The sequence below is a fragment of the Misgurnus anguillicaudatus genome, chromosome 2 (assembly GCF_027580225.2).
Source record: "Misgurnus anguillicaudatus chromosome 2, ASM2758022v2, whole genome shotgun sequence".
Classification (NCBI taxonomy): domain Eukaryota; kingdom Metazoa; phylum Chordata; class Actinopteri; order Cypriniformes; family Cobitidae; genus Misgurnus; species Misgurnus anguillicaudatus.
The window spans coordinates 2,907,208-2,979,296 of NC_073338.2; the positions used below are offsets into that span (position 1 = coordinate 2,907,208).

At 38.5% G+C, this 72,089-nt stretch overlaps 2 protein-coding genes across 10 annotated transcripts; one reads left to right on the top strand and one right to left on the bottom strand.

Moving 5' to 3' along the window:
• The first annotated feature begins 28,324 nt into the window (after positions 1-28,324).
• On the top strand, positions 28,325-46,521 carry LOC129441468 (uncharacterized). 2 transcript variants are annotated; one of them, XM_055201127.2, is made up of 16 exons: positions 28,326-29,238; positions 29,827-29,847; positions 29,945-29,963; positions 30,049-30,215; positions 31,268-31,493; positions 31,637-31,712; positions 32,246-32,517; positions 32,609-32,704; positions 32,875-32,957; positions 33,141-33,200; positions 33,396-33,601; positions 33,733-33,826; positions 33,996-34,143; positions 34,282-34,379; positions 34,481-34,625; positions 45,620-46,521. In XM_055201127.2, exons 1-16 carry the CDS (start codon positions 29,231-29,233, stop codon positions 45,668-45,670), a joined length of 1,770 nt encoding a protein of 589 aa, XP_055057102.2. In that variant the 5' UTR covers positions 28,326-29,230; the 3' UTR covers positions 45,671-46,521. The 2 variants fall into 2 exon arrangements, with proteins under 2 accessions (XP_055057101.2, XP_055057102.2); XM_055201126.2 differs by having other exon boundaries at positions 28,325-29,847.
• Positions 46,522-46,686: 165 nt separating this feature from the next.
• Positions 46,687-53,096, bottom strand: LOC129441469 (uncharacterized). 8 transcript variants are annotated; one of them, XM_073871744.1, is made up of 9 exons: positions 52,983-53,038; positions 52,163-52,199; positions 51,487-52,080; positions 49,898-50,129; positions 49,236-49,281; positions 49,039-49,130; positions 48,847-48,957; positions 47,073-47,349; positions 46,687-46,907 (listed from the first exon to the last, which is right to left on the bottom strand). In XM_073871744.1, exons 4-9 carry the CDS (start codon positions 49,972-49,974, stop codon positions 46,716-46,718), a joined length of 795 nt encoding a protein of 264 aa, XP_073727845.1. In that variant the 5' UTR covers positions 49,975-50,129; positions 51,487-52,080; positions 52,163-52,199; positions 52,983-53,038; the 3' UTR covers positions 46,687-46,715. The 8 variants fall into 8 exon arrangements, 4 of the variants coding, with proteins under 4 accessions (XP_073727845.1, XP_055057104.2, XP_073727847.1 ...); XM_055201129.2 differs by lacking the exon at positions 52,983-53,038 and having other exon boundaries at positions 52,033-52,080; positions 52,163-52,185; XR_012371368.1 differs by lacking the exons at positions 46,687-46,907; positions 47,073-47,349; positions 49,236-49,281 and having other exon boundaries at positions 48,916-48,957; positions 51,487-51,939; positions 52,033-52,080; positions 52,983-53,096.
• Between the last annotated feature and the right edge of the window lie 18,993 nt (positions 53,097-72,089).

Genomic DNA, 72,089 nt, shown 5'->3' on the forward strand with positions numbered 1-72,089 from the left:
ATTGGTCTCGGTCTACCACAATTAATTTTATTTGTTTGATGTAGCATATCTAAAATGATGTATTCTGCTTATTGGTTCTCATGGCCTTGGCCTAGCTTGCACAGATACCTTATTGTTAATGTAGCGAAGTACAGCTGGACGAATTCTCTAATCTTAAAATGACGTACTCTGTTTGTCGGTTGTTTCGACCTTGTTTCTCAAAATAATTGTGGCGAGAATAGTCGGGGTATAGTCATAGGATCGCACCTGGGCTCTTTTAATTAGGAAACTGAGAAAACGAAAGTTAACTAATCTAGAATGACGTCCTCTTGTTTATCGGTTATGTTGACCTTTTCTCATAATAATCGTGACGAGAACAATCGGGGTATAGTTGCAGGATCGCACCTGGTCTCTTTTAATTAGGAAACTAGGAAAACGAAAGTTAACTAATCTAGAATGACATCCTCTTGTTTATTGGTTATGTTGACCCTTTCTCAGCATATGATCAGTAATTTACCCAACAAAAACTACTATAACATTTGTTTTTAAAAGTTTATGCCCGGCTCATGGTTTGCCGCACATATGTAAACGAGTAAGGAGAGATTAAACATTTTTCTTAAGAATATTAATAGCATTTACCATGCTTTGAAGTGTTGACGAAAATGAGGATTTAGTTTATTTATTTATTAGGTTGTTCAAGCTATCTATTGTGAGATGAGAACCATTACTAAAACAATTATGTGAATGCCTTGTTAAAGAGAAAAGTTTTAAGTCTAGATTTAAAGGTATCTATTGTGTCTGATTCTCGGACAACGGTTGGCAAATCATTCCAGAGCTTAGGGGCTAAGTAGGAAAAGGATCTTCCACCTTTAGACACTTTTGATATTTTAGGGATAACTAAGAGACCAGAATTTTGCGAACGCAGTGCACGTGATGGATTGTTTTCTGATAGTAATTCTCTAAGATATGAGGGTGCTAGGCCATTTAAGGCTTTGTAGGTGATAAGTGATATTTTAAATTGTATGCGATAATTAACTGGTAGCCAGTGTAAAGATGCCAGAATTGGACTTATGTGGTCATACTTCTTAGATCGAGTAAGCAGTCTTGCAGAAGCGTTTTGAACTAGCTGCAGCTTGTTTACCTGATTTGCATGGCATCCCCCAAGTAGCGAGTTACAATAGTCTATTCTAGAGGTCATAAAAGCATGGATAAGCTTCTCTGCGTCAGATGTAGACAGCATGTGGCGAATTTTTGAGATATTTCTAAGATGGAAGAATGCTGTGCGGCAGACGTTGCCGATATGACTATCGAAGGATAAGTTGCTGTCGAACATCACACCTAAGTTCCTAACCGAGGAAGATGGCACCACAGTGCAGCCATCTATGTGCAACTTGTAGTCTGACATATTATGTTTGTAGCGATTCGGTTCAATAATAAGCATCTCTGTCTTATTGGAGTTGAGCTTAAGAAAGTTATGTGCCATCCAGTTACTAACATCGCTAATGCAGTCTGCTAGCTTAGAAAACGTGTGGGTTTCGCTGGGATGTGAGGAGATGTAAAGCTGGGTATCATCCGCATAGCAGTGAAAACTTATGTTATGTTTCCTGATAATGTCCCTAGGGGTAACATATATAACGAGAACAGGATAGGACCTAAAACTGATCCCTGCGGTACACCATATTTGACCAGGGAGTGATATGACTCTTCCTCATTTACATAAACAAAGTGATAGCGATTGGTTAGATACGACCTAAACCAGGCTAACGCCTGACCACTGATACCAACATAGTTTTCTAGTCTATTGAGTAAGATTGTGTGATCGATTGTGTCAAAGGCTGCGCTAAGGTCTAGTAATATAAGGATTGAGATTTCACCCCGATCGGATGTTAACATGAGGTCATTTGTAACTCTAAGCAGCGCTGTCTCTGTGCTATGGTGGGGCCTGAATCCTGATTGGAACTTTTCATACGTACTATTATTTGTCAAGAATGTGCGTAACTGGCTTGCCACTACCTTTTCTAATAATTTCGAAAGAAAAGGGAGATTTGAGATTGGTCTAAAGTTATTAAGCTCTCCCTGATCAAGCTGTGGTTTTTTAATCAGCGGTTTAATAACTGCTAGCTTGAAAGCTGTTGGAACGTATCCTATTTCTATCGATGAGTTAAAGATTTGTAGTACCGGGGTTGACACTACAGGGAATACCTCTTTAAGTAGTTTTGTGGGAACGGGGTCTAATATACAGGACGATGATTTGGATGATGTGACTAGTTTAGAGAGCTCATCTATTGTAGTAGGTTTAAATGAATCAAGATGTTCATATGGTAATCTAGTGTTTAGTGAACTAATGGGTAGAGTGATGGCTGCTTGGGTAGTTACGATGTTTTCCCTAATAGCCGTAATTTTGTTAGAAAAGAAGTTCATGAAATCGTTACTATTGTGTTGAAGTTTACTATTGGTTTCTGTTTGTTCTTTGTTTCTTGTCAGTTTTGCGACTGTGCTAAAGAGCAAGCAAGGGTTGTTATGATTTTCTTTAATAAGCGTACTGAGATAGGTTGATCTGGCCGTTTTTATAGCTTGTCTGTAGTGTTTAACACTATCTGTCCATGCTGCACGCCATACCTCTAACTTTGTGCTTCTATAATTTCTTTCCATTTTTCTAGCTGCCTTTTTAAGAGCAGCGGTGTGATGGTCATACCATGGAGCTGGCGGTTTTTCTTTGATTTTCTTTTTTCGAATGGGAGCAACGGCATCCAGTGTGTTAGAACAGACATTGTTCAGGTTTTCTATTACAGTATCTAGATCGTCACAGTTATCTGCTACATGTTTCATTTGGGACAGGTCTGGAATAGTGCTAATAAAGCTATCTTTAGTGGTGGAAATTATTGTTCTGGCTAGTCGGTAGGATGTTGTGGATTGAGTGATCCTATCTAGAAGTACAGTGTATGACACAAGGTAATGGTCAGAAACTGCATCACTCTGAGGTGATATTTCGATGTCATTAATATTGAGTCCGAGTGACAAAATTAAGTCTAATGTGTGCTTACGAGTATGCGTGGGCCCTGACACGTTTTGTTTAATACAGAGAGAATTTAGAACATCCATAAACGCACGTCCTAATGCATCTTTTGAGTTATCCACATGAATATTAAAATCACCAACGATAAGAGCTTTATCTGCAGTGACTACAAGCTCAGACAGGAAATTTGCTATTTCTTTAAGGAAATCTGCATGGTGGCCCGGAGGTCTATAGATTGTAGCTAAGACAAAAGAAAGCTGTTTGTTGTTACGATCAGTTATTTCCATATTTAATAACATTAGTTCAAATGAATTAAATTTTAGTTCAGATTTTTGGTTAACTTTAAAACTGTTGTTGTATATTGTAGCTACACCGCCCCCTCTCCCCTTTAATCGAGGTTCGTGTTTATAATAATAGTCTTGTGGGGTGGATTCGTTTAAACTAATGTAGTCGTCTGCTTTAAGCCAGGTTTCTGTTAAACAGAGTGCATCTAAGTTTTGGTCATTAATTATTTCATTAACAATAGGTTCTTTATTGGTAAGCGATCTAATGTTAAGAAGGCCGAATTTTAACATTTGAGGTTCATCTGGTAATGTATTGTTTTCTAATTTTATGTTAATCAAATTTGTACGTGATGTGGCAAGCGGTGCTCTGTATTTGCTTGTTCGGGGAACAGATACAGTTGAAATGTGTTGAGTTTCTGGTGAGATCGACTCGAAGTGCTGGGATATATGTGATCTTGACATATCATGCCAGCTGACAGACAGACGGTTACACTGAAAAAAACAACTTGTAAAATTTACTTAAAAAAATCCTCGTAACAATTTGCACGAACTTTTTTTAAGTAAAATTTACTGCTTTTTTTAAAGTAAAACTTACATACTAAAATCAAATAAAATTTACTTAAAATTGCATGATAAAACATATGTTAAATAATAAATTAAATGTTACTTAATTATTTTATTTAGAAGGTAGATTTATTTTAATCGTTTAGGTAAAGTCTATTAGTTTTTTTTTTAATTGAATCATTGCTGTCCTAATAATATTAAATAAATCGTATTTTCTGTTTGTTATTTTCTTTAACATATTCCTATGGACCTAGTTGTTTTTAGTGTTATAAATTTCATTATAACACAAAATTCATGACTGACAACAAGTCAGTCATTGAATAAACTTGATTCGGAACAGAAACGCACACAAACTGTGTTTCTGACATGCATTATCAGCACTGTGCAGAAAATTACAATACAATGTTCTGAACAGGGTTCATGTAAAGAAACACTGATCACCTAAACGGTGACTTCACAAAATTATTATTTACAACAAAACAACATCAATAATATAAAAACTTAAACCTTTATGACATTTTGCTAACAAATATTTAAGTAGTTAAAGTTCTTATCAGTTCTTATTCTGTGATAAAGCTTAAAAAATAAAAATATTCAGGCGCAAAGAATTGTGGGTATTCCTTACAACATGTGCAAATAAATGTAAGTAAATTTTACTTATAATATCTAATAAGACTTACTATTCCCACACAGTTCATTTTTTACATGCATTAATTGTGTATTTATCATCATTTTACTTAGGAAAATCTAGTTCTCAATAAATGTTATTATTATTATGTACAAATTATGAGAGTTAATCTAATAAATATTACTACACCAAAAAGTTCGTTTTTTCAGTGTAAGCTGATCCGTCTTTTTTCTGACCTGGGCCCTGGATAGTCACACTATATCAGAATTAAGACTATTAATCAGATTTTTGGTAAGTATAGCACTTCCTTCTGATGTCGGATGAAGGCCATCTCGGGTTAGGAGGACTGGTCTCCCCCAGAAATGTTTCCAATTGTCTATAAACCCTACATTATGCTGAGGGCACCACTTTGACATCCAGCCATTTAGAGACACTAATCTACTATGTGTTTCATCTCCCCGGTTGGCGGGGAGTGGACCAGAGCATATTACATTGTCTGACATTGTTTTTGCAATTTCACACATCTTCTTAATAGTATCTTTGGTGATTTCCGACTGTCGGAGTCTGGTGTCATTTGTGCCGGCGTGAATAACAATCTTAGAAAACTTCCGCTTAGCATTAGCCAGCACTTTAAGTTTGGATCTAATGTCAGACGTTCTGGCTCCCGGTATACAGTCGACTAGGGTGTTTGGTGCCTCAATGTTAGTGTTCCTGAGTATAGAATCTCCAATGACCAGGGCACTTTTAACAGGTGTTTCAGCTGATGTACTCCTTAGGGGATCGAATCTGTTAGAAATTACTGTAACTTTATGGGTCTTAGATGGACCCCGTATATGACTATGCCGCCTGACAGTCACCCAGTTAGACCGCCGATTTGACTCTGATGTCGGAACCGAGCCATGTGTATTTTGATAAACACTATGCGCGCTCGATACAGTATTTGTAGTGTTTACACTAGCATCTGATGTCGGAACCGAGCCATTAGTCTTTTCGCTCGATACAGTATTTACAACAGTAACATTAGCGGTTTTGCTATCCTCAACTAGCGTTCGGATGCGCGATTCTAGTTCAGCAACCTTCTCAGTTAATCTTAATACTTCAATACACTTAGTGCATGTAAACCCTCTCTATGCTAACAGCAGAAGCTAAACTATACATGTGGCAAGTAGTACATGTTACAATAACAAGCGGAGTCTTACCGCTTTCATGCTGGGCAATGGCGTCTTCGTTTACCCGAGCGCGCTCCGCGGAGCTGCGTCGCGTGGGGTGTTCGGTTGTGACACGCCTCCTTAGTCGCCTGCGAACATCTGGGTCCAAGGTGATGTGGGGCATGCTGAATCTGCGAAACCCGGGCAGCGGCTCCTCCACAGCTTCCCAATCGCTTTCATGTTGGGCAATGGTGTCTCCGTTCACTCGTTCATGGTCCGTGAAGCTGCATCGCGTGGAGTGCTTGTTTGCTGCACGCCTGGGTCGCGTGTGGACGTCCGGAGACAGGGTGTGGTGGGCGCGGTAGCTCGCGTTGGATCTGCTCAAACCGATCAACTCCTCCAGAGCTTCCCGCTCAGGTGAGGACAGGTCAGAAAAGCATATATCAGATGAATCCGCCATTAGATCGGAAAATGCTAGCTTCAGTCGGCAGCGTTTGTTGACGCTAGCGGGCTATATGCTAACACTGGGTGTTTATTAGTGATAAATAGTTTCACGTGGTCGTACTGCTCAATAATCGTCACGGTAAAGTATTCCTAGGTAAAACTAATAAGTTATATTATATAAATAGGAATAAGATAGTAAAAAAAGGTTTTTAGATGAAGAACTCGACGGAGCTCCGATGCACGACCTGTTCAGCGTGATCTGTTCAGCGTGACGTGTTAACGTGAACTCCTGCTGATCGGATCACGTGAACTCCTGCTGATCGGATCCAAGTGAAATCTAGAAAAAAAACCTCACCATTCACCATTAATGTCTTAATCATCACTTCATTATCTCATTAACTTTAAAACTGATTCAGAGTTATATTTTTAACACCAGTCTTTTTTAACACCGATCTTGGTGTGGATTATATAAACACCAAATAGTGTTGATTTAACACTGATAGAGTTAATTTATATAGTTAAACCATGGTAAGTGTAAAACCATGGTTTTGCTGAAAGTAATCAATGCACCAAAAACATGGTTACCACAACTTTATAAAATCATGGTTAATTTTTGTAAGGGTTGTGGCACATAAAGTGCATATATCTGTCATATGGCTTATTTACACTTACAGTTTTTTTATTGATATGATTGTATTGTCTATGCATAAAATGCAGTATGGTTATATTCACTATATTGTACTATATTGTATTTACTTCTGCTCCTTTGGGTGACCCTGTTTAGTTTTTGGACTTTCCATTGTATGACACTGTATCACCATCTTTTTTAACATTTACTTAGCTGATAAATGAACCCTCTTTTAATTGTAAAGCTTCCTTACAGTCCTTACAGATTTTCAATAATTTTGTGTAATGCTTTTAAGTACACTACACTAAAAAGTATCATTCATTTGCATTGGACGATTAGGATCTGCTGTGACAGAAGTGGAGTGGAGAATAGAAATGTTACATTAGTGCCCATAGTAACATGTTCTAATATTATACATGTAAGCCCAATTCACATAAGCCCAATTTCACATAAGCCCAATTCTGGCATCTTTACACTGGCTACCAGTTAAATATCGCATACAATTTAAAATATCACTACTCACCTACAAAGCTTTAAATGGCCTAGCACCCTCATACCTTAGAGAATTACTATCAGAATACAATCCATCACGCACACTACGGTCACAAAATTCTGGTCTCTTGATTATCCCTAGACTATCAAAAGTGTCTAAAAGTGGAAGGTCATTTTCCTACTTAGCCCCTAAGCTCTGGAATGATTTACCAACCGATGTCCGAGAATCAGACACAGTCGATAATTTTAAATCTAGACTTAAAACTTTTCTCTTCAACAAAGCATTCGTCTAGTAAAAGTACTTAACTCGAAATAGTTATTTGTACCGAACAAAGCACTCGCGGTCATAAAACAGACCAACCAAATAAATAAATAAAAACCTTATCTTAACGTATAGTCGGATTGCGATTTTGGAACTTTCGTGTTCTTGTGAATAGTATGCCATACAAACCCGTTTGCCACTGAACCTGCATTAACGACGACAGTGGGGCATCCGGCCTTAGTCAAACGGGTTGGCACGTACGGTTGGGTTGGGCTTTTGGCGCTTTCTTTATATTGCGAATACTATGCCATACAGACCCGTTTGCCACTGAACCTGCATTAACGACGACAGTGGGGCTTCCAGCCTTAGTCAAACGGGTTGGCACGTATGGTCGGGTTGCGATTTTGGCGCTTTTTTGTGTCTTGTGAATAGTATGCCATACAGACCCGTTTGCCACTGAACCTGCATTAACAACGACAGTGGGGCCTCCAGCCTTAGTCAAACGGGTTGGCACGTATGGTCAGGTTGCGATGTTGGCGTTTTCTCATGATCTTGTAAATAGCATGCAATATAGACCCGTTTGCCACTGAACCTGCATTAACGACGACAGTGGGGTTACAGGCCTTAGTCAAACGGGTCGACAGGTTTCATTTTCTCTTTCTCTTAAAAATCAGAAGGTGACCCTTAGTTACCATATATACCGTCGCAGTGGGCCCCCAATTTGCAAAATCCTCAACTGTGGATAATATAATTATGCCGCAATAGTTAGTCTGTCTGAAACTAAGCTGATTAAACCACATCACTGTGTGACACTTGCATTACATGTGAACGGCCCCTACGCTAATATGATTTTGTTTTTCTCTCCCTGTCCTGTCCTCGACCCTGAGGACAATGGGACAAACAGACCCAGTTCCGGTAGATGTGAAAGTCGACTCACCTCTGATCTACTGGTCGTCCATCACTGTGATGCCCAGCTGATGCCTGACCAACGACCACCGGCAGAACCCGCTTAAACCCCGCTTAATCCCCGCTTAATCTCCTTATCCGTTTATATGTGTTTATATACATATATATCTCCCAAGGGTTTTTCCCTCCTAGGACTTTTTATTTTTTTTTCCTCGGCTCAACAACCCGGGGTTTTTGTTTTTTTTCTCCTAGGGGGTTTTTTACCCCGGGGAGGTAGCCTGCTTGGGCTTAATTTAGCTTCTTCTCCTAGACGTTACATTAGTAATACGCTCGTTCATAATGTCGAGTCATAGCCTCAGCAAATTTGACAGCTTATGCTATTGTGTATTATGTTGTGCTATCTGTCATTTTTCTGTGCTTTTACTGCTTCTATTAATGTAAAGCTGCTTTGAAACAATTGAGTATTGTGAAAAGCGCTATATAAATAAAATTGAATTGAATTGAATTGAATAATATGTCTTGTATCATCTAATATAACCAAATATCTCAATTTCCCTTTTGGCTTAAAAATGATAGCTCAGGAGAGCAGCTGCAAAAGGCCCATTTTAAAGAAAAAAAGGTGATTTAGAAAAAGACCAACTATAGATCAAATGTAGAGAGAGTTCTAAGGATCTGAAGTGCATGTTTAAGAAATAAATATGATACTATGAAATATATATTTATAATTTAATTTCATTGTGTACATGATCTAACTGATAATAGTAAATGTCTGACCACTATGCCATGTCTGTGATTCAATGGTGTTTCACCTAATAAAGTCTGTGCTTCACCTGTGTCATTCTATGGGTCAGTGTTAAATGCACATGCCACAGACCAGAGACTGCAGGCAGGGGTAACTTCTGTTCCTCAGTAATTATTATTATGATGGGCATCATGTGTTTCTATTTGTTATACACATTTAGTGAAACTTTGCCACATTGTCACTTAAGTAACATATGTTAAGATTTCTAGCTCAATAATGATAATGTATTTGCACACATATTTTTTAGAACTTTAGATTCATCTCAAATTATCTAGTAAGTGAAAGATGAGGTTATTTATGATTTGACAAAATTGATATGGAAATGTACTTTATTGTTAACATTAATTAACTGATGTAATTGTGTTTCATACATCCACTGATATTTGGAGAAATTAATAATGGACATAATTAAATGTATAGTATTTAGTCCGAACACAAATATGAATCAATTTTTATTAATAATAGGCATAACTAAATGTATAGTAATTAATCCAATCACAAATATCAATCCATATTATTAAAAAAACAATTCTTTAAAGAAAATATCATACATTTTCTAAGTCAGCAATAAATATTCGCGACTCTAAATGTATTAAATTAAATGCTTTAACATTGTAATATTATGCAAAATACATGCTTCCACGCCCGCTGCACGCTCATCATATGTACACGCATGCGCAGACATCCTCCGGAGCCTCGTTTCATTAACTAAAATGAACTTTCCCTGCAACATAACCTGCTTCGGATCAGGTTATCTTCAGAGAGTCAGTTGCTATGGTTACTTACATAACCCGAAAGTTACCTCCGTTTTTGGAACCGAAAGCAGAAGTTATCCGCTTACTTACTCCTAAACTTACCCGGGTAAGGCACATAACCAGCTTTCTGGAATACACCCCAGGGGCCTCATTTATCAAGCGTGCGTACGCACAGAAGTGTGCGTAAAGTGTGCGTAGGAACAGTTTTACGCAAAGTGTGGAATTTATCAAATTGCACTTATACGTAGAAATGTGTGTAAATATACGCACACCTCTGAGTATGCGTACGCAGAGCATCTAGTGGTAGAATAGCGATACTACATATAGGACCCTGTTCCAGTGAGTAAAGAAGTGTCTATTTTTTATCCACAAGCAGGTGTTAAAAATTATTAATGTCAGTATGGTAACAGCAAATCAGTATAATGATTTATTTGTGATATGTATCTGTATCTGTGAAAGCTCTACATGTGATTTGTATAAATGAAGTCTCCGTCAAATGCTTGACACAGTGCAATGGCTTATCTTGCGTTATTGGAAGACTTGGCAAATAATCCATTCCGCCGGTAGCGCGTTTTCAAAAATCGCGCCAATGATGGTGGTTATATATGCTGCTGTCCAAGGTGGAAAGTGGTCTGTCCTCCCCCCGTTGCACTCGTTTCCCGTCGGTGTGCTGTGACGCGTTTTTTTTTTTTTTTTTTGCTGATAATTTAATGTCGAACGACTTTTTTATTTTTGGAAGTGTTCTCTACTCATATTCAACGGAATTAAACTCACTGGTAACATGTTCCCATGTAGATTTGTTTTCTTTTGTTAGTCATTCCTCCCGCACTAAGTAAACCAAACAGGATGTGTTATTAGGATTTAACCTCATCCACCAGTAACTCAATTGCTGTGTCTGTAAAATTCCTCTTTTACGCTCTCTTTGTCATTATTGCGATGAGGGAAAAAGCACAACCACGTGACATATAACGGGAGGTGTTGTCACCATATATGGTTCATTGGAGGCGTTTCGGAATGCAAATGACTATGAACGTGCACGAGCATGGTGCTTAAGAACAAGTGGGATTTATCATCAAGCATTACTTACTGATGTGCGTACGAACCACGTGCGCACGTTTGATAAACCCCGATTTTTTTGTACTTAGGCACATTCTAAATTTCATTCGTAGGTACAAATATAGAATATTTTCTACGCAATGTTGATAAATGAGGCCCCAGGTGCTGAGAGGGCACCAAAATAACACAGTCTCACCCCATGGCGTCAATATTTGACGACACCCGACCATGCGTCAACATGCCGACGCGGAGGGTATACCTTTCACGTCATTTTTTGACGAACTGGGGACTTCAATACTATTTCGTCCGTTGCATTCTCTTTTCCTATTTTCTTACCATTTTCGCGTCGGTTTAGGGTTAGAATACGCAAAATTAAACAGTGTACGCGAAATTTAACAGTTGTCACCTGGCATTGGGGTTAGAGTTAGGTACGCGAAATTAAACAGTTGTCACCTGGCGTTGGGGTTAGAGCAAGTGTCGTCAAATATTGACGCCATGGGGTGAGACTGGGTTGCCTAATGAAAAAAAAATTATAATGCTGATAGAATTTCATTAGCCTATAGAAATATTATTAGGCACTTTTTATCCATGTAAATGTTACAAAAAAAGGGGGGATGAGATAATTTAATTGCTCTAGTAAAGAAAGTATGCCCCCCAGCCTTTGATGGTCCGTGCCGGTTGATCGCGCGGGCACCTGACGAAGTTTGACAGAGGCCGTTTCTCAATCCGAGGCTGCAGCCTCCAGAGGTCGCATTTATAGGCTGCATACATCATCAAAACGTTCTTATTTCGTAATATTAACGATTATGAAGTTGACTATTATTCTTAGTTAATCGTAAATTGTTTTAATATGTTTATGACTTGCTAATGTAATGTTCAGTTCACTGAAATAAACCAGGCTTGATGACGTATGCATCCTGCATATGCGACCTCGCGCAGGCTGCAGCCTTCGGATTGAGAAACGGCCAGTCAGTAGGCAACTTTTGGAAATGGCCCGAAAAGACAGCAGGAGTCAGCATCGGAAAAAATAAGAAACTGCGGGATGCCCGTGCATCACTTGCAGGTAAGTCCATCCTGTTCAATCATTCCTAAATAAGGGAAATGTGCATGGGCTGCAGCTGCTGCTAATCGTAATGCGCCTCGAATTTACTGTGCTGACATTAATTTTAGCAAACTATGTTGTTATAATTTATAACTTTAGTGCAAGTTAAATTGAGATTTTACTGTAAAACATTGCCTATGCATATGCATTTTACAAATAACTGACGCCAGCTGTTACTTTCTTTACTACGTTTCTTTAGATATTGAGCAGTTAGTTTATTTTGTGGTTTATTTTGACGTGACGGTGGTTAATACTTAGTTAATGTTAGCAGTCAGTGCACATGGTAGGCTAACAATTCCTGACTGTTATATATAAATATAAAATGTCATCATGTATGATATGAAGCAAACATTACTGTGACACTTAGTTCTCTAAATCTTTGTAATATTTAAGAATTTTGAGTATTCTTGTTATTGATGTTTATTTAATGTAATTTATTTAAAGTGACATTGTACTTGGGAAAAACATGTCTATTTTGCTATTCTATTAAACTGGCAAAAACAAACAAAAAATTTCTCAGGGTCGGGGTGGGGGGCATTATAAAGGAATTATGCTTAGGGCACCAAAATAGCCAAAGCAGCGGCACTGGTTCTGCCCAAAGTCAGGCAACATAAAAGTAACATAAAAGTAACGAGTAACGTAAAAAGTTACTTTTCAAAGGCGGTAACTAAGTAAAGTAATGGATTACTTTTTTTAAAAGTAACGAGTAACGAGCAAACACTACTTTTTTAAAGTAACTTCCCCAACACTGCTGACAGCAAGGGCGTAGGTTTGGTCTCAGCTTTGGTAGGGACATCCACCTCAAGGCTGAGAAGTGAACTTTTACTGACAAGACAGACAATATAGCCTCTTGCATTTACAGTACTCTAAAGGTAAACTAACATGTCCGACTGGAGATAAATGTGTGCAGATGAAAGTAATTATGTAGTACCCGCTGTTTGACCACTAGATGGCAGATAACAGAAGTTAAGCATATCTTAAATTTGCCCAGATTATATATTCTATTATTTATGTTATCGAGTATGGAAATGCATTAATGCACCATATTTTAGGATTAATAATGTCTATGAAACTATGTGACTCTATTTTCTATCCATTTCTGTTGTTGTAAGATACCAGTGCCTTAATGGTGATTTCCTTTGTTATTTCAGAATAAAGATCACAATGCAGAAGTGAATCTTTATCTCATTATATTGTATCCTGACCAATACACCATCCTGTATACTGTCCCTAAAGAGCTAGTACAACTATATATTCTCAAAAATGCACTCTGAAAAAATAAACAAATACCTGAGACTGTGTACTGCTGAACAACCAAACGTTTTATTAACATAAATTATTATGTAGATTAGTATTTACACTAACACAAAATACTGTCACAAGGAAGTACTTTCAGAACTTGTGAAGCAAAACTAAAAAATATATACAAATAAAATAACCCTTTTCTATTATAACCACTATTTGCCATCCAGTACCTCGAACATATACTCACACTCATGTTAATACCTGGGAATGTGAAATGCTAAACAACCATATGGTTTATTAACAAACATCATTTACTATGTACAATAATAGCCTATTTATACTTACAAAAACACTGTTGCAAGGAGGTAGACATGTAGAACTTGTGGATCAAAATAATAAACAACAAAAAAAAAACCAAAGCAAAAAACATATTTATTCGACTATTTTGCACCCAAAACTATAATTCTATAATGGCTAATTTCCACATTTTACTGCATTTTCTTGATTCCTTCCTTTTATCTAAACTTTCCGAACAGATGCCTGCGTCTGTCATTTACAGATGCAAACTGTTGGCCTACATTCTTAAGGTCCACTTTGTCAAGGGCCTCTTGATGCACATGGCATACAGTTACATTATTAAGGCGCTGCTGAGACATTGTAGATCGTAGCCAAGTTTTCAGTCTCGTCAGTGCACTAAAGCTTCGTTCAGCTTCAGCCGAGGACACAGGGATGACCAACAACAACCTAACAAGCTTCTCAACCTCATCAAATAAGCCTCTCACCTCACTTGGCATTGCTTTCAGAATGCATGCAGCTTCATCACTTGACGTGATTGTATGCTTTGAAAGAAACATTGGTAGCGGAACCTTCAAAATATCCCTGTTTATTTCTGGATACTGTACAATCACATCATCCATCTGCCCAGAGAGGAGAACATTCTCCATCTGTTTCAGTTTCTGTAAGTCTGGTTGGTTAAACCGTTCCTTGAATTGAATGTCCAAACTGTCCAACACCTTGAAAAATTCTATTCTATAGTATTCCTCTGGTGTTTTGGGCTTATGTTGACTAGCTCCGCCAGTGAATCTTTTGGGGAGATTTCTTTGATGAGGGAGTTGAAAAGGTTCAATTCCCAGGGAGTCTACCATTTTCACTGCCTTCTCAAACACTTCTGCAAACTTTTCTTCACTCCTTTTTCAACAGCAGCTTGCATGCCTTTAATTGTTTGAGACTGCTTTTGCAATGATTTGTTTAAGCACTCAAGCTCCCCCAACACCTCTGATGCTACCAGCAGTCCAAGAACAGTCTTACCCTTCTGGAAGCGATCTAGGAGACCATTGGCCCTAGTGCCAGTTTCAGAACCGACTGAGGCCACCTCCTCCAAACTACACAACACAGCCTCATACTGGCTAAGAACTGTATCAACAGCTTGGCCACGCACTGTCCACCTAGATGGACACAGAGGTTTAACTGTTTTGGTAGGCCCCTCAGGTGTTAGATGGCTAGCCAATACCCCTTTGAATTTCCCTGATTGGTTGCTCAGAGTTCCAAGGTCATGGACCCACTGCAACGTGTCACGTAGTAAGGTAGAGGCACTGCAAGCACTCTGTGTTATAAGATTCACACAATGTGCACCACAATGCACATACAAAGCCAATGGCTGTTCCCTCTTCAACACTGCCTGTGCCCCTGAGAATTTCCCTGACATATTGGCTGCTCCATCGTATGTCTGGCCTCGCGAACCAGAGATTGGAATATTCAATCTCAGGAGCACATCAGTAGCTATCTTGGCCATCTGCTCACCAGTTGTCCCTAGCACCTCATACAATCCCACAAAGACTTCCTGTGGCACAAGGTCTTGATCCACATATCTGAGACATATGGACACCTGCTCTTTCCCCTGTATATCCTGAGTACCATTCATTATGATTGAAAACTGAAGCACAGACAAGGACCTGATTGTTGAGGCAATTTCCCTTAAAATTGTGTTGGAAAATAAAGCTAAGTACTCATTTTGGCACTGTGGACTGATATAATCATGACAACGTTTGAACCAAGAGGATAGAATTAGGGTCCTTGGTTGCAAGAAATTTCAAAAGATGGTAAAAATTCCCCTCATTAACGTCATGTCCTCGAAAGGCAATTCCTTGCCTCGCTAGAAATCTTAAAGAGCCCATGATTTGCTCGAGACAATACCTCGCCTCCTCCTGTACTCTAGCCATTGAACTGGATATTTGTGTGTGCACTGGAGTTTGCTCCAGTGCATTGACAGTAGTGGCATGATGGTGGGCTTTGCTTCTCTTGTGGCGATTAAAGCATTCTACGGCATCTTTCCAATTTTTAAACCCTTTAGAGCAAAAGGCAGGGTCATTTCTTCTCTCTAGAGTGGTCTTTTTGATGGTGTATGCTTTGACACACTCAAAACAAAGAACTTTCTGCAATGTAGGACTATAATGCAGCCATGGATATTGACTAAACCACTTTGCCTGAAACCGTAGCTGCTTGTTTCGAAGTTTCTGTACTTTTATGAATTTTGGATCAGGCTGGTATGGTGTACTGCCCATGTCCAGAATACTGCTACACTGACTTTCTTGAGGATCACTGTTGCTCTCACTGACTGTCTCCTGAAGAGCAAACAAAATTTACCCACACTTTTTGCCTAAGTACCAATTCACTTCACTTTAACATAATAAAACTGGTAGACTATATTTACATTACCGGTCAAAAACTTTGTGGTCACTCACTCATTCTTTATTTATATTTTTTTCCATATTACAGAATAATAATAAACTCGTCTAAACTACAGCATAACACAAATGTAACTGTGAAAATTATGTTGGTGACGAAAAGCATCCAAAATAAATCAAAACTCTGTTATATTTTATTATCTGAAGTGCAGTCACCCTTTGCCTAGAAATTGAAAACCGTACGTGTGTCATTTTTTCAAGAAGCTTCTTAAATTTTCAATTTAGGATGAATTTTAAAGAGTATAGAAGATGTTCATATTTAATCTGTGCTCTTATTGGCTGCTTTTTCTTCAAAATTCTGTGTAAGTCATCCATTTCAAAAATAATATTTTAAAATAAAATTTAAGTTTTCTAATAACAGAAATTAATCTGTTTGGTACAGGTATATTTTTGTCTACAAAAGTCATTTCAAGCATTTAACCGTACACCTTCAGATTAAATGATTTTTAAGATCATAGTTAACATTTTAGTCAAGTGACCCTAAACTTTTGAACATTAGTGTATTTAATAATTTGCTACTAATCAATAGTAGTACATCTCATCACAGAATCACTTTAAGACCTCACCTGAAGCCCTGAAGGTCCAGCTACTTCTTCCTCATCCTGCTCTATGACATCTTCCCCTCTTTCCTATATGTAGTTAAATGGACTTATGAATCAAATGCACATATCATAGTATTGTTGGGGTTCGGTTTGTGTGTTTTTGAGATTTATTTTTCCTTGTCATGTTTTCTTTTATTTTACTTTTTGCTACCTTTGTTTCTTGTTTATTGTATTGGGTACTGTTTTTGATTGGGGTTTTGTCTTTGATTATGGTTTTGATTTGCATTATGTCTTGTTTTGTTTCTTATCCTGTTTTTGAATTTGATTTGTATTGTCCCTGTGGTTTTAGTATTCTAGTGTTAATGTTTGTATTTGAGTCTTGCCTGTTTCTCCTCATGTTCAGGGGCGGACTGGCCATCGGGAGTTCCGGGAGCAATCCCGAACGGCCGGTCCATTTCAGGCCGAACCGGCCGGAGGTCAAAAAGTTTTTTTTTTTAAATGCCTGACCAGGTGCTCAGCTGCAGCGGGACGCTGTGTCTGTTTCAGACCGGGCCAAACCAATTCTTCAAATCTTGAGGGGGGATAAGAGTGGCCCCTCCCAACTTGGACTGATCCTCGTTTTTCCTCACATCTGATTGGCTCAAAGGGGCCGATCAAAAGAGTTTACTTTCAGGTTTGGATTCGTGTGAATGCAACATAGACAAGACGGTAAAAATTGCGAAAACAAGAAAAGAAGAGTAAGAAATGGGTGGGGCCTAAAAAATAAAAATGTTGGCACAAGAGGCAGCTAAATGCGCCAAATTAACAGACCTTTTTCGCAGTCAAAAGGACGCTGTGGCATGAGGTGCAGATGAGGAAGGACCAGCAGCATGGACAGGACAGGTGCACAATTAGTGATGCATCTTTTATACACTGAAATCATTTATATTTGCATTTAAATATAGGCATATATAAGGGATAATGTAGAGCGAGGCGGTTGTTATAGCGAATACAAACCCGACAGGCTTATCAGGACCCCACGCAAAGCGGAGCTTGAATCAGCCTTACGGGGTTGTATTCGCTATAAGAACCGCTCGCTCTACATTATCCCGCTTATGAAATTGATGAAATTGACGAAAAAGCCTGCGTGCGCATTTTGGCAACAGATGTGGTGTTGTTCCCCAGTGGTTTTAACGTGTTAGCAACTCAGTAAGTTTATCAAAACAGTTTCACAGCATCAAAATGTCTGGTAATTGCGTTTGGTTGCACTAATAATATACTAATATACGTATATATGGTCACTTTATATTTGGCCATCTGCTAACGTCTTCTATTCACTCCACTATAGTACACGGATCTGGTAGCTGTGTTGAAAAACTTGATAGAGTCAACTTTTAAATATAACTTTCTCTGTCTGTGTTGCTTCACTGCTGATTCTTGCCATACTTACATTGCCAACATGCGCGTGCATACGTTTCCACGTCATCATTGTGTTCAAACAGTAAAATGGTCTAAGGAATCCCTGTATGTCTGTATATTAGCTGTTAAGGTCACTGATGGAGAGAGACAGGTTGATGATGACCCTTGCAGTCATATTGATAAGAAGGAGGAAGGAAAGCAGAACAAGAGGAGGAGGAGAATGGAACCAGTACAAAAACAGTGATGGGGCAGTGTGCAGGGCTGGGTAGTGTGGGATTTGATTTTGTTTTATTAATCGTGCTGTTTATAATCTTAATTAATGTGTATTGTTACAACAATGATTTCTGTGCTGACCACAAGAAAGTTGTCTGTGTGTCTGGAAAGTTACCAAGGAGGGGGTGGCTGATATGTGTGTGGGAGCCAGGGGGGCTATAGAAAAGCCCTGAAAGGAGAACACACAGAACAGATGGTTTCAATAAACAAGTTGTTTGCTTTATAACTATTTTATATTTAGAGAAAGTGAAAATTAGTATGTTTAACTAATGAATGCATTTAACCAATTCATGAACAATGGAGTATTGTTGTGTTGTTGAATAATTATGTTTTATATATTTACTGCTTACATTTCATGATGATTGCCAAACGTGTTAAAGTTACAAAGATGTCCAAATAAGGACTGTGGAAATTGATTTTGTTCCATTTTATATTTCTTTAATTAATCATTTTATTCTACAAACACTGGGTGTTTCATATATGCATTGAGTTATTAGGTAAAAATGAGGTGTTTGTGTTTGAGAGTGGAAAGCTACCAGCTTGGGTGTGTGTGTAAAAATGCAAGAAGGATTAACTAGGAATTTATGTCTGGAGATTTTCAAAGATAAGAGAGAGACCAGAGAAGGAAAAGCAAACAGACAACCATGTATTAACCAATGCTTTAATATTCACAGGATAAAATATGCAATATATTTCTTACTTAATCAGTATTAATCAGTGAATAATTGATGTAATAAATATAAGATGTTGTCTTTGATAAATGTGTATTAACCAATGAAATGAAGGTTGCATACAGAATAACCTAATGGGGGGATGGCAGCTCAACTTGGAAGAACAGAATCTCCTGCGCTTGTTCTTTGTGTGTGTGTATTCTTCCCTAACAGATGATTTTTTAATAATGATTAAAATGTTTTGCTTAGAAGTAGTATTGCAGTAAAAGATTTAATATGTGTTTATCTATCTAAAGAAGTTAATGTGTGCCTTATTCATATAACCAATTTTACGAATAATGAAATGATGTCATGATATTGAAATGTGTTTTACATAATAATCACTTTCATCTTACAGCTTATGTTCTTTATGAATAAATGAATGTTTTATTAATGATTTGTTTTTAAGAAAGCATTATAATATGCTATCTGAAGTCAATCATATGTGAAGTGAAGGGCTGCATGGATCTCAGGGATGAGTGGAGAACAGTTGGTTTTTTCTTTGTTTGGGTGTGTTTATCTTTGTCTGCAGACTAAAATGGGTGTGGTGATGGAGTCAGATGTACGAGGGGAACGGCCTTTGTGGGTGGAGATTCTAAGAAGAAGATCGACGTCACATACTTTATAAATAACTGTTTTCCCCAAATGCTGGCTGTTAGTCGATTGCCTATTGTGGCCTTGAGACTGCCCAGCGCTGTAAACTTTTTCATATCTGATCAATAAATAGTTTAATTTTAATACCGTGCCTTTCCTCTAATTATGAACATGCAATGGACGCCTTAAAGTCCAACAGTAGGCAATCATATTACCCTGCTGGAAAAACCAGCATACCAGCAAGACCAGCATATGTTGTGTTTTGGTGCTGGTATGCAGGGTAGCCATATCAATCAATCAATCAAAGCTTTATTAAGAACACACAAATAGAAAAATACAGCACAATATTACATATTTACATATAGGATAAAATGCAATAGTTCCACTTACTAGATTATAACCTGACTAAAGCACAGATTGAATAAAAAAAAAGGAATTATTCTTAGTCATATTTATTAGTGATGTTCTTCTCATGCATATGTAGCTGTCCAATCAGTAAGCAGAGGCAGGGTCCAGCACAGGGGAAGTGGAGCCAGGGAGAGTTGAAAGTGAGTACGTACACACACAATCTCTATTTTATGGGACTGTATTGTAGTTTTTGATTATCTGAGTGGGTATGTGTGAGTAATTGTAACAATTGTATCACTCCAACTGACTGTACACATGACATGCTGGTAGTTAGCAGTATACTGTGACTTATGTGTTCGAGATTAGGTTTTGCTGACCTGGTTGTGTTTAGTGCAGTGGTGACTTGCTTATACAACCTGAGGAGGCAGGTGTTATCCTAAAGTTTCTTTGAAGAGAATCAGATTATGCTGAAGACCTTATACCATAAAAACACTACTAGAATTAAAATAACTGCAAAAAATCCTGCTCGTGCACCAAGGGCACTCGCGTAAAAGGCCTCTCCATCTTAAAGTCCCGGGCTGAATTTCAGTCCCAGTACGTCCCTGCTCATGTTGATTTATTGTCTCCGCCTAGTCCTTTGTTACCCTGGTTACTCATTGTCTTCATGCTCCTCTCCTTGTTTGTTGTCATAGTGTTTTATTGTTCTGGTAAATTCATTGGTCAATATTGTGTATATATTCACTTCCTGTTCACCCCTTTGTCACGGTCCATTGTCTTAATGTTACGGTGTGTTGCTCTGGGTTTTTGTGTTTTGTTTTGTTTACCTGTGGAAATAAATCTTTTAAACTGCAATTGGATTCGTCCTCTCCTCATCTGTGTGCTCATCGTGACAGAATGGACCGTCACACACAGGATCCAGCAGTTTTTGTGAACTCCTGTCTCTTTGTGTCTCCTGTCATGTCGGATAAAGAGTTCAGGAAGAGACGTACCAAACTGGCTTCATTACGTCAGCGGGATCAATCTGTGGAAGAATTCGCTCGAAGATTCTGGGCGGATTCCCGCGGTCTTCGTCTCAACCACACAGAGATGAAAGTGTGGTTTAACCACTGTTTGGGTGAGCCAATTCCTATGAATGAGATTAATGAACTCGATGTGCTGGACTTTTTCGCATTTGCTCATCACGCAGATTGGCGTCGTAGAGGGCGTGTTTCATTCACGCCGGAGCTGCCCGAGGCGAAGTCTTCAATCTCCGCGTCTAAGACTGCTGAGCCGGTGAGCGCGTCTTCCTCGAGCTGTTCGCGCAGTCAACGGAGAGGGAGGATATCCACACACGAGCGGTCCATTAACAACAGTGATGTCGGTCTCTCTTTCCCCATCTGTTCGGCTATGACGTCCGAGTCTCTCCACAAGAGGGCAGCAACCACACCCGAGTCATCACTTAAGATGGCCGCTTCTCCAGTTCTTCCAGTGGGTGCTCAGACACAGCGGTTAAGGTGTAGTTTAGCTGATACTCCATTGATGTCTGTACGGAAGGCTGTTGTCACAGCCTTATCTGAATCCATCACACCAGCAAGGCCTGGAAGAGGCTCTAGACTGGCTATCAGAAGAACACCTTTTACCACAGAGCCAGTTAAATCTACACCTATTGTCAAGATGGCCGCCGTTAAGTCTTCAGTTGTCCCCAGCATTATGGTCAAGTCTGCACCAGTGGTCGAAATGGCCACCGATACAGCTGCACCTGTTTTTAGAAGAGCAGTTGTCAGATCTACACCAGTCCTCAGGATGGCAGTCGCCATTCCTGCACCAGTGTTCCAGACAGCTGTACCCTTTCCTGCACCCATTCTCCAGCGGGTCGTTGCTAGGACTATACCTCTCAGAAGAGCTGTTGTCAAGCCTCCGCCTGTTCTCAGAGAGGCAACAGAGGTATGTCCTTTGATCCCTGCTCTTACTACATTTGCCGTAGCCCTGGGGTGTGTGTGGTCTGTCTTCTGTTCGTCTTTCTCCTGTGATGTCTCCCAAGCCCCCGAGACTGAATCGTTGGAGGATACTGAAGTGCTGCCTGTCACGGTTGGAGGGTCGGGACCTGTGTCTTCACCTTTTTCTACGACTAGAGGGTCTGATCCTGAACCTCCTACCCAGTACATCACTGAGTTTATTGTCACCATTAATCCACCTGAGTCACTAAAGTCATGTGAGTCTGAGACAATTTCTATTGTTAATGTAAGGGTTGAAGTTGAGGATTTTAAGTTCACTGCCTCAACTAAGTCCGCTGAGCCTACTATTTCGGAGTTTCCTGTCTTTACCATAAAGCCTGTCACCGAGCCCTTTGAGCTTCCTGTCAAGGATAAGATGGTCATTCTGGTACTCTCTGCGTCATGTGGGTCAGCTTACACTTGTTCACCCAAGTTTTCAGCCCTAGCCAAGATGGTCTTTGACTCACATAGACTTTTTGCACCTATCTACCGGGTCTCATTTGACTCTGAACTATTTGCCTCACCTAAAATGACTATTTTTGAACTTTGTGCTCTGTCTAATGTCCTGCCCTGTGCTCTGTTTAATCTCCTGCCCTGTGCGCTGCCCAGTGACCTGCTCTGTGCACTGCCCAGTGACCTGCCCTGTGCGCTGCCCAGTCATCTGCCCTGTGCGCTGCCCAGTCATCTGCCCTGTGCGCTGCCCAATGATCTGCCCTGTGCGCTGCCCAGTGATCTGCCCTGTGCGCTGCCCAGTGATCTGCCCTGTGCGCTGCCCAGTGATCTGCCCTGTGCGCTGCCCAGTGATCTGCCCTGTGAACTCTTGCAAATGACTTTCAAAGAGCCTGCGCCGCCCTGGCGTCCTGCCCTGCCTGCGCCGCCCTGGCGTCCTGCCCTGCCTACGCCGCCCCTGCCGGCGCCGCCTTGGACTCTGTCGCTGCTCGTGGTGCCGCCTTGGACTCTGTCGCTGCCCGCGGCGCCGCCTTGGACTCTGTCGCTCCCCGCCTTGGGGTTGGTTCGTTGGACTTTTGTTGGCCCTCCATCCCTCTCCCGTTCCGCTCCACCTCCCACCTGATTTGTTATTTGTTTCATGTAAACGTCTGGGATCCGTTTCCGTGGGGGGGGTACTGTTGGGGTTCGGTTTGTGTGTTTTTGAGATTTATTTTTCCTTGTCATGTTTTCTTTTATTTTACTTTTTGCTACCTTTGTTTCTTGTTTATTGTATTGGGTACTGTTTTTGATTGGGGTTTTGTCTTTGATTATGGTTTTGATTTGAATTATGTCTTGTTTTGTTTCTTATCCTGTCTTTGAATTTGATTTGTATTGTTTTAGTATTCTAGTGTTAATGTTTGTATTTGAGTCTTGCCTGTTTCTCCTCATGTTGATTTATTGTCTCTGCCTAGTCCTTTGTTACCCTGGTTACTCATTGTCTTCATGCTCCTCCCCTTGTTTGTTGTCATAGTGTTTTATTGTTCTGGTAAATTCATTGGTCAATATTGTGTATATATTCACTTCCTGTTCACCCCTTTTTCACGGTCCATTGTCTTAATGTTACGGTGTGTTGCTCTGAGTTTTCGTGTTTTGTTTTGTTTACCTGTGGAAATAAATCTTTTAAACTGCAATTGGATTCGTCCTCTCCTCATCTGTGTGCTCATCGTGACAAGTATGCATTCAACGCATCATGTTTATATTTCAGAGCAATTTAAATATGAAGGGGACATGGTTTTGTGGAACACACCTTTTAACATTCATGATCCCCCCTCACTCATGACCAAATAAGTTAACTTAAGGTCATAATTTTCTAAACATCCTAAAACTTCCTTGCTTGACACTTTGATCATTCATAGTTCATAAAGACCTCACCTGAAGCCCTGAAGGTCCAGCTGCTTCTCCCTCAGCCTGCACTACAGCATCTTCTCCCTCAGCCTGCACTACAGCATCTTCTCCCTCAGCCTGCCCTTCAGCATCTTTGCTGTGTTTCTGAGTTTGCTATAAATAATAAAATAATCAATGTTTAAATAAATATGATGATTGATTGAGCATCCTTAAACAAAACAGCAATAATAATGACTCCAATTGAATTGACAATTTGAAATAGGCTAATAATTAGAACTTCACCTGAAGCCCTGATGCTGTTTTCCTGTATACAATGTGATTCATTCATTTTGTAGCCTATCTTTTGTCTAGCAAGTTTAACCCTCCTACCATATTGTATATGATAGTGTTATTTGAATATTATTATTCATCAAATAATGATTCATTATATTTGAATAACCAACAGTGTTAACTTATTCACATTGCCAACAGGTTTTTACAGCACGTGTCTAACAATGCAATGACAGTCCTTCAAACTGTGAATTTGGGTCTCCCTTTTATTTCTCTAAATTGTGTAGGCCACACTCAGAAATACATAAATAAACAGAATATAAACGATAAAGATCCCAGATCCAATGTTTATTGTGACTTTAGATTCTAACTTAAGGTAGGTTAATTAACATTCAGTGTCTTGGTAATAGCGTTATATTGTGATGTTAATACAGATAATAATATTTTCCACATATCAGAATCACGTGTACATGATTTGAAAGCAATACATTTGAAACCACACTGCTAGCTTGTGTGGATACCGGCTAGTTATTTTGCCTACTTACACTCTGCTTTATGAAAAAGCTTCGTATGTCCCCTTTCTTCTTTTTGGGTGGCATAGCTGATCTACAAACCACAAAAAGAGGCAAAAATGTGCATGCTGAAGGGCAAAGGGAATATCAAAATGTTTTACTCTGGCCTTTTATTGAGTATGTGTATTGGCAGCCGCAGACAGCCCTGGTAACTTACCGTTGTTGATGACACACGCTTCACATATGCACATGCATCGCTTTGGCGCTTACAAGCGAATGTAGCCTACGTCATCATCACATGTTTATTTAGCGAGTAAAGACAAACCCAATCATAAAGCGACGTATGTTAGTGAGGCGGGACTCAAGAAAGGCAAAGCCAATCATTTTAGCGATGTGGGTTACGGAGGCGGGACTCATTGCAGAGAACGAGATTAACCATTTGTGTTCCACAAATAGCGCTATTTTTACAGAACGCGATTCTTGTTAAGGAGTGTTGATCTCATTTTAAATGATTCCTGAATAAATTCATTTTAAATAAAATAAATAATACTTAAAAACAGACTGATATCCGTTTGTTATATATAAATAAAGAGCAATTTTGGTTGAAATTTTTGCTAGGGACAATTCAGTGTTCCCTGAATATTGCTAGGGACATGTCCCTAGTGTCCCACCCAAAATCTACGCCCATGGCTGACAGGATACACTACCTGTGTTACAAGCTTTTGATTAAGTGTGTCAGCACATTCTGATGTGTATTGAATGCTGACAGAATGCACTACCTGTGTAACAAGCCTTTAATTAAGTGTAACAGCACATTATGATGGGTTTGATGTGCTGACAGGATTTTTATTTTTATTTTTAAGTTTATGTTATACAAAATGCACAGCATGTTTGTCAAATAAGATTTTTTTGTGTAAATGTCATGGCCTTATTTTTTTTATGTATATATGTGCAAAAAACAATGTTTTTTAATAATATATCTAAAAGAGTAAAAGCACTTGCATGACGCTGTCCCCTCCCCCATGCGGATTGCCTTCTCCCGCCTTTTCATTTAAAAAAAGCCCCACACCAACGGTCTCAACTCTCCTGGCAACAAGTTCCCAGAACATCACCGTCAATATCTCCTGTTTAACTCCACCAAGGTAAGATTTTTATACGTTTTATTTTGTATTAACTTAGTTTTACTCAGTATTTTTTAAACTAGAGATTTCGGAATCATTACAGCTAACTTTAACGAAGGTTAATTAGCGGAGATGGCACAATTACAAAAGCGAACTAAAATGAAGTTGGTTAATTATAAAATGTTATATAATAAAAGTGTGCACGCCGACTTTTCGCCATTTATACGCTTAACGTGTTATAATGAAGAAAGTTCCAAGGCAGATATCACAGGGAATTAGAGTCTTTAATCAAAGATAACAAAGGCAGTCTGGGGATTTCACACAGCACTGGAATAAAACAAAGATACTTGAGTCCCGATCCGGGAAAACGACACGGATCTAATCCCTGGAGCGCAGGAGTCAATAAATCAGGCACGGAGAAATCCTCCTCAGCTTCACACGCAGCTGAACCTCAATGAACTTAAAGGAGACACTGGACAGGACAGACAAGACAGGACCGGGTGAGTTACTCCTATGACACGACACGATAAAGCTGTAGAGTATACAGAGAACATGTGTAATTCAATAATCCGACAAAGAGACTGCCAAAACAGCCACCAGACAAATGCTAAGGGCAGAGTGGGAACAGGTGTCACAACAATCAGCGCGAGCGCAGATTGCAATGGCACACAGGTGAGAGGGGAGAGAGAGGGAGAGAGAGAGTTTGGTATACCACTAAAAATGAAGGGATGTATGCGAGAGATGGCGTGTGTATGTGTGAATAAATGTGTGTATGTGCGTGTGTGTGTGTGTGTGTGTGTGTATGTGACAAAAAGGCAGACAGAGAAAACCAGACTCATGACATAACGTTACCGTATTTGTAATAATCGTTCGGTCTCATGACCGAGGCCTATGGAGAAAGAATGCTTCATTACCCTTCTAGACGTTTCTTTGCTTCGCAGCCGGTGTGAACCATAAGCTTAAAGTCGCATAATACTACTCGTACACACAATTTAAGTATTCATGAAAGTTTTATTTGAGGGATAGATCGAAAGTGGTCGTCGTAGTTAAAGAACCCTCAGTGATGTTTTCCCGTGCAATGAACGATTCATTTTTTTAATCGGTTCTTTTTAGTGAATCTGTTGAATAAGTGCACAAAACTGACATAATGATTCATTTGAAGTCTCGCTCGACTCATGTGACTCACTGAAGTGCGGATCAGGTCAAGCAGTTTCTAATGCGATGTCTCATGGATGTAAGTTACCTTATTTATCTGTTATTTCAATGAATCATTGTCGGTATTAGGGATGGTCATCAACGTTTTTCCTATTTAAGACGAGTAGTTATACGAGCAAGTTTGGTGGTACAAAATAAAACGTAGCGCTTTTCTAAGCTGATTTAATAGAGGAGCTACATTTTATAGCGTAATAGCACTTTTGGGAGTACTTGGACTCAGCGCAGTAACACCCTCCCTCTCCCATTATGAGAGGGAGAAGGGGAGCGGACTTTTCAGGCGAGTCGGAGTGCTCCCAAAAGTGCTATTACGCCATAAAATATAGTTCCTCTTTTAAATCCGCTTAGAAAAGCGCTATGTTTTATTTTGTACCACCAAACTTGCTCAAACTACTCGTCTTAAATAGGAAAAACGTTGATGTGTTTGGTCACTTCTAACTTTATCTCTAAATGGTACCATTGAATGAATGGGGCTAAGCTAAATGCTATCGAAGCGTCGCAGCGCGCTCCAGCGCTTACGTGCACGCACACAGATGATAGAGGGATGTATCAACAATTCTTAGTTAAGGTAATAACATATTTTAATATTGAAAATGAGTAGACTATTCCTTTAAGCAGCAGTTTAGTAGTCAGGGCACTGATCAAAGAGTCTGCCTTTTTAAAGGCCATCGATAACAAACTTTACAGTACGAGTGCACTAATATGCATTAATTCATGCTTAACTAATACACAGATAATCATGTGTTAGTGTGTGACTCATGAAGAACTAAACAATTAATTAATGATTACTGCATCATCAACTAATAAAGATTCTATATAGAGATGTTCCGATACCATTTTTCTTTTTTGCGTATGTTATGTTATGCATTTTTTTCCCCGCACAATGTCAATTTTTCGTGGTATCGGCCGCATTGAATCGGAACAACCCTAATTCTATATGGTTAATAAATAATGTAATATTTTATTTGTTAATAATTAAATGTCATAATGCTTTAATTTCTTAAAAACATATTAAGAACTAGGCTAATAGTTAACTAATAGTGTAAATTAATGCGTTAAAGGAATAGTCTACCCTTTTGCCATATTAAACTAAGTTATTACCTCAACCTAGACGAATTAATACATACCTATCTTTTTTCAATGCGTGCACTGTACAGCGCGTTGTGAATGTGTTAGCATTTAGCCTAGCCCCATTCATTCCTATGGTACCAAAAAAAAGTTTTATTTTGTGGCACCATACTTATGTCATGGGCTTGCCAGGTCTTTTGTACTAGACTCAGGTCTGAGTGTATCTGGCAAGACCATGACAGTACTATGTTCTGTGTGAGGGACATGTGGAGTCATATTATATGTGTGGCTTCCACATGTTCCCAGTGTCTTGTCGCTGTCATGGTCTTGCCAGACCTTGGTGTAGATTCAAGTCTTATTTCAGAGGGCAGATTATGGCAGCATTGTGTTCTGTGTGGGAACACGTGTTTTCATATTATGTATTTGTGTCACGTGTTCCCAGTGTCTTGTCACTTTCACCCTACTCCCTTATGTACTCGTGTCTTACATAATTAATTATGTTCACCTGTTCCCCATTGATGTCATGTCTTTATTATGCCCTTTGGTTGTCTGTCGTGTGCGCGTTCATTGTCTTCAGTCAGAGTTTCATGTCGTCCGTGTTTCTGACTCCGGATTCTATGTTTATTTGGTTCCAGTGTTTTGTTCCTGTTTCGTGTTTACCATCTGTGTTTATTTATCTGTTTTACCCCCACGTGGGTTTTTGTGTTTAAATAAATCTCCAGTTTTGTATTTCAGTTGTGTCTGCGTTTGTATGGAGTGAGATATGTTTCTTTATTACATGCAATAAATTAAATGATCTGAGAGGCGAAAAAAAGGTTGAGAGAAAAAATTATCAGACTGATAGCAAAAAAGCATTTTATGAGAGAAAAAAAAATATTTGAGAGAAAAAGTTTTCATACCAATAGCAAACAATAATAATATTTGACACTAAAAAAAAGTTTTGAGAGAAAGTATTTTTTCATGATAGAACATAAAAAATATAAATTTAAAATGATTTCTGAGAAAAAAATCTCTTAAAATACTTTTAAAAAACTCTTAAATATATATTTTTTGCTTTCAGTGTGAAAACATTTTCTCTAAAAAAAAGTGTTTCTCTCAAAACGCTTTTATTTGCTCTCGCTGCAATTTCTTGCTCTCGTGTCAGGATTTTGCTTTCCCTGTGAAAATTGTGTCATGGGCGGGGCCACGTTCCTATTGGCCAGTCGGGTGAGCATCGTCTTATCTTGGGAATCGAACCGAACCGAATCATTACACCATTGTTCATTGTTCATGGTTCAGATAGATGCCCCGTCTCTGCCTTTAGTTAAGCACGGACACTCCAATGTTCGGGTAAGGTGATGACACACACAAATCGGTGGTAGCTGTCTGAGCAAGTTCAGCATCACTGAAGGTTAAACATTAAAAAATAGCACTCATATTCATTCATTAATTAATGTATATTATATTATTAGCTTGCTAATCGCTAATAAAGCTAATCGCTAATTAGCCATTATGCTAGGTAAACTTGCAAACTCACCTGGTTTTATCTTGTTTTTTATCAAATGCCAAATGAATGTTTTGATTTAGATAGTTTCACTCCTTGTTTAGTGAGTAGTGAGCTAGTTTCTACCTTTGCACTTGCTAGCCTCAAAGCACCTGAAGAGTAACTGCTTGTTCATCTCATACAACCTGTACAATGCATGGAGGAAGGTGGCAACCCTATAAGCTACCTAACCTTAGACAGTGATTGATATACTGTTTGAACGTGTCCCACCTAGTTTTGTTTAAAATAGTCTTTGTATGGTTGTTCCCTTAGAAAATTGACCATGGTTTTATTGTGGTAAAAGTTTATTGTGTACTACACGTTTACCTACACTGCATGTGTAGCTTGCAAACTCAGGTACACAGCGCTTATTCTAAATATTTTTTTCCATCTAGCCGAGGTCTGGAACTGACAAGGTAAATTGCAGGTCTAGGACTAACTCTTATTAGCAACCCACGAATATGTGTGTGTGCCTGTACTTTCATGGTAATTATTTTTTCTTTTAAATCCTAGCATGGAAAACCGACCACTGGTAAGCCAATAAATATTATTTTTAGTTAAGTACATTGGCGCAAGATTATTTTAAATATGTTTGTACATCTAAAATCTCTTTCCAGTCAAATACAGCTGAGGCACAGGAGAGGGCACGGCAGCTACTTGCCCTGATTTCATCAGTAATTCCTCCACAAGAACAGCGACAGGGCAGCCAGTGTGAAATGGCCAATTCCTCCAGGCCCACAGGAAGTCAGATTGAGCGCAGCTCCGTCCAGTGTGAAATGGCCAGGTAGAGGTCATACACAGACCCGCCATCAGACATCCTGTTGGTTCTTGAACCAATTATTTAATTTGACACCATATATTTAGAGCATTTATAGAGGGTATGCACGTGATGTCACCTTCAGCAAAATTTTTAGGTGATGGTTACTGACAATAAATATACAAAGTCTACACACATAATTTAAACATTTAATCCAAATAGCCTTATGCCAAAATTATACTAACCACCCTCAGGAGTGGCTGCCCAATATGCAGTATCTGGCCAGACTGGGAATTTAACCCTTATCTCCGGTGTAAAGTTGCATCAGAAGCCTGATGATTATTTTGCTACACCATCCCAAACCCTTGTAATGTTTGATTTGGGAGGCAAAGCTAGAATAGTCTGGCTACACAACATTTTGCCGCCATTGACGAAGTATCTTGTCAATTATGAATTAATATTTACCTGATAAAGACGCTTTACTGACGAGTTTAAAGGGCTGCACAATAAATCGCATGCGATTGTCACGCGCATCTCTTCAGTAAAGCCTGTTCCTTGATAATATCGCCATCAGCTGCTTTCAGACGGAGCGACATTTACTACACAGAGAAGTATTTCACTGACAAGCATGGAAATATCACATTCATAATCGCAAGCAGTTCATCTGCGATAATGAATGTGATATTTCCCCTCTTGTCAGTGAACTACGGCTCTGTGTAGTAAATGTCGGCATCGAAAGCAGCTGATGGCGATTTATTACTTATTAATGAACCGGCTTTACTCATTTTAAGTGAATAAACATAACCGTTTTTGATGGCGCTCTTACCCAATTTATAAATAACTGAAGCTAAAAAAACTGCGTGTATGTTTTAATAATCATTCTGAATCTGATCTCTAACAAAATTCCTTTACAAAAATTCAAATTTTTTATTCTTTTGCTCACATTATTTTTATTTTATTTTTATGTCGGTAATTTCTTTTAAAAATGCTTGTGGCAAAAGTGTTAAGCTGTAGGTGGTTAAGTCAGGTTTTTTTGTAATGTCTGAAGTACCTTTAATCATTATTTTTCAATTATACAGGTCCTTCCCTGGATTTTTCCGTAATGGTAGAAAACGGCCATCAACCAGTGTATCAAGCCGCTTCGCGTCAATTAGTAACAAAAAATGGAAACCTTTTGATTTGAGTATTTTTCTACTTTCGTCCAATGACGAACTGACTCCACTTCCATCAGATGAACTGGCCTTCATGCAGGCTGGATTGGGAAAGAGGACGGTTTCTCTTGACAGTGATCTAACACATGTAGAGGTGTGCAGAAGTTCACATTGTAGTTGTGTAGTAGAAAATATCATTTAAATCCCTTTAACCCATGTTCAGGGTGACATTAAAAATGTCCTCAGTGTTTAACTAAATTCAATTGCTGTCTAAATAATATTTGATTTATTATGTAGTTGTCAAGGCTATTGCAGGCCACCTACCCAAAAATGGTGGAGCTGCAGGATCGGTGGCTGCTTTACAAAGCAGGAGGTAATGTACACTACTTAAATTGACACTTAATTTATGTAAAATAGGTAATGCAACAGAGAATGGTCACATAGATCCTGGTCCTCAACTCCCTCATTACCTCTCCTTCACCTTCCCTGCTGAAAAAAAACAGCACAAAACCAGCATCAGCACCAGCTTAACCAGCACTAGCACCAGCATCCCAGGCTGGTAACACCAGCATGCCATGCTGGTCAAACCAGCAAGACCAGTACATGTTGTGTTTTGGTGCTGGTATGCTGGTGACCATTAGCTAAACCAGCATAGACCAGCATAATTCCCTAAACCAGCATAATTCCCATGCTAGTCTATGCTGGTTTGATGCTGTTTTTTCAGCAGGGTTTTTCACTAGCTGATGTGTGGTGAGCGTTCATCCAGGTGGGAGCTACACATTGGTGGTGATGTGCCACCCCCTCGTCTTGAGCACCTCAAACTTCTTATTGATGGAACACTATATAAATGCTATATTAGTTGTTATTCCACATATCCATTTTTTCAATCATGTTAAATTTTACCAGGTGGAAATGGGAGGAGAAAAATGTCCGCAATCCCCTTGGAGGCTGAGGGCTACACTGGTGCTATGCTCCGGAAAGTTTCGGGTGGTGGGAAAAGCACTCTTTACATAGTGCCTCTTCAGGATGAGTTGGACCTCTCACCACTCCCAGCAAACGCACCAGAGTTTGCTTTGATGCCCAAGGCCAGCTGCAAGCACTGTTTTGCAGAGATGCCTCTTCAGATGTTGGCTCTACATGACCGTAAATGTGCTAGCCACACCAGCTCAGACGTGGAGGTGAACTTTTTTTCTACAATTTGAGATATTAAATGTGTGAAATTAACTGTGTATGAATGTCTTAAACTTGAAATGTGCTTTAATCTTATAGAAGATCTCTGATGACGACGACGATGTCCAACTTCCTGAAGTTTTGCAAACTCCAGTGCCAGTGCAGATGAACGAAGAGGACCACTGCCCTCAGCAGGTGGAGTAACTGTTACATATCTAATCATTTTTGAGAAGTTGTCTCCTATGTAGGAGATGTTAATGCCTTGTATTTATCCCTTTTGTTTGTACTGAACTGTCCTGTGATTGTCAATCGCAAGACACCAGAATTTCTTCACAGAGATAAATAGTGTCTCTCTGTCCATCCAGAAAGAGGATGTCCAGTGTCCTATATGTGGCATATTATTCCCCGTCCTGCTTATCGAGGCACATGCTAGCCATTGTGGCCAAAGGTAATGGTTACCTATTTCTTCAAGCTCTGTCTTCTTCTGCAGGGAGAGGGGTGGGGTGTCTTGCTGTGTGCACTCAGGATGTTCTATGTATTGCTTTAAATATTTCATTATTTTTGTTGAATGATATAGGGGTAGCTGATATAGACTGGATTTGTAAATACATTAATGTTTTTATTCTTATAGAACTGAGGACACAACCTCACCTGAGAGGGAACTCCATTCTGAGACAGACGATATCTCATGGTAAGTCCGAGTTTTTATTCATGTATGTAGCATGTAAGGGATTGTTTACTCTAAAATGAAAATGCACCCATTATCTAGAGTCGACACCCTTGTCTATGTGACTAAATAATGGTTAAATTTTATATTTGGTGAGACCTCTACCTTACTGTATTTGTATACAATGAGAGTGTTATTCAGATGTGGTATTTTTCACAGTGAGGAAGATGTGATCAGGTGGCTCAAATCAAAAGTGGATACCAGCAAGACCTTTGAGCTCTGTGTGTCTCGAGATAATATGCTTGAAAGAGGTCTGAAGTTATGGAAGCGCAACAAAAAGGCTACACCAATTAATCCCTTGCGGATCAAATTCATTGGAGAGGTGGGGATTGATACAGGGGCCCTTAGAAAAGAGTTTCTGACCAGTAAGTAGTAGCCATTCATTAGTTACTTTTAAAAAGAGAAATGCATTTAAAAAACAAATTGACAATATTATACAGTATAACATTTGTGGTGTCTTGTCTAATGATTTTAATTTTTTGTTGTTGATTGTAAGCAATGGTATCTGGGATAGAGCAACGCCTTTTTGAAGGTGGGGAGTCCAAAATGCCCAAATATTCTGTGAATGACTTTGATGAAGAGCTCTTCAGGTAGGCGATTTGCAGTGATGGGATATGATCGAATGGAGGGGGGGCAATCAGTTATATATTGTTTTCTTTTTTCATGAATTTGTAGCCTTTGTTAAAATCTTTAACCTAGTGATTAAAAAGCTGGAATTTATTTGTCTTTCTGTATTAACTCCCATGTTCTCTTTTATAGGATTGCGGGTGAAATCTTTGCTACCAGCATTGCCCAAGGTGGACCTGCACCACGTTTCCTCCAGCAGTGGTGCTACAACTTTCTAGTATCTGGCAAGCTCTCATTGGATCAAGTCCTTGACCCAAACTTATCACCGCTTATAACAAAAGTGTGTTTAAATTGTATAAAACAGTTTTAGATGTTTTGATTATTGCATTATACAATTAAAGTTCAACAAGCTATCATCGATAATGATAATACAGTTGAATCAGCTCTTTGTAATCTTTTTTTCTTCATTTGGTTTAAGGTTTCAGAGGCATCCGATATGACTGACTACATTGAAGACATTATGGATTGTGGCTATACTGGCAAGATCGACATGGAACACAAAGAGAACATTCTAAGGTAGGCGCACTGTAAAGAATACTTATGTGATATAACTGTCTGGCAACGGAAAGCTTTGCTTGCCCTTGGAGATTAATGATTTTTGATTTCTTTGTATTCAGAGCAATCGTCCTGCATGTCATGACGAAAAGAATGCCCATGCTTCAGCAACTCCGTGAGGGCTTGGACATCTACAGCTTCTCCCAAGTGATGCAGGCAAAGATGGAAGAGTGCCGCAGTCTGTTAGTGTCCGGAGACAACGAGTCGGTATGCTGTCCAGTAGTGTTCTATAGCATAGTTGTAGGTCATGGTATTTCCTTCGTGAAAAAAGAGGAAGGACACTGCTGCATTCCTTCCTTGGGTAAACTTGAAAGTTGCTCATTAGGGTTACGGGGAGGTATCCAAGGTGAATGAGAAAAATATGGTCCAAGGCAGCTCTTCAAGAATGTTTATTTCAAGCGGCTAAAAGCCGACATCAGGCTGAAACATGTTGATGATTTGATGATGTAAACCACATGAAATTTATACACTTTTTTGAAGAGCTGCCTTGGACCATGTAAGGGATCTCAGGTTTCGGAAGGAGAACAAAACTGCAATCGTTCCCCGGTTTCGGACACAATATGTCTGAGAGCGTTGCTAGAGTAAGAATATATTGTATAGAAATATGGAGCGTTTAAGTGTTACCTTAAATCAAAACTAAACAACAGATTTGTAAATGAAAAGGTTTAATTACAGTACTGACTTAAAGTTACAGTTGAAATGGTTACACTATAAATGCATGAAATGGTAAATAATACAAACAATTGACTGTTTCCAATGTATGTGAGATATTACCTGATAAGATAGAGAACAGAGAAAGAAAGTTTAGAAGAAAGAGATTCACACTTGAGAACTGAAATCTAGGCCTGATGGCCCGAACCTCAGAACTTAGGTGAAGAAAGAAAGGAAAGGGGAAAAGGCCAATGCAAAGGCAAAAGCTAAAATGCAAAGTCCCAGAGCTCATAAAAACATTGACTTTTATCCTCTATCTCTTGACCATGTGACTAAGCCTAACTTGATACATTCAAATTGACCAATCAGAAGATCACCTTTAACCCCCACTGTACTTGACCAAACCCAACATAATACATTCAAACTGACCAATCAGAAGACCATCTTTAACCCCCACTGTATTGGATAAACAGCTGTGACAATAGTCTTTGATCAGCACAGGGGGTTGTGCCAAGTTGTGACCAAGGAATAAGTTCCTTCAATTTTAATCTTACAATCCGCCCTTTGGCAACATGGGCCACACGTTAGAAGATCCATGATGACACAGTTCATAAGATTATGCTTTCAGTTGTGTGCAGTGGTCATCTTCAGACTTATTGTCCAAACTGGTTGCTGGTTGATGAGACTTGAAGACGTCCTTCTCCTTTCAGCCCTGCATGAAAGCCTTCACCGAATGGAATTGCACCTTTCATAGTTATGCAGATGTCCATCGATACTTCACACTTTCACAAGAACAGGCCCTGAAGGGGGTTTCACTTTTGTCCTTCTCTTTGAGGCAACACCCAAGATGTGAAACAGCAGGAATACTGTGATTTAAGCAAATGGCACAACAAAAAGCAAAGCATATGGCATTTGTTACTCAAGTTTTAAATGGTCAGATTGGTCTTCAGCCTAAAATCCCTGTCAAATACATTAAAACATGGTCAAGGTGAGAATAAAAGAAAAAACAATAAAAGCTCTTACATTGTTTTTGGAAACATGTCACTACAATGCTTTTTTAACTTAGTAAAAGTTATTTTTAACAACCCAGTTTGTCAGTAGGGGCAACAACAACAATATTCAGTGTAACCAAATATATGGCATTTAAAGATCTTAATTTTCCAGTATAACCATTATAAATTAAATGAACAAAATGAAAACAAAGAACATGATGGTTTTAAATGTCTTGCATAAAGAGCAAATGAAATGTAAAACATAATAGCAAAATTAATGATATTATCACACATAGAAAATAACTCTTCATCAAGATTTCAGTATTTGAGACATTAAACTAATCAAACTTTTTGAAAATAAACCAAAACAGATGCTTAAAATCAGACAGTTTGAAATAATGACTAAAGTGAGGCTAATTGTGTTTGCTATGTGATTGAATTTAACTGAGGCTATGTGTGACTACCATGCTGCACCAAAGGTGAGGAAGTTAAGATTGTGATGCAAATTTGGTCCTGTTGTTAAAACAGGGAGCCATTTTGATATTATACGTATGAGAATGTGGTCTGGCTCTGTAAATCTTCTCACACCTGTGTTTTTAGTTAAGCATGGTAAAAGTGCTACTGGATCCTGTTGTGAAGTAAAACATTGTCATTAATGTAATTATATAACACAATGTAGCCACATGGCATTTTTGTGCTCCTCTTTAGGGTCTTACTGCAGCTATACGAGCAATAGCAGAGTTTACCACTTAGGAGACAAATCTTTCAACATAAAAACACATACAACTTGAAACTGGTAGACAATTTCAAGAGCAAAAGTTATTCCATTAACACAAGACAACTGGTCTAGAATACATGTAGCTTCAACAACCTCTCACTTAAATGTTTTGTCAAACACTTACAGTGGAAACAGTCAAGTGTTATAAGGAATTAACTTCATTAGCCTATGTGTACGTATAGTACAACAAACAACTACAATTTGTGTTCTAAAGAAACAACAATGCATTACGAACAATTACAAATCAGGAAATGCAAACAGGATTATTTTTGTATGAGATCATTGACTCACCAACACTTATGCTTTCATAATAATTAACATAGTAACAGTTTTAGATGTAATTTCTCTCATCTTCCTCTGCTCTAACAAAGATATATAAAACACAATGAACAGAGAAAAACTAACTCTAAACTCAAGACCCAAGTGCCCAACTAAAGGAAACAGTAATCGACACAATGGTGACTTATTTTATTAACCAGATTTGTAGAAGCTCTTTAAAAGTTTAACTTATAATTAGGGCCGGGACTTTAACGCGTTAATTAAGATTAATTAATTACACAAAAAATAACGCGTTAAACATTTTAACGCATTTTAATCGCACTTATTAACGGAGTCATTCGTAAATGCTACAGACCCTGTTTTAGTTCGAGAACTCCGGGGTTGTGCTGCAGTGTAAATAAAAGTAGACGGAACCTAAACGAACAGCTGATTTTAACGTGAAAACGCATCAATTTCAAAGTAAAAATGGTTTGCAACGGAGGTTTTGCCCAATAAACATCTACCAACAAACTACAGATTATTTTAACATGTATCGTAATGTCTGTTATATGTTAATGTTTGAGTATTGTTGGGTTTAAATATTGTTGTAATGTTGTTTTGTTTCAATTTAATTAGCTTATTACGAGTTTAATTTAAGTTTTGTTTGCTACTTTAAAACGAATTTCGTTTCAAATAATTTGTCTCGTAATTATAAACAATGTTTTGTTGTTAGGTTTTGTGAATATAAATTAAAAAGAACATTAAAAGCAACACTGTGCATCTCATTGATGCATATGCTTCCGAATGCCAAAACATGCAGTGAGTAAATCACTTACTTTTCAAAAAATTAGCCTGGCAGTGCCCAGAAATTAAATTTACACGCGCATTTAGAGCATAATGTAGCAGCACGTTTGATTTGCGGTGTTCTTAAGACTTTTAAAAATCAACTTCATATTAATTTTAATAGGCTACTTTGACGGAGGACAAGCACAGAGAACAGCGACGGCAGGTAAAGGAAAAAAGTTAAATAGTGTTTTTCTGACGAATAGAGTCAGTTTGTAAGAACATTTTTGGGGACAAATCACTTCCGGTTTCACGCTGAACAGATCGTGCATCGGAGCTCCGTCGAGTGCTTCATCTAAAAGCCTTTTTTACTATTTTATTCCTATTTATATATTAAGTTTTACCTAGGAATACTTTACCGTGAGGATTATTGAGCAGTACTACCACGTGAAACTATTTATCACTAATAAACACCCACAGTGTTAGCATATAGCCCGCTAGCTTCAACAAACGCTGCCGACTGAAGCTAGCATTTTCCGATCTAATGGCGGATTCATCTGATATATGCTTTTCTGACCTGTCCTCGCCTGAGCGGGAAGCTGCGAAGGAGTTGATCGGTTTGAGCAGATCCAACGCGAGCTACAGCGCCCACTTCACCATGTCTCCGGACGTCCACAAGCGACCGAGGAATGCGACAAACGAGTGCTCCACGCGATGCAGCTTTACGGACCGTAAGCGAGTGAACGGAGACGCCATTGCCCAACATGAAAGCGATCGGGAAGCTGTGGAGGAGCCGCTGCCCGGCCTTCGCAGATTCAGCATGCCCAACATCACCCTGGACCCAGACGTTCGCAGGCGACTGAGGCGTACCACAACCAAACCCCCAACGCGATGCAGCTCCGCGGAGCGCGTTCGGGTAAACAAAGACGCCATCGCCCAGCATGAAAGCGGTAAGACTCCGCTTGTTATTGTAACATGTACTACTTGCTACATGTATAGTTTAGCTTCTGCCGTTAGCATAGATGGGTTTACATGCACTAAGTGTATTGAAGTATTAAGATTAACTGAGAAGGTTGCTGAACTAGAATCGCGCATCCGAACGCTAGTTGAGGATAGCAAAACCGCTAATGTTACTGTTGTAAATACTGTATCGAGCGAAAAGACTAATGGCTCGGTTCCGACATCAGATGCTAATGAAAACATTACAAACAATGTATCGAGCGCACATAGTGTTCCGACATCAGATGCTAATGTAAACATTACAAATACTGTATCGAGCGCGCATAGTGTTTATCATAATACACATGGCTCGGTTCCGACATCAGAGTCAAGTCGGCGGTCTAACTGGGTGACTGTCAGGCGGCATAGTCATATACGGCGTCCATCTAAGACCCATAACGTTACGGTACTTTCTAACAGATTCGATCCCCTAAGGAATACACTAGCTGAAACACCTGTTAAAAGTGCCCTGGTCATTGGAGATTCTATACTCAGGAACACTAACATTGAGGCACCAAACACCCTAGTCGACTGTATACCGGGAGCCAGAACGTCTGACATTAGATCCAAACTTAAAGTGCTGGCTAATGCTAAACGGAAGTTTTCTAAGATTGTTATTCACGCCGGAACAAATGACACCAGACTCCGACAGTCGGAAATCACCAAAGATAATATTAAGGAGATGTGTGAAATTGCAAAAACAATGTCAGACAATGTAATATGCTCTGGTCCCCTCCCCGCCTACCGGGGAGATGAAACACATAGTAGATTAGTGTCTCTCAATGGCTGGATGTCAAAGTGGTGCCCTCAGCATAATGTAGGGTTTATAGACAATTGGAAGCATTTCTGGGGTAGACCATTTCTCCTAACCCGAGATGGCCTTCATCCGACATCAGAAGGAAGTGCTATACTCACCAGAAATCTGATTAATATTCTTAATTCTGATATAGTATGACTATCCAGGGCCCAGGTCAGGAAACAGACGGATCAGCTTAACTGTCCGTCTGTTAGCTGGCATGATATGTCTAGATCACATATATCCCAGCACTTCGAGTCGATCTTACCAGAATATCAACACATTTCAACTGTATCTGTTCCCCGAACAAGCAAATACAGAGCACCGCTTGCCACATCACGTACAAATTTGACCAACATAAAATTAGAAAACAATACATTACCAGATGAACCTCGAATGTTAAAATTCGGCCTTCTTAACATTAGATCGCTTACCAATAAAGAACCTATTGTTAATGAAATAATTAATGACAAAACTTAGATGCACTCTGTTTAACAGAAACCTGGCTTAAAGCAGACGACTACATTAGTTTAAACGAATCCACCCCACAAGACTATTATTATAAACACGAACCTAGGTTAAAGGGGAGAGGGGGTGGTGTAGCTACAATATACAACAAAATTTTTAAAGTAAACCAAAAATCTGAACTAAAATTTAAATCATTTGAACTAATGTTGTTAAATATGGAAATAACTGATCGTAACCACAAACAGCTCTCTTTTGCCTTAGCTACAATCTATAGACCTCCGGGCCACCATGCAGATTTCCTTAAAGAAATAGCAGATTTTCTGTCTGAGCTTGTAGTCACTGTAGATAAAGCTCTTATCGTTGGTGATTTTAATATTCATGTGGATAACCATAAAGATGCATTAGGACGTGCGTTTATGGATGTTCTAAATTCTCTCAATATTAGACAAAACGTGACAGGGCCAACGCATACTCGTAAGCACACATTAGACTTAATTCTGTCACTCGGGCTTAATATTAATGACATCAAAATATCACCTCAGAGTGATGCAGTTTCTGACCATTACCTTGTGTCATACACTGTACTTCTAGATAGGATCACTCAATCCACAACATGCTACAGATTAGCCAGAACAATAATTTCCACCACTAAAGATAGCTTTATTAGCACTCTTCCAGACCTGTCCCAAATTAAACATGCAGATAACTGTAATGATCTAGATATTGTAATAGAAAACCTAAACAATGTCTGTTCTAACACATTGGATGCCGTTGCTCCAATTCGAAAAAAGAGAATCAAAGAAAAACCGCCAGCTCCATGGTATGATCATCACACCGCAGCACTTAAAAAGGCAACTAGGAAAATGGAAAGAAATTATAGAAGCACAAAATTAGAAGTATGGCGTGCAGCATGGAAAGATAGTGTTAAACACTACAGACAGGCTATTAAAACCGCCAGATCTACCTATCTTAGCAAGCTTATAAATGAGAATCATAATAACCCTCGTTTCCTCTTTAGCACCGTTGCAAAACTGACTAGAAACAAAGAACAAACAGAAACCAATAGTAAACTCCAACACAATAGTAACGACTTCATGAACTTCTTTTCTAACAAAATTACGGCTATAAGGGAAAACATCGTAGCTACACAGGCAGCCACCACTCTACCCGTTAGTTCACTTAACACTAGACTACCACACGAACATCTTGATTCATTTAAACCTACTACAATAGAAGAGCTCTCTAAATTAGTAACGTCATCCAAATCATCGTCCTGTATATTAGACCCCGTTCCCACAAAACTACTTAAAGAGGTATTTCCTGTAGTGTCAACCCCGGTTCTAAATATCCTTAACTCATCGCTAGAAATAGGATACGTTCCAACATCTTTCAAACTAGCAGTTATTAAACCGCTGATTAAAAAACCACAGCTTGATCAGGGAGAGCTTAATAACTTTAGACCAATCTCAAATCTCCCTTTTCTTTCGAAAATATTAGAAAAGGTAGTGGCAAGCCAGTTACGCACATTTTTGACAAATAATAGTACATATGAAAAGTTCCAATCAGGATTCAGGCCCCACCATAGCACAGAGACAGCGTTGCTTAGAGTTACAAATGACCTCCTATTAACATCCGATCGTGGTGAAATCTCAATTCTTATATTATTAGACCTTAGTGCAGCCTTTGACACAATAGATCATACAATCTTACTCAATAGACTAGAAAACTATGTTGGTATCAGTGGTCAGGCGCTAGCATGGTTTAGGTCGTATCTAACCAATCGCTATCACTTTGTTTATGTAAACGAGGAAGAGTCATATCACTCCCTGGTTAAATACGGTGTACCGCAGGGATCGGTTTTAGGTCCTATCCTGTTCTCGTTACTTATTATTGAACCGAATCGCTACAAACATAATATGTCAGATTACACGTTGCACATAGATGGCTGCACTGTGGTGCCATCTTCCACGGTAAGGAACTTAGGTGTGATGTTCGACAGCAACTTATCCTTCGATAGTCATATCGCCAACGTCTGCCGTACAGCTTTCTTCCACCTTAGAAATATCTCGAAAATACGCCATATACTGTCTACATCTGACGCAGAGAAGCTTATCCATGCTTTTATGACCTCTAGAATAGACTATTGTAACTCGCTACTCGGGGGATGCCATGCAAATCAAGTAAACAAGCTTCAGCTAGTTCAAAACGCTTCCGCAAGGGTACTTACTCGATCTAAAAAGTACGACCACATAAGCCCAATTCTGGCATCTTTACACTGGCTACCAGTTAAATATCGCATACAATTTAAAATATCACTACTCACCTACAAAGCTTTAAATGGCCTAGCACCCTCATATCTTAGAGAATTACTATCAGAATACAATCCATCACGCACACTACGGTCACAAAATTCTGGTCTCTTGATTATCCCTAGACTATCAAAAGTGTCTAAAAGTGGAAGGTCATTTTCCTACTTAGCCCCTAAGCTCTGGAATGATTTACCAACCGATGTCCGAGAATCAGACACAGTCGATAATTTTAAATCTAGACTTAAAACTTTTCTCTTCAACAAAGCATTCGCATAATTTGTCTAGTAAAAGTACTTAACTCGAAATAGTTATTTGTACCGAACAAAGCACTCGCGGTCATAAAACAGACCAACCAAATAAATAAATAAAAACCTTATCTTAACGTATAGTCGGATTGCGATTTTGGAACTTTCGTGTTCTTGTGAATAGTATGCCATACAAACCCGTTTGCCACTGAACCTGCATTAACGACGACAGTGGGGCATCCGGCCTTAGTCAAACGGGTTGTCACGTACGGTTGGGTTGGGCTTTTGGCGCTTTCTTTATATTGCGAATAATATGCCATACAGACCAGTATGCCACTGACCCTGCATTAACGACGACAGTGGGGCTTCCAGACTTAGTCAAACGGGTTGGCACGTATGGTCGGGTTGCGATTTTGGCGCTTTTTTGTGTCTTGTGAATAGTATGCCATACAGACCCGTTTGCCACTGAACCTGCATTAACGACGACAGTGGGGCCTCCAGCCTTAGTCAAACGGGTTGGCACGTATGGTCAGGTTGCGATGTTGGCGTTTTCTCGTGATCTTGTAAATAGCATGCAATATAGACCCGTTTGCCACTGAACCTGCATTAACGACGACAGTGGGGTTACAGGCCTTAGTCAAACGGGTCGACAGGTTTCATTTTCTCTTTATATTAAAAATCAGAAGGTTACCCTTAGTTACCATATATACCGTCGCAGTGGGCCCCCAATTTGCAAAATCCTCAACTGTGGATAATATAATTATGCCGCAATAGTTAGTCTGTCTGAAACTAAGCTGATTAAACCACATCACTGTGTGACACTTGCATTACATGTGAACGGCCCCTAAGCTAATATGATTTTGTTTTTCTCTCCCTGTCCTGTCCTCGACCCTGAGGACAATGGGACAAACAGACCCAGTTCCGGTAGATGTGAAAGTCGACTCACCTCTGTTCTACTGGTCGTCCATCACTGTGATGCCCAGCTGATGCCTGACCAACGACCACCGGCAGAACCCGCTTAATCTCCGCTTAATCCCCGCTTAATCTCCTTATCCGTTTATATGTGTTTATATACATATATATCTCCCAAGGATTTTTCCCTCCTAGGACTTTTTATTTTTTATTTCCTCGGCTAAACAACCCGGGGTTTTTGTTTTTTTTTCTCCTAGGGGGTTTTTTACCCCGGGGAGGTAGCCTGCTTGGGCTTAATTTAGCTTCTTCTCCTAGACGTTACATTAGTAATACGCTCGTTCATAATGTCGAGTCATAGCCTCAGCAAATTTGACAGCTTATGCTATTGTGTATTATGTTGTGCTATCTGTCATTTTTCTGTGCTTTTACTGCTTCTATTAATGTAAAGCTGCTTTGAAACAATTGAGTATTGTGAAAAGCGCTATATAAATAAAATTGAATTGAATTGAATTGAATTGAATAAGATCATCAATATGAACTCTGAACAATGAACTATTATAAACATAACAGCAAGAAAATCTGAAGAGGAACTCGCAACATTAAAGCAATAAGCATTTATGTAGGCTAAAGCTATATATCACCTCTTATTTTTAAATTAGTTAAGTTTCAATGGTAAGACTAAAGGCGCGTACATTATGCAGCGCTTTTCACATCCGAATCCCACTTAAGAAAACTATAATGTGGAAGTTAAAAATGTGCATAACATATTTTTATATATTTTAATATAGGCTATATAGTATATGTTTTGTTGTTTTTATACGTGAGGTGGGGGATCCGCGCAAATAGGTACCGGAACACAGACAGTCAAAACCCGAGAATCCCGAACCCTGCAATTATTAAAAAAATGACTACTTTAAGAAATGCGGGCCAGGAAGCGGGTCGGGTATAATATATATATTTTTTCTTTACGGTCCGAGTTGCGGGCGGGTTAGATGAAAACCTCGGTCGGGTTCTGGTTGTTTGACCCGCGCATCACTGGTAAGCGTCGATAAGAGCATGGTTGTGTGTAAGCTATGCAACAAGGAATTCACATATCACCGCAGCACATCGAGCCTCAAGTATCATCTCAATGCAAAACATACAGCAGCTAGCGTGGACATTAGCCCGACTCCGGGTACAACGACTTGGTTGAACAAAAATAAACAATATTTTGTTGTTAAGCTTATGTATTCAGTCATTATTCATGGTACACTCTTAGAACGAATGTCTTAAAAACAACACATTAGTGTTGATTCTGTGACAACACACTAACTGCGTTATCCTGGAATCTCTGTGTTATTATTGAAACAACACATTTTGTGTTACTTTTAACACAACATGTGTTATACTTGAACACAAAATCAACACAAAATGACACATAATGTTTTAAAATTACACATAATGTGTTAAAAGCTTACCGCAAAATGATGTGTTAAACAATTAACATATCCATACTTTCTAAGAGTGTATACTAAAAGTGTAAAAAAATTACTTCTTAATGTTCTCAGGTCAAATATTTATATGTGATTAAAATGCGATTAATTTAGATTAATTAATTACAAAGCCTCTAATTAATTAGATTAATTTTTTTAATCGAGTCCCGGCCCTACTTATAATGCATGTAACTCTGTTTAAAAACTAAAATTACAACTTGCTTACAGAGATGATGATGATAGTGTTCATTAACCTCTAGGGATTTCATGTATTGTATTTAATATTATTCCATTATTTTAGTATTACTTTCTCCAGGAAAGAGTTGATTTGACACGGAATGACCAGCAGGTGTTCACCAGTAATGACTAAATCACTTCATTTTCCTTTTAACACTGATTCAGTGTTTTTTAACACCAATCTTGGTGTGTATTGTATATATACAAAGCAGTGTTAATTTAACATGGAGGATTTTGCTGTGCAGTCTGGTGTTTGAGTTATGATGTTGCCTATATATACCTACTGGAGTTTTTTTTCTAGTTGCTGAATCAGATGCCATATCTGAAGACACCACAACTGTACCCTCAGTGATGCAGTGGATTACGGGTCAAGCCCACAGACATCTTCTTCTTTCTGATCGCCAGAACTTCAAGATCACAGTGAAGTTTAACCATGACTGTCACAAGATGCCCAACCACACAATATGCTACCCAACAGTCAGCGCTTGCACAGACACCATAACATTCCTTGTTGCACACATGTCAGACTATGAGTCTTTCAAAAACGTCATGACAACAGCCATTAAATATGGTGCAGGATTTGATAGAGCATGATGCATTGTGTGTTCATGTATGTAAGCTCACATGTTATATCCTCGAATATGTCCAGATTTCACAGGGGAGTTGTGAACTTGCATAGCGTGGTCTTTACATACTGTTCAGGGCACATACTGTTCATTTCTGAGAGTTAATCTATTGTGTTTTTAGTTGTCATGACACCCACGTTGCTTTTTTAAACTTTCATTCACCAATGTTAATTAACAAGAGAAAAATCTGTGACATCAGCACACCTTGAGGATTTTTAGGAAATCTGTTCTTGGTGATTAAGAGTTTAATATATTCTTCCAGATATGCTTCTGTTCGATTGTGAAGTTTTATTATTCCTAGACTTGTGGTCTTTTTATAGATTTTAAAGATCATTATAGTTGATGCTATTGTGTTAGTGAGGTTCAAGTAATTAAGTTGACTTGAAGTTGTGCCAGCACATTTTCTGTTCTTGTTCAAGGCTGTCCTCGGACATTCATGTAAAAGGACATTTTCTGTTTTCAAGGACTATAAACCACAATGTTACTACACATGTTTGCCTTTTGTCTGTAAAACCAATCATATCTTGGTTTCTAATAGAGAAAACGGTTAAATATGTATAATAAACTGTTTGGAACACTGGCCATCATTGGGTTTTCTGGAGGGAAGGGGTCCATCAAATATATAGCTACTATTGATTTATTGAATTTAAGTGTCATGCTTTAAAAGCCCAGCCCATATGGGCTTACAAGAAACTTCAAAGAGGTCAAATACAGTGTTCAATAATACAAAAACAAACAAATGCTGTGTTTTGTAAACTGTTTATCCAGCTCTTACATAAGAAGTGAGACCAACTGAAGAGCATGCATATAGATATCCCGCCCAAGAGAAGAGGACTCTGCAGTGGGGTTAATATATTGTAAAGCAGCAAGAGCCTCAGCTGACAAGGGGCATGCAGTTTCTGGTACTATGACTCCATGTTCTGGATCAGCACCACAAGCTTCCTGGTCATGCAAGTGTTCCATCTGTAATAGAAAATTAAAAAGTCAAACAAAATACTATTATAACAATTGTCTTCTAACGTACTGTGAGATTGACTATTCATACTATGTTAGGTCGTAGTTATCTTTATGTACATGTAACCCGCTTCAAAAACGAATGTATTGCATGCTGCAATGTCTGGGACAAACCTCAGACAGATCTGGCTCTTGCACCGGTACTTGCATCCTCCCAATTCTCCAAAGCTGGTTAGGGGTCAGGTTTGCCTCAGTCCTCAAGGGGTGACAATTCCATGTCTCTACGAAGTTTTGAAGGTCTGCTTGTAGACGTGGAATGAAAACGTACCCAAGACAGAAGAGATGAACAGCATTTGAGAGGTCTACAAACCCCTCTTCCTCCAAGGTGTGAAGCATGTTGTAGTACTGAGACGTTACAGCATTCCACACATCTCTCCATAGTCGTTCCACTCTGCAAATAAGTTACATGGTAAAAGTGGTCAGTTGCATTGAAAAAAAAACACTAGTATGTACAAAATTATATTAGTCTGGCTACAAAAGTTAGAAGCCAATGGACTGACGGTTGGTCTAGCTCTAAATTTTATTAGACTAATCATTGCCATGAATTGTAATGATTAGCCAATCGACACCAAGGGCAGAAGTAATGCTTTTGTCAAAACGGTAGTCTGGCCTAGTTTCAGCTATGGTGCCCGTGGCTTCTTGTCTATTTTGCCAGATATCAGTCTACTTCAGGCAATACCTCAAACAATATCTGTAGAGCATATTTTTATTCCATAAAAATATCAGACAAGGCTCCCCCCAGGATGTATATGTAATACCCCCTTAGTGTGGGGGACTTGCAATCAGGTTACTATCAGGTGTCAAGCATAATCAAGCTATTTGTTGGGATGGATGTAACTAACTGTAGGTAGGATGCAATGTGAACCCTGGATTGAGAGGAAAGTACACAGCAAAATCCCAGGTGTTAGATGAACACTGCTTGGTTAATATAATCCACACCCAGATTGGTGTTACTTTAACACTGAATCAGTGTTAAAATTAATATGATAATGAAGTGATTGAGTCATTAAAGGTGAACACCTGCTTGTCATTCCATGTCAAATCAACTACATTTTTTAATTGTTCATGTCTTTAAATTTTTATGTAGATGAATCTTTTTTACAAAAGTTACAAAATAACTCTGCAAGTTATAGTTTTCAAACAGAGATGATGATAGAGAGGCAAACGTGAAAGATTGCAGCTAGTGATGCACCGATGTATCGGCCACCGATATTTATCGGACGATTTTTGATGAATTTGAAACCATCGGCATATCGGCAATAGCACGAGAAAGGCCGATACCGATTGTTTATTACTTAACTGCATAAAGAAATACATTATATGTAAAAAATGAGTTAATGTTGTTAATAAAATAAATGCTGAATAGCAAAAACCACCTTTTGAAGGTTGTCATGCTGTCTTATTATATTTGTTTTAGCTTAATTTGTGCCTCTCTTATTATGTTGGTCAGTTGAATGTTAATTAGATCCAATCCATGTTCAGTCAAAATAATTTGATGCAGAAATAAACTAGCTAATAGACCAACTGTATAGTATTGTATACAAATGTTTAATATCGGCATCGGTATCGGCCAGAAGTTGTCTGTTTAAATCGGAATCGGTATCGGCCCAAAAAATCCTAACGGTGCATCCCTAATTGCAGCTTTTGGAATCATCCACCCAACAGTGTTCATATATTGCATTTAAAATGTTATTATTATTTTCTCCAGAAAAAGAGTAATAAAAATAAACAATTTGAGACAGGAAAATTTCCCAAATGTAGCTGATTTGACAACTTTAACACCAATCTTGGTGTGGATTATATATACACCAAGAAGTATTGATTTAACACTGGTAGTGTTCATTTAACACTAGGGATTTTCCTGTGTAATAACATAAACCATCTTCACCTTTGGTTGTGCACACTTTTCCCAGCTATAAAGCTGCCACGACCTGTTCCTCGCACAGTGAACATGGATCTTGCTATCTCCACATTTTCTACACCTTGGTCACCGCGTACTCTGAATGAAAAAGAGCATTGTGAGATTAATTTGAAAACAATAATATTTGAAACTGGAAGGAGGGATAAGGTCTTTACTTACCTTGATGGCCATCCATGTTTCTGCACACTCTCCATGAAAAACCTCAAACCAGTCTCTGCCTTATTATTCCCAGCCGCATTGAGGTACAAAACCTGAATGAGGACAGGAATTTAAACTGTTAGATTTCAAGCAAAACTAAAAATGTAAACAACATGTAAACCAGTAGTTCAATTTAAAAATGGTTAAGCCAACTGTACCTTCCGAGAAAAGCCATCGATACCTCCAAACACCACTATGTTGTACCTTAAAATTATCAGATTTTACTATTAAAATTATAAGCAATTTTGTTATGGCCTAAATTATGTTTTATTAACGTAGTTCGGGAGGAGCACATCAAATAAACCACTTAAGTACTTCCAGCTGTCTATAATCAGTAATCAACAAATAGTCTAGTACCACCAGCTGTCTACCCTATCACCATATCTACCCAATCAGCACAAAGGCAAGTCATATATAAGTCACAGTTTTACTCTTCAAAGATCCTCTGCAGTCTTCAGAATCCCTCCACCACCCCGTCTCCTCTCACTCACCAGATTATTTCCTAAACATGGGGGGATACTCTGCGTTTGGGCCCATTTCTGAGCTCAGAGCCCTCTCCCCGGACAGCACGCCAAATACGTTTGCTAATTTAATCTAACCAACTTATTTGTAAGTGTGAACTAAAGGGTTTCCCATCCATAGACAAATGTGTGGCGCAGCATCACAGAATCAACATCAAGGGCCACAAATTGCTTCCGCTTTTTCCCCAAATGCAATTTTGAAATATAAATATTACGTTCAATCATATCAGTAATTAATTCACAACAAGAAACTTTAAAGACAGGTCTTCCTCCAACATACCGCATAAATTAAACTTTACCTGATCAACTTGTGATTGGTGTCAATGTGGACAAGAGACAATGGAGCTGGGACAGAGTATGTCCTCTGGCAATGCATGTCAACTGGATCATTCTTGAAACGATGCCTGCTCCATCAACACGCTGCAAGGATGACTTGACTCTACTCCATGTGACACGGTGTCCCATGGCCAGAAGAGCCCCTTTCACCAGCCTATATCCAGCATCAGGCATTCTGGACTTAATGGATCTCACCTTGAATTTAGAGTTTAAAAGGTATTAACCCAGCTATAGAAAAGTTCTAATAACGTTCCTTGAAAGTTCCCAATATTCCCAAAACCGTTCTGCCAACAAAAAAGTGTCCAGTTTTCTTGATGTTCTAAGAATGTTTCTGTGTTGTCTGAACGCTAGAGGAATGTTACATTTTACCATTTTCAAAGGTTATGACAATGTCATGTTTTAATGTTTACACAATGTTTAAAAGAACAACTGTTTTTGATATTGACTTGTTGCTTGTTATGTAAATGATAGAGAAACATTGCATTTATTATTTTAAAACTGTTATAAAACATTAATTTTGAATGTTCAATATATTGCTGTAGAAAACACAATTCACTTATTAGGTTTAGATGTTGATGAGTTGTTTCATTTAAAGTCACCGTGATGGTAATCATTGTTTGTTTTAGTTGGACTCCTGACCCTTGACATTTTGATTCCTAATTTTTCTCTGGTTGCATTACTTTGTGTGTATGAAGCACTGTTGTTATAGTAATGTAAAATTATTGTAATTCTGTAGTGGTTGGTACACAATAGTAAAGATCATCATAAGTAATTCATTTACTTATCAAGTTTCTTTTTTGTCAATAATATATATGAGATCCAGCACTCTCACAACAGTTTGTCATTAAGGAGTTTTAGAAACTTTGGATAAAAATTAACCGCTGTATATTTGGGAGGTACATCAACCATGATGACAATTAAATGAAAAACTTAATGCTGCAATGCATGCTGGGTATTAACAAATTGCAAATCTCATCCAGGACTCCCAGCATGCACTGTGGCATGGATAAATAATTAACTTTTTACTATTTTCTTTGTCACCATGGTTGAGATTCATACACTGATTCTTGATCTTTGTGCGTCCCACATATACAGCAGTTAATTTTTTGTCCAAAGTTTCTAAAGCCATTTAATAAAACTGTGGTGAGAGCGCTGGATCTCATATTATTGATAGAAAAAAAACTTTTGATGAGTAAATCAATTAATTAGATGATGGTCTTTATCATTATATACCGACCACTACAGAATTGCACTATTAACTTTACATAACCATAACAAATGTGGTTAATGCAACCAGGGAAAAGCTACACAAGCATGCACAAAGTCAAGAGTCTAACTAAAATAAACACTAATCACAATAATGGTGACTTCAAATGAAACAAATGAAAATTTTGCCATTCTCTTATTATTCTGACCATGCCCATTTAGGAGACATGGTGGCAAAAGGTCTGGTTGCAGATTTATAAATCTATGTAGTAAAAATATATCTGGTCTAATGGATTAATGTAAAAGATTGTTTTTTATGGCATCAAGAATTTACTGTCATACTTGCCTTCATATCAAGGACACAATCTGGAATGTCAGAGTAGCTGCTTCTGACTGAGAGACCATACTCTCTCATCCTCCTATACAGGGTGGATCTTGAAATACCATGAGCATTAGCCAGAGTGGTCAATGGTAGGTTGGTGCTTAAAAGACTTTCAATAGCATCCCTACTGATACTCAATCTAGGTTGCCCCACACTTCCATTCCACTCAACTACACCTATATTGTCAACTAAAGGGATGGCGGGAGTGTTGGAAAGCAGAGCCTTGATCACCTCATTGAGCTGCTCAAAGCCAACTACAACACATTGAGGAATATCCATATAAGCTGCCCCTGCCCGTAAAAACTGCAGTTCCTGATAGGTGACAAAGTGGAGATATTCAAAATCAATGGGCTCCCTACTGATCACAGCAGCCAGTCTATCCCTGGCCCTTCTTAATAGCTGCCACCTAATTGATTCCTGTAAGATGGAAAATATTTAAAAAATCAACAAGGAGATGAAGTTCAGATAGGTTACAGATAATTCAATGTTTGGGTAAAGAGAGCCTCATACCTGGTTTCTAGGACGATGTTGCACAGTCTCAGTTTCATGTGCATCAGACTGAAAGGGATTATGCATGTAAGGATACCTCAACAAGATATTGTGTGGTAACAGCACTAAAATAAACTTTGCAATGGCTTACCGGATGTTGTGTGCGGTCACTGCGGTGATTTTCCATGCTGAAAATAAAAAGCAGCAAGAATGCACATTACAATGACAGTACCTTTTATCTTATGTAAACATGGAAAAAAATATTTAGAATAAGCCCTGTGTACCTGAGTTTGCAAGCTACACATGCAGTGTAGGTAAATGTGTATTACAACCCTTACGAAAATTAAGCATTGTTTAACTACAGTTAAAACGGGGGAAAAAAAACAGGGTTACTGTAGTAAAACTATAATAAATACAAAATAACCATGGTTTTGCTGATAGTAATCAATACCCCAAAAAACATGGTTACTACACTTTTACCACAATAAAACCATGGTTAATTTTCGTAAGGGAACAACCATACAAAGACTATTTTAAACAAAACTAGGTGGGACACGTTCAAACAGTATATCAATCACTGTCTAAGGTTAGGTAGCTTATAGGGTTGCCACCTGCCTCCATGCATTGTACAGGTTGTATGAGATGAACAAGCAGTTACTCTTCAGGTGCTTTGAGGCTAGCAAGTGCAAAGGTAGAAACTAGCTCACTACTCACTAAACAAGGAGTGAAACTATCTAAATCAAAACATTCATTTGGCATTTGATAAAAAACAAGATAAAACCAGGTGAGTTTGCAAGTTTACCTAGCATAATGGCTAATTAGCGATTAGCTTTATTAGCGATTAGCAAGCTAATAATATAATATAAATTAATTAATGAATGAATATGAGTGCTATTTTTTAATGTTTAACCTTCAGTGATGCTGAACTTGCTCAGACAGCTACCACCGATTTGTGTGTGTCATCACCTTACCCGAACATTGGAGTGTCCGTGATTAACTAAAAGCAGAGACGGGGCATCTATCTGAACCATGAACAATGAACAATGGTGTAATGATTCGGTTCGGTTCGATTCCCAAGATAAGACGATGCTCACCCGACTGGCCAATAGGAACGTGGCCCCGCCCATGACACAATTTTCACAGGGAAAGCAAAATCCTGACACGAGAGCAAGAAATTGCAGCGAGAGCAAATAAAAGCGTTTTGAGAGAAACACTTTTTTTAGAGAAAATCTTTTCACACTGAAAGCAAAAAATATATATTTGAGAGTTTTTTAAAAGTATTTTGAGAGATTTTTTTCTCAGAAATCATTTTATATTTTTTATGTTCTATCATGAAAAAATACTTTTTCTCAAAACTTTTTTTAGTGTCAAATATTATTATTGTTTGCTATTGGTATGAAAACTTTTTCTCTCAAATATTTTTTTTTCTCTCATAAAATGCTTTTTTGCTATCAGTCTGATAATTTTTTCTCTCAACCTTTTTTTCGCCTCTCAGATCATTTAATTTATTGCATGTAATAAAGAAACATATCTCACTCCATACGTTTGGGTTCTCTCTTTTGTTAAAACCGATCGTGACAACTTACTGGTATAACTCCTCATGTAACAGTCTTTAAATAGGGAAAACACGGAAGTGTTTGGTGGCTTCCCTGTTTGGTACCATAGGAATGAATGGGTCTGGGCTGGATGCTAACACATTTACTGTGCGCTGTGCAGTGCACGCATTGAAAAAAGATAGGTATGTATTGATTTGTCTGGGTTGAGGTGATAACATAGTTTGATATGGCAAAAGGGTAGACTATTCCTTTAATTACCACAATTGGTCAAAGCTATGTACTTCAACTTCCAGTTGTCTGCTCAACTAATAATTTGCAAATGTATCATCATGTTATGACTTTACTTGTAAAGGCTCATGATTATTTACTAATTGGTACATAATATGCCATTTATGGGTTTTGACCTGCGGTAAATGTAATGTCAAAGTATGTGTTTGAAGGATGGATAAGTTGTGCTGCACACACAAATCAGCACACTAGAATCTAAACTCCTGACCACTGTTACACTGTTTAAACTGGACAAGACCAGCTGGCTACACTGGACATGACAGACCTTTTCTCTTTCGTAACAGAACTAGCACAAGAGCTCGGAGTATGTCAGAAATAGAATGTGACATCAATTTACTGTCATGGTTTTATTGTGTAGCATGATAGCATTGTGCTCCATCCAGTGTAGTATCAATATCACTGACTATAACGCCGCATTCACACGGGGCGTCAGCTTTGACGCTTTCCATTTACTTTTAATGGGTGACGTCAAGCGTTGGCGAACTGAATTGTGGATCCATCGGCAACGCAAGCGTCCGCCAATCAGATTGCAGAGCCAGCCAATTATGTTTATGGAAGACCGGAGCATGTGCTGCAGCCACTGTGATTGGCTGTTGGCTACGTTTAAGACAGGCCTTCCGCCAAGGGTTAACGCTTTCGCCCTGTGTGAATGCGCCGTAATGGACATTCTATTGTCTTTGTCCAGTCTAGACACAGTGTTATGAAATAGCAGTGCTCAGCTGCATGTTCTCAGTGTACCACAACCTAAAACTTAACCTGACATTTTCCTGTCCATGAACAACAAGATAAACGCAGTGAAATCTTGGTTGTAGATGGTTGGAAATTGAAATCCATGGCTATAGTGAGGATGTGAAAACCAAAGTTACATATTACTTAACAGTTAGTTAATTGCCTCAACAAGTAATGTAATAACATAATGGTACATTTGCAAATCATTAGCTAATGATTAAATATAGCTGTAGACAGCGATACGGGGCCAAGCAACAATGGTCCTGCAACACGCAACGAAGCTGAAAGGACATGCAATTGAAGAATGCAATGTAGCAGATATGTATGGGAACTATCAGCACACAGGACTCAGAGATGAGAATGGACATAATGAAAAAATAAAAATTTTGAAGTATAATATTTATTTGCATGCTGAAAGAAGGACCGATTAGTCCAATGCTGACCTAGAAAACAATTGAACCACCAAAGCATCATACATGTTACACCTGAGACTTAAACCAAAAGAGCACAAACGAAATAATACCTGTAAAAATAATAAAGTAAAATACAAATAATGAATTGAAGCTTTTGACTCTTAAGTAAGAGACTTCAATTGCTGCCCTAGCCAGGATTTGAACCCATGATCTCCAGGTTTCACACCTGTCACTCATCTGGTTGAGCTACAGGGGAGACCTACATACAGACAGCTGCTTAAGCTAGATTGCTGTAGTGACAATGTGTATGTTCAAGTTTGGAGAGATTTTTCTCAAGAACAGAATACTTTTTAAAATCCCCTGTAGGTAGTCAAACCTGTTCGAACATTTGACTTTACATGACACAAATTTGTCAACCATTTTAAATGCTGCCCTACGCTGGATTTGAACCCGCAACCTCTGGATTTCATGCCCATCACGCATTTGGTTGAGCTACTGGGAAGGCATAGATTACCCCGTCAAATTTTCTCCGTAGAAGTTTAGTTGATTAAATGCTTTCAAAGTTATTCCTGTTGACAAATGTATTACTTTTGAACAAAGATAAATATCAAAATTCTGTTTGGTCATTTCTATGTGGCTCGGTCCAAAGATAATCTGAGCCAAATTGTGTAACAATTCAACAAACACTGCAAAAGTAGTAGCAAAAAAACTGAATACTGTACTTTTCAAAATGGCCGCTACTGCATTTTTGAACTGGTGATGATGCTTGGCCACCAAATTGCAAGCCGTGCAGAACATGGAAAACAGACTGGTTGAGAATAATAGGTGAGAATAAACTCAAAACAAATATTAATAGAAAAACATAACACATGCACCAGACGGGATTCGAACCCTTAACCTCTGAGTTTTGATGCATGCGATTTAATAGACTGAGCTACACAGGCAGTGTAGCTAGCCAAGGTTTTCAGAGCTGCAAGCATTCAAATGGAGGAAGGAAGGTGCAGACATGACATTGCAGAGCAGAAATAACAAAATTACAATTTATATGAGAATCAGATAGTTTAAGTGAGAAGAGTTAAAGTTTAAGTCAACAAAAACATGTTGTATAGGAATGCACAACATGTTATAATACAGTCATAATAATTTAATATGACGAAGAAACAATGTCACAGGGACAGTCAACTTTGGACAGGTATTTCTCGGGAATGGCAGAGAATATCAATAATGTGTTTGGTCATTTCTGTGCGGATTGCTCCAAAGTTTATGTGAGCAGAGCCTGGCATAAAATAGACTTAATTTGCAAAAGTAGTAGCGAAAAAACTACTTCACATATGCTATGAAATAAGATATGAACAGAATGTTGAAAACTGACAAATGAGATATCGTTGCAATCGACATAAACCAGTGAATAAAAATTCACAAAGAAACTTAATATCAGACAAAGTTTTCAGAAGTTATGGGCTGTTTTATATAGTTTATGAACCCTAGGTGGCGCTGTCTTCAGATTTCCCAGGTACCTTCAGGACATCATACCGATGCATCCTACCGATTTTTGTGCCGATACATTATATAGAATAATAGTTATCACAATTTAAAACAAAATTCAAAATAGTGGACAGGCGGTTTGGTCATTTCCGGCATAATATATATCGACAGATTGGTCATGAGCCAAAGAATCCATAGACACCAAGATCATAATTTTCTATCAAACATTTCAATAGTTATGGGCAAAAATAGCCATTTTCATATCTCATGACCCATAGGTGGCGCTGTCCTCAAATTTGGCATGGTACCCCAGTTCATGGTCCTTATGAAGGGTACCAAGTTTCATTTCAATTGATCAAAGAATGGCCGAGATAATGACTCTGAACGAATTTTGGGTCGACATCGATAAATGTACGCATTTATTACTTTTGAACAAAGATAAAAATCAAAATTCTGTTCAGTCATTTCTCTGCGGCTCGGTTCAAAGATTATCTGTGCCAAATTGCGTAACAATGCAATGAACGCTGCAAAAGTAGTAGCGAAAAAACAAAATACTGTACTTTTCAAAATGGCCGCTACTGTAATGGGTGGAGTCTTAATGTAAGGTGGTCATTGTAATGAGCGTGAGGAGAGGAATCAGATGTACTAGGTAGAGTTTTTGTTGATCAAATGATTCTACAGTTATAACCATTTGAATATTGAATTTTTGAAGTGTTGGTGGCGCTATAGAGTTAACGCTAGAGACCCCATAGTTGGTCACATGACTATTTAGGACCACCACTACAAGTGTGCCAAATTTGTTTCATTTTCCTATGTACGGTTCATAGGGCTGCCATAGACTCCCATTGGGGAAGAAGAAATATAATAACAAATATAGCTGCAAGCAGCGATACGGGGCCAAGCACAATCAGCGCAATGAGCACCCGAAGCACAGCAAGAAACATACAACGTATCAGTATCAATCACCCAGGGCGCATTGAGCACCCAAGGTGCATCAAGAACACAAGGCGCTGCAAAGAACCCAAAGCGTAGCAATGACAGAGCAGAACCACCGCAGTGCAGAGCAGCAACAGAAAACATGGCAAAAATAGAACATGTGAACTACAGACAGGTCAAGAAGAATAGGTGGGAAAGAACAAAACTTTAATAGAAGAAATTAACACCTGGCTCAGGTTGGATTCGAACCCATGAACTCATGATCTCTTTGCATGCAACTTAACAGATGCACCACTCAGTAGACACAGCTCAAGGAGCAGCAGAAAAGAGCTTACATGCCATACAAAGAATTCAGAAGTTATAAGCAGTTCTATAAGAACTGTTATAGTTTATACCCCTAGGTGGCGCTGTTCTCTGATTTCCTCAGGACGTCATGCCGAAGCTCCCTACCGATTTTTGCGCCGATATATCCGATACTTCAAAAGTTATAGCAATTTATCACAGATTTCAAAATGGCGGACAGGAGGTTCGGTCAATCCCGGCATAATACATATCGACAGATGCGGCATGAGCCAAGGAATCCGTAGACACCAAGAACATAATTTTCTGACAAACGATTCGCACGTGTGGAAAACCAGACAGGTTGAGAAGAATAGGTGAGAAAGAAAAAACGTTAATAGAAGAAATTAACTTGCCTTAGGCGGGATTCGATCCCTAGAAGAAATTAACACTTGCCTTAGACGGGATTTGATCCCAAGATTTCAGAATCTCGTTGCGTGTGACTTACCAGTTGTGCCACTCAGTTGACACAGTTCAAGGGGCAGCAGAAAAGTGGTTTTAGAGATGCAAGGATTGACATATGCTAATCACCAAAGATGCAAAAATTACACAGCAGAGCAGAAATAACAGAAATACAATGTATATGAGAATCAAAAAGCTCAAGTGAGATTGAAAACAAGAAGAACATTATGTACAGTGATGCTATAAAATGTAGCATACAGTAATTAACTATGACAAATAGACAACGTCACAGTCACGGTCAACTTTAAAGAGATTTTTCTCAAAAAAATTCCTAGGTGCCAAAAAAATCTGTTCAGTCATTTCTGTGCGGATTGCTCCAAACATTATACGAGCAGAGCCTGGCATAAAATAAACAAAATTTGTAAAAGGAGTAGCGAAAAAATCGTTTACCATATTCCTTACAATAACATATGAACAGAATGATGGGAAATGACAAATGTGGTATCGTTGCGATCGGCATAAACCAGTGAATACAATTTCACAAAGAAAATGAATATCAGACAAAGTATTCAGAAGTTATAAGCAGTTCTATAAGAACTGTTACGGTTTATAACCCCTAGGTGGCGCCATACTCTGACTTCCCAGGTACCCTAAGGACAACATGTCGAAGCTCCCTACCTTTTTTTTTGCGCCGATATATCCGATACTTCAAAAGTTATAGCAATTTATCAGAGATTTCAAAATGGCGGACAGGCGGTTCGGTCAATCCCGGCATAATACATATCGGCAGATGCGGCATGAGCCAAGGAATCCATAGACACCAAGATCATAATTTTCTGACAAACGATTCAGAAGGTATGCGCAAAAATAGCCTTTTTTCCTATCTCATGACCCATAGGTGGCGCTGTCACCAAATTTGGCATGGACCCCCATTTGATGGTCGACATGAAGCGTACCAAATTTCATCTCAATTAATCAAAGAATGACCGAGATACAGCTTCAGAACCAATTTTGCGTCAATCTCGTTAAGTTCACGCATTAATTACTTTTGAATAAAGAAAAATATCAAAATTCTGTTCAGTCATTTCTATGCGGCTCACTCCAAAGATCACATGTGCCAAATCTCATAAGAATTGAACCAAATTTGAAGGAGGAGTAGCGAAAAAACGAAATACTGTACATTTCAAAATGGCCGCTACTGTAATGGGTGGAGTCTTACTGTAAAGTATCAAATTCAATAAGCGGGAGGAGAGCAATCACGTGTACTAAGTAGAATTCTCATAGATCTAATGGATCACGAGTTATAACCATTTGAACATTGAATTTTTGAGATGATGGTGGCGCTATAGAGTTACTGCTAGAGACCCCATTTTTGGCCAAATGACTATTTATGACCACCACTACAACTGTGCCAAATTTCATCATTTTCCTACATACGGTTCATAGGGCTGCCATAGACTCCCATTGGGGAAGATTAAGATTAAGAAGAAAAATTCTAACAGAAACAATAGGTGCCACAGCACCATAGGTGCTTGGCCCCTAAATATAGCTGCAAGCAGCAATTGCGGGGTCAAGCACCTTCAGCGCAATGAGCACCCAAAGCACAGCAAAAACCACACGACGCAGCAAATGCGCAAAGCGCAGTAAGCGCGCAATACAGAGCCCGAACCCGAAGCAAAGCAAATGCTAAGCAGAACCACTGCAGTGCGGAGCAACAACAGAAAAGATTTCAAAAATATAACAAGTGTGGAAAACCAGACAGGTCGAGAAGAACGTGTTAAAGGGAACACAAAAGGAAATCTCAATAAGTGAAAGTAAGAGCTGGGTTTCGAACCCATGACCTCATGTTCCCAAAGCATAGCACTAACCGCATGCGCCACTGAGTAACTGATTAAACCACTGAGTTGGTGTGTCCAAGCTATAGAATACAGCTTTACAGCTATAAACATTGATATCCAGTAATTACCAAAAGTGTAGAAATGACAACAGAGAGCACAAATAACTGAAATACAATGTATAGTATGAAAATCACAAAACCTAAGTGAGAAAAAAAGTTAAGACAAAAAACCACTGCACATGGGATTTGAACCTATGAACTCAGGTTCTCAAAGCACAGCACTGACTGCATGCGCCACTGAGGAATCATGGGTTGAAAGGCTGTGGAAAAGAGGCTTCAAAGCTGCAAACATTGACATGCCAATCACTGAAAGGGCAGAAATAACACAACAAAGCAAAAATAAACAGAAATACAAAGTGTAGGGCAATCAGATAACTTAAATGGCACTGAATTCGTTTAGAACATTTTGTACAATAATGAACAACATGGGCAAATTTTGTCTTTTTTTTTTTAATATGACAAAGGGACAGCATGACAGGCATGGTCCGCTTTACAGAGGTATTTCTCAAAAATTTGACATTCAGCAGAAAAATATGTTCAGTCACGTCTGTGCGGATTGCTCCAAACATTATACAAGCAGAACCTGGCATAAAATAAACAAAATTTGTAAAAGGAGTAGCGAAAAAATCATTTACCATATGCTTTACAATAACACATGAACAGAATGATGGAAAATGCCAAACAAGGTATTGTTGCGATCGGCAAAAACCAGTGAATAAAATGTCACAAAGAAAATGTATATCAGTCAAAGTATTCTGAAGATATAAGCAGTTCTATAAGAACTGTTATAGTTTATAACCCCTAGGTGGCGCTGTACTCTGACTTCCCAGGTAACTTCAGGACATAATGCCGAAGCTCCCTAACTATTTTTGCACGAATATGTCCAATAGTTCAAAAGATATAACAATTTATGACCAATTTCAAAATGACGGACAGGAGGTTCGGTCAAACCCGGCATAATACACATCGGCAGATGCGGCATGAGGTAAGCAATCCATAGACATCAAGATCATAATTTTCTGACAAACAGTTCAGAAGTTATGGGCAAAAATAGCCTATTTTCATATCTCATGACCCATAGGTGGCGCTGTGACCAAATTTGGCATGAACCCCAAGTTCATGGTCCACATGAAGTGTACCAAATTTAATTTCAATTGATCAAAGAATGGCCGAGCTACAGCTTCAGAACCATTTTTATGTCAACCTCGTTAAGTTTGCGCATTTATTACTTTTGAACAAAGATAAATATCAAAATTCTGTTCAGTCATTTCTGTGCGGCTCACTCCAAAGATCACCTGTGCCAAATTTCATAACAATTGAACAAAATTTGAAGGAGGAGTAGCGAATAAATGGAATACTGTACATTTCAAAATGGCCACTACTGTAATGGGTGGAGTTTTACTGTAAGGTATTAAAAACAACAAGCATGAGGAGAGCAATCACGTGTACTAAGTAGAATTTTCATAGATCAAGCGGATCAGCAGTTATAACCATTTGAACATTGAATTTTTGCACTGCTGGTGGCGCTATAGAGTTAGTGCTAGAGACCCCATTTTTGGTCACTTGACTTTTTAGGACCACCACTACAACTGTGCCAAATTTTATCATTTTCCTATGTACGGTTCATAGGGCTGCCATAGACGCCTATGGCTAAGAAGAAGAAGACGCAGAATAATAATAATAATACTAACAATTCCAATAGGTGTCACAGCACCTTCGGTGCTTGACCCCTAAATATAGCTGCAAGCAGCAACACGGGGTCAAGCACCTTCAGCGCAATAATGAGCACCCAAAGCAAGCACAGCAAGCACACAAAACACAGCAAGCACAGCCAGCACTACAAGCACACAAAGCACAGCAAGAACACAAAGCACAGCAAGCACACAAAGCACAGCAAGCTCACAAAGAACATCAAGCACCCAAAGCACAGCAAGAAACATACAACGTATCAATCACCCAGGGCGCATTGAGCACCCAAGGTGCATCAAGAATACAAGGCGCTGCAAAGAACCCAAAGTGTAGCAATCACAGAGCAGAACCACCGCAGTGCCGAGAAGCAACCGAAAACATGGCAAAAACAGAACATATGTGAACTACAGACAGGTCGAGAAGAATAGGTGAGAAAGAACAAAATGTAATAGAAGAGATGAACACTTGCCTCAGGCGAGATTCGAACCCAAGAACTCAGAATCTCATTGCGTGTGCCTTACTCGCCACGCCACTCAGTTGACACAGCTCAAGGGACAACAGAAAAGAGATTACAGAGATGCAAGGATTGACATATGCCAATTACCAAAGATGTAGAAATGACACCTCAGAGCAGAAATAACAGAAATACAATGTATATGAGAATCAAAAAGCTTAAGTGAGATTGAAGACAAGAAAAACATTCTGTAGAGCAACGCTATAAAATGTAATATACAGTAATTAACTATGACAAATAGACAACATCACAGGCACGATCAACTTTACAGAGGTATTTCTCAAAAAAATGCCTAGGTGCCAGAAAAATCTGTTCAGCCATTCCTGTGCGGATTGCTCCAAACATTATCCGAGCAGAACCTGGCATAAAATAAACAAAATTTGTAAAAGGAGTAGTGAAAAGATCATTTACCATATGCCTTACAATAACACATGAATAGAATGTTGGAAAATGACAAATGAGGTGTCGTTGCAATCGGCATAAACCAGTGAATACAACTTCACAAAGAAAATGAATTTCAGACAAAGTATTCAGAAGTTATAGGCAGTTCTATAAGAACTGTTATTGTTTATAACCCCTAGGTGGCGCCGTACTCTGACTTCCCAGGTACCTTCAGGACATCATGCCGAAGCTCCCTAACTATTTTTTCGCCGATATAGCCAATACTTCAAAATTTATAGCAAATTATGACTCATTTCAAAATGGCAGACAAGCGGTCCGGTCAAACCCGGCATAATACACATCCACAGATGCGGCATGAGCCAAGGAATCTGTAGACACCACAATCATAATTTTCTGACAAACAATTTAGTAGTTATGGGCAAAAATAGCCTTTTTTTCATATCTCATGACCCATAGGTGGCGCTGTCACCAGATTTGGCATGGTTCCCCAGTTTATGGTTGACATGAAGTGTACCAAATTTCATTTCGATTGATCAAATAATGATCGAGATACAGCTTCAAAACCATTTTTGCGTCAACCTCGATAAGTTTGTGCATTTATTACTTTTAAACAAAGATAACAATCAAAATTCTGTTCGGTCATTTCTATGCGGCTCACTCTAAAGATCACCTGTGCCAAATTTCATAACAATTGCACCAAATCTGAAGGAGGAGTAGCGAAAAAACAAAATACTGTACATTTCAAAATGGCCGCTACTGTAATGGGTGGAGTCTTACTGTACAGTTTTAAAAACTATAAGTTTGTTGAGAGCAATCATGTGTACTAAGTAGAATTTTCATAGATCAAACGGATCTGCAGTTATAACCATTTGAACATTGAATTTTTGCACTGCTGGTGGCGCTATAGAGTTAGTACTATAGACCCCATTTTTGGCCACATGACTATTTATGACCACCCCTACAACTGTGCCAAATTTCATCATTTTCCTACATACGGTTCATAGGGCTGCCATAGACACCAATGGCTAAGAAGAAGAAAAAAGTACAATTCCAATAGGTGTCTCAGCACCTTCGGTGCTTGACCCCTAATAATAAATATAGCTGCAAGCAGCGATACGGGGCCAAGCACAATCAGCGCAATGAGCACCAAAAGCACAGCAAGAAAGATACAACGTATCAATCACCAAGGACGCATTGAGCACCCAAGGTGCATCAAGAACACAAGGCTCAGCAAAGAACCCAAAGCATAGAAATGACAGAGCAGAACCACCGCAGTGCAGAGCAGCAACAGAAAACATGGCAAAAATAGAACATATGTGAACTACAGACAGGTCAGGAAGAATAGGTGGGAAAGAACAAAACTTTAATAGAAGAAATTAACATCTGCCTCAGGTGGGATTCAAACCCATGAACTCAGGATCTCTATGCATACGACTTAACAGATGCGCCACTCAGTAGACACAGCTCAAGAGGCAGCAGAAAAGTGCTTACATGCCATACAAAGAATTCAGAAGTTTTAAGCAGTTCTATAAGAACTGTTATAGTTTATAACCCCTAGGTGGCGCTGTTATCTGATTTCCTCAGGACGTCATGCCGAAGCTCCCTACCGATTTTTGCGCCGATATATACGATACTTCAAAAGTTATAGCAATTTATCACAGATTTCAAAATGGCGGACAGGCGGTTCGGTCAATCCCGGCATAATACATATCGACAGATGCGGCATGAGCCAAGGAATCCGTAGACAACAAGATCATAATTTTCTGACAAACGATTCAGAAGTTATGCGCAAAAATAGCCTTTTTTCCTATCTCATGACCCATAGGTGGCGCTGTCACCAAATTTGGCATGGACCCCCATTTCATGGTCGACATAAAGCGTACCAAATTTCATCTCGATTGATCAAAGAATGACCGAGATACAGCCTCAGAACCAATTTTGCGTCAATCTCGTTAAGTTCGCGCATTAATTACTTTTGAATAAAGAAAAATATCAAAATTCTGTTCAGTCATTTTTATGCGGCTCACTCCAAAGATCACATGTGCCAAATCTCATAAGAATTTAACCAAATTTGAAGGAGGAGTAGCGAAAAAACGAAATACTGTACATTTCAAAATGGCCGCTACTGTAATGGGTGGAGTCTTACTGTAAGGTATTAAAAACAATAAGCATGAGGAGAGCAATCACGTGTACTAAGTAGAATTTTTATAGAGCAAATGGATCACCAGTTATAACCATTTGAACATTGAATTTTTGAGATGATGGTGGCGCTATAGAGTTACTGCTAGAGACCCCATTTTTGGCCAAATGACTATTTATGACCACCACTACAACTGTGCCAAATTTCATCATTTTCCTATATACGGTTCATAGGGCTGCCATAGACTCCCATTGGGGAAGATTAAGATTAAGATTAAGAAGAATAATAATACTAACAGAAACAATAGGTGCCACAGCACCATAGGTGCTTGGCCCCTAATAAGAAAACCATCAAACGCAATAGTGGCCTGCCGCCCTGCGGGCTTGGCCCCTAATTAAAGCAGACAATTCTAAGTTGAAGTACATGACTTCAACTCATTGTGGTAATTAACACATTAATTTACCCTATCAGTTAATAAAATGTTATTAAGGAATTTATTAATACATTGACATATTTAAAGGTGCAGTGTGTACATTTTAGTGGCATCTAGTGGTAAGTTTGCGAACTGCAACCAACAGCTAAGCCCACTGCTCACCTATAGCTTTTGAAACGCATAGAAAAGCTACGGTAGCTGCCACCGGACAAACATGTCATCGTTGGAGACAACTTAGTTAAAAAGTTTGTCCATTAAGGGCTTCTGTAGAAACATGGTGGCACAAAATGGCGACTTCCATGTAAGGGGACCCTCTGTGTATGTAGATAAAAGCATCTCATTCTAAGGTAATAAACACATAACGTTTCATTACGGAAGGTCTTTATACACCCCTGATAATATAGTTTTATATATTATTTTGCATTTCTGTCAAGAGATCCTTCTAAAACTTACACACGGCACCTTTAATTAATAACAATTATCATATTTACTTAAAAATTCCTATAGAATCTTTATTAGTTGTGAAGTAGTTTATTTTAATCCAAAAATGTGCATCATGAGTTTACTAATATAATCCAACTATGCAGTAGTCTAAAGAACCATCTGGACCAGCTGGGTGTATTCAGGTTTCAGGGTAGTTTAAAGAGCCATCTGGACAGGCACAAAGAGTTTTAGTATTAGCAAACAGCCAAGGGTCAAATAGGTCATGGGAAGGAGCCATTGGTCTGAGGAATGTCATGTGGTTCTTTAGATTACAAATCTTATGTTGTTTTGGCCATGAGGGGAGGGAACCAGGACCTGTATATTTGCCAGGCCCTAGCTTGGAGGGTCAGACTGATTTGGAGATTCCTCCCAGGCCGGCAGACTGGTTTTGGGAGGATTCACCGGGCGGCCTCGGCTTTTTATTTTGTCCGGAAAGTAAAAGTCTATCTCTTGAAATCAGAACCTAAGACTGAAGATTGTTTCATTTGAGGAAAAGGAAAACCACAACATTTGGTGCCGAAACCCAGGATAGAAAAGAGCTGGACAGTCGCACCACCTGGGCGAACCTGACGAGCAACACAAACAACGTATGGCCATATACAAGGTAAGCACTTTTTGCTTATTTATTAGGTTTGTGTTGTTTTGCCAGAATTTGCTCCAAGTGGTGAGAAATTTAAGCTCTTCTAAATTTAAGAACCATATAGGTGAACTGGGTTTTGATTTCAAGGGTACAAGCTAATTAAGGCATGCATGCATGAATCTGTATTAAGTTACTTTGGCTTTGATGATCGAGGTGAATTGAAACAGATTTTAAGTGAAGAGACGCGTAAGAGTTGCCTGTATCTGTCGGTGTAAGTGTATGATACAGAAGTCTATACCAGTGGTCGGAGGTGCATGGTATAGAGGTCAATGTCGTGTGGTTGGAAGTGTTTATCGATATTGACAGTATACCGTGTAAAAGTGGTATATTTTATTGTTTTAGTTAACGACCATGTTGGTGGAGGTGTAATGGTCATTCGATTTGGGTATATAAGGTGATATCAAGAGGTGGCATACAAGGTTTTATGTATGAAAATATATGTACTCTATGTGTTTGAATTTTGAGTGTGTATGCTGCTGCAGAATGTGTGTTAGTGAGAAAAATGTGAACGTGCATCTGGTAAAACAGGGAGAGGCTTTCCCTTGGGCAGTTGGGCTGTTAAGGGGGGTATATCCTGTGAGTATAGGGTAAATTACTGCGTTAGAGTGTGGAAGAATGAGCCCTAAAAAATAAATAAATAAATAAATGCTAATTGGTTATTACTGAAAAATGGTTGGGTTAACAATTTGGTTTATAGGTTATCAAACATACATTTGAAATTTAAGGTTTGGTAAAAACAATTGACACCAGATGGGACATCAAAAGGAGCTCAGAACCTGAGACCACAGCTGGCTTTCTCAATGGACAATGCAATCAGGTGGCCACCTAAAGAGATGAGCAGATTTGCTTGTTAAAAGATTGTATTGTTCACCTGAGATGGCTCGGGGTGGTCAAATCACAAATGCTCTTCCAAATTTAAGAATAAAAAGGGGAAATTAAAGATTACTAGATTAAATGATAAGAATAAAGGGTTTCATTTTTAAGAGGAATGTGTACTAGGACAGATGATGGTTTATTGTGTGAATGAGGTTTATTTTTTGTCGTTGAGTGGCTTGGATAAAGATTTAATGTTAAGTTGAGAAAATGCCTAAGAAGTTTCGCGAACCTGAGTGTTACCGTGTCGGGGCAGACACGTTGGGGTTCGGAGAGAAGAGTACCCTAATCCTTTAGGTCAGAGGGTCTATGTGTTATTTGTCTTGTTGTTTTGGAACGCCCGGGCTGATGAGAGATATTGTTTTTGTTTTATTTGTCATGTCGGATTGGTAAATTGTGTAAGTGAATCTTTTCCATGTCGACTGAAGTGTAGTGGAAAGATGAACTTGGACAGGTAGTCTAGATAGAGTTGTTTTATTTTATTTGTGTGAGAATGCAATGTGTCTGTGCTAGCATGAGTCTGTGAGAGCAAGTCTGAGATGAGGAAAGGTGGGGGCTGAGTGAGCAGTGGGTGTGTCTTTCTTCTGTTGCTCTGTAGAGAGCACAGAGAGGTGTTGTGTTACGGGAGTGAAGATTGTTTAAAACTATAAAAAAGGAGATAAAGTTTGAAAGTATGTGAATATGAGTAAGAGTATGGATAAGAGACAGTTATAAATGCTGGGTATTAAAGATTAGAATTGAAGACATTGTGGTTCTGAGGTATTGTAGCCAAAAATATTAGTTATTACAGTGAAGTATACAGCTACTTCTAGAAATTAAATAATTCATTTAAATGATTGATTAAAATAAAATATTGTGCTCAATAGGAAAAGATTGCTTGTCCAAAAAAAGGACAGATGCTGGTGATGGTATTTGATTCTATTTGACAAAACACAAAAAATTATTATAAAGGAAATTTTATTTTAAAGACACATTGGAAATCTAAGTAATTATTTGGAGAATATATAAATTGGACAAATAAAAACAATAAGTTTGTGAAGTGGTTAAATGAGAAATAATTATAAAATATAAGGTGTGTTATATTCCAAAGAAAAGATTATGGCAGTCACATTAATGGAAAAATAAGGATTAAACAATTGTTGTGTGAAGAATTAGAAAATAAAATAATTGGAGTTCAAATGAGGAAACATTTGATGTGGCATTGTGTGAGGAGAAATACAATTAAATAAAAATATAAACTAATGAAAGATAAGAGGAGATAATTAACAGACAAAGAAATGCTCAAAGGGAGAAGGAGAGAGAGAGAGAGAGAGAGAGAGAGAGATAGAGAGAGATTGAAAGGGAGGGGGAAGGTCAACTCCCATAGCTCGAGGGAATTGTGGGATTAAGCAAAATCTAGCAGGAAGACAGAAGTGAAGCTTTGAAAGAAAAACAACAAATTATAGAAAAAATAGTGGAGACCAAGTTATTAAAGGTGGAAATAAAGATGAAAATTAAAAAGGACAGAAAAATTATTAAAAGGTGAATGACACAGATAAATTATATAAAGGAAAAGATTTAACAAAATGAAGAGGAGTCTTCATCTGATGATTGAAGGTGGTCACAAAATAAATTTTATTTTAAATTAAACGGCAATATTTTGCAATGGGTTAAGTTAAACATTGAAAAGCTGAAAGCTCTCATCCTTTGACATTCAAGAAAGTGAATAAAAGCTGGCGATGAAAAGACAATGGCAAAAAACTGTGTGACATCAAAGTGTTGGAGCTGCAAAGAGAGGAGAACTCATAAACTAAACTGTGGACACATCCTATATGAATGAGACTATATGAAGCAGTGAAGGGGGCACTGCACAATGTTCTGAGAAAAAAAAGTCCAGAAGGAGACTTACAAAGACAATAATGTTCTTGGAGGCAAGAGAAACTGGACAACACTTCACTGGACACTGAACTTTTTCATTTTCATACGAGCCTTTGAGTGAAAAAGGGGAAAGAGTAAACAGCCGTTCAATGTTTAGCTAGGACCTTATTACTATAGGGACACAGACAATCTTTATGAGAAAATCAGCTAGACAAATTTAAAGGCTGATCAAGAACTTATGTTGTTAGGTGTGACTACCTTTTCTGAAATCAAATCAGACTCCTATTAATCTGACAGGAAGAAATGCATAATGAAAATTGGGGGGTTTTGAATTTGGTATCTACTGAGGAAGTTAGAACTACAATGATGGTACTAAGCTAAAAAGCAAATACAAATGGCAAAGAACAGCTATGGCAGAAAGGAAAATAAAATAGATAAAAGAAATAAATTGAAAAAACACCATAGGATACTATAAAAGGTAAACAAGAAAAAGCTGTGAGAATAGAAAAAAGAAATAACTAATTATTGTAAAAAACATACGATTTAAGGAAATAAATCTAAAATGTATCTAGTCACGATTTAAGAGCAATTAATGACAAGAAAAGATTGATGATCCAAAAAACCACATACTTTGCTTACAAGTGTTTCTCCATTTGATAAACATTTTTACTGTGAATTATGATTTGCATAAGAAGTAGATACTTGCATTTACGTATTTAATTATAAGGGAAAATATTATACAGGTTTAGAATGGATGAACTACTATGCCAACATGCGGAATTGTTAGCCTGGTTGATTAATGCTAAAAAGTTGATAAAATGATTGGTTGTCATTGAGTTATAGGCACACAGGAGAACAGTTGATTTGCCAGCATGGGCAAACAGATGTGGAAGCTAAAAAGGGCCTCAGAGTGTCAGGAGATCTTTTTAGATTGTATAGAAGTGAAAAATCTCAGTCATAAATATTATTATCATAGATGTACATGGGGGAAATAAGTGGAATGAAAAAAAATTATTTGATTCATGAAAAGAATAAAGATTTTGATTTGAGATAAGAAGGGAAAAATCAATGTGACGGATAAGAGAGAAGAAAAATTTGACTATAATCTATAATCACAAAGGATGGTAGATTAAAAGGTATAGAAAAGGAATAATCATCAAAGCCATACTTAACAAAATGTGTGAAAATACTAATCGTAACAGAATTGATGTTTTACCTTGTATTAATGAGCATGTAAACTAACAAACGTACACCTTTAACACTGCATGAAATATTCGCCAACAGACCTATGCGTATTGTAAAAACATCTGGAATTAAGTGTTATATGAAGAAACTTATTGTCTATGTATTGAGTTATTTGTGTACAGAAAAAGCTGAAAGGAGTTGAGGAGGAGATGAGACGAAATGACTCATTGTGCGAAATGATCTGGCTTATCTGAGGGTCGAGAGGTTGGAGGAGCCCAAACACGGCCACAGGGGGCCTAACTGGGGGAGACAGGATGAGACCAGCCCCAGAATGTCCAAGTGGGAGGAGCAGCCAATGTAGCAGAGCTCGTAGGAAGGAGAGATGGAGAAAGAATGCCAATGATATGAAAGAAGAAACATCAAAACCAAATCAAAGTTAAAGCAATTCAAGTATACCGACGGATGGAGAGCAAAGTTCTGAGCGCCGAGAGGAAAAAGTGAAAAAGAGAAATTGTCAAAAGAAATTGAATTGAAAAGAACGAAGCCGATTACTACAGAAGATTTGCATTGCTACAGTCAATTAAAGAACGAAACTGATTACTACAGAAGATTTGCATTGCTACAGTCAATTCAACTTCCTGGCGATGGACTTTTGCCTTAAACGAGGCCCAGTGAAAGATCTGCAATAATTTCAAAGGAACAGACTCTGAAAGAAAGACTGAAAACATAGAGACATTGAACAGAGAACATAAGGTGGACATTTTATGGGAAACATCCCAAAGATAACAATGATACAAATGGGGAATATGTAAAGTTAAGGAAATATGCTCACAAAGTTGCTTTTTATGATTTAAACTAAACCAGATTTCAATAATGTAATAACAATTTCAAGTCCACATAAATATGATAAAGGTGATAATTCAACAAGAATTCTTATGGATAAGAGGAAAAGTTAAGGTCAAATTATCTGGATAATATTTAGGTCTTTTGGGAAATTCTGAGTTTAAAAATACATCTTGTAGGCCACAATTTGGAAATTTGTGTCAATGGTAGTAAATAACAAAACACTAAAAATAAAAAAAAGGAAGGATAGATATTTCAGAATGGTACAGTAAAAATTCTGAATGTTACAGTAAGATTACAATCAAGAAAATATAAGCCTTATGGAATTATAGACTTAAGAAAATTAAATAGGAAATGCTTTATAACAGGAATTTTGAATGAATCATCTAAAAAACCTCTAGATCTATTGTGAAGACATAAGTATAACTTATAGGGGTGTCCTCGACTAAGGATTTACATATTCAAATCAGAATTGTCGAATCTTTCCATAGTCGACCGATAGTCTAATCATATCTATGTTTGTGTGCATGGGTTGGGAGGGGGCCAGACCAGGTACAAATTGGTAACTTTTATTTTCTTTCACAAGCAGCACACATAAACAACTTTCTGTTAAAGTGACCAAAACTGTCTTTCAAGTAATGAACGAAGACAAAACGGACGATGCATTTATATATTTATTTTTTTAAGGTAAAATATATAAGGCAACATTTGTTTATTTATTCCTCATAACATTTTAAAGCCACGATCTACAGAACATCACACAAAAAAAAACATTTTGATAACTAAACCTAAAAAAAATAACAAAGGTGATTCTGCCTTGGAAACCCCGGCTACAATTAAGTGTTTTTATTTCATTTCGAGATATAGCGCGTCAAAGCAGTCATGACCAAAAAAAACCCCGTCAAATGAGAAATGACAAATAATTTGTGATTGTGACTGTAAATTATAAAAACTAATCTTTATTTACAATTCAT

Bases quoted from the DNA above. Each gene is read 5' to 3' on its own strand.
- LOC129441468 (XM_055201126.2), top strand. From the start codon at position 29,768: ATGTGTAGCTTGCAAACTCAGGTACACAGCGCTTATTCTAAATATTTT. The intron at 33,201-33,395 runs GTAAGTCCGAGT...TATTTTTCACAG, and splicing joins GAGACAGACGATATCTCATG to TGAGGAAGATGTGATCAGGT. The intron at 34,144-34,281 runs GTGTGTTTAAAT...ATTTGGTTTAAG, and splicing joins TATCACCGCTTATAACAAAA to GTTTCAGAGGCATCCGATAT.
- LOC129441469 (XM_073871744.1), bottom strand. From the start codon at position 49,974: ATGCATTGCCAGAGGACATACTCTGTCCCAGCTCCATTGTCTCTTGTC. The intron at 47,350-48,846 runs GTGAAGATGGTT...ACTTATTTGCAG, and splicing joins AAAAGTGTGCACAACCAAAG to AGTGGAACGACTATGGAGAG. The intron at 46,908-47,072 runs GTTTGTCCCAGA...TTTCTATTACAG, and splicing joins AAGAGCCAGATCTGTCTGAG to ATGGAACACTTGCATGACCA.